This window comes from Monopterus albus, unplaced genomic scaffold (genome assembly GCF_001952655.1).
Source record: "Monopterus albus unplaced genomic scaffold, M_albus_1.0 scaffold389.1, whole genome shotgun sequence".
NCBI lineage: Eukaryota > Metazoa > Chordata > Actinopteri > Synbranchiformes > Synbranchidae > Monopterus > Monopterus albus.
The window spans coordinates 168,916-236,955 of NW_018128269.1; the positions used below are offsets into that span (position 1 = coordinate 168,916).

Here is a 68,040-nt window from a genome sequence, read left to right on the forward strand (position 1 = left end):
GAGGAGACTATTGAAAGTCAGTTAGGAATGTGTAATGATTTCAGTGGCGTGTTGGTTTGCAGGAATGAGTCAAAATGAAAATGACAAGAAAAGACATTTTTGTTAGCAGTCATAATTCTGAACTAGCCTACAGCCATGCTAGCACCTCTGTAAAGCTGAACTAGGCACAGTGGTGCTTTGAGCGAAAATGTCAGCAAGCTAACATGCTCACAGAGACATGCTAACAGGCTAATCTTTAATGTTTGCCACATTCCCCTTCTTAGTTTATTATGTTAGCATGGTAACACTTGCTAGTTTGCTCTAAACACAAAGTGCAGCTGAGGTGGAAAAAATGTTAGTTTTACACGTATTTGGACAACTGAATTTTTTGACCTGATGAATGCGATAGATGAAAAGTCATAGCATCACTAAAGTCAGCAGGGTGCATACTATAAGGAACATGTCTGTAAAATGTTATCACAGCCCATCCACTGTTTGTTGAGATATTTCAGTGTGGACCAAAGTGGCAGACCAACCAACCAACAAAGAATCAATGCCATTCATAGAAACATGTCACCAGCCTAGGGGAAAAATAACTATTTCATGCAAGCACACATACATATGTCTTTGAAGTAAATATGCAACATACCAACAATGTGGCATCCTGCTCTCTTTTGCCCTAGGTGCTTAAAAACACACCTCAATGACATAAGAAACAACATGAACTGAACAAATGCCTGAAAAAGTGAATGACTATGCACTGATAAATATGAGTTACAGCCTTTTGGTCAATTGCACAAAAGGCAATCTAGGGTTGTACAATGTGAGCATCTATAGTAGCAGAGAGTGATGAATGATAAACTAAACAGGGAAACAAAACAAAATAAATCTGGAAGGTATTGTTGCAGCATCAGTTTCCAGAATGTTAAACTGAAAAGGAGAGGAGATCTGTCTCAGATTTTCTTAGTGAAAGGTATTTCCTGCAGTGTCAGAACTCATTAAAGTAACATTTCCCTGTCTTCACCCATCTCCTGCTATTTCATTTATAAAAAGAAAAAAATCCCACTTTCAGCAGTTATATGGCAAATACATAAATAAATAGATCAACAATACATAAATAAACACATTTTCAAAATATATATATAACAAAAATACACTACCAGTCAAACGTTTGGACACACTTTCCCAAGTAATTGAATGAGAAAGTGTGTCCAGTCCTTTGACTGGTAGTGTATGTTTAGTTTTTAGTTTAATTTTGACATTCATATAGTTACCACCTTCTTCTGTTTTGCTGGTGGAAAACACAAAACTGTTAAAAAAAAAAGAAGAAAAAAAAAAGAAAAAAGAAAAAACAGAGCAGAGTAGACAAAGGAGGAATGGAAAATAAAAACCAAACAAGCAGCTTAAAATCCTGCTCTCATTCTTTCCAGGGAGATTCATTTGTCCCTTCCCCCCTCCAGGCAGTACTGTATGTGTGCAGAGTTCTTACGACAGCAGACACTCCTGAGTCCTTTTTCTTTTGTCCCTGCTTACTTGTTTTCCCACTTGTGACAAGCCCATTATTTGTTGCTTTCCACCTGCCTCTCTCTGTCCTCCCTCCATTAATCCTTTCAGAGAGGAAGAAACGGCTGACGATATTGTTGGTGCTTTGTTGAGCCGTGCAGCGTTCTGCATCTACTGTCAAACAAAAAGGAACATTACAAAGGTTCCAGTTGCTTAATTGTGAGTCTAAAAAGACTAAACAGCTGGTTTTCTTGTTTGACCAGCCTCTTAATATCACAGATCTTAATTTTTGCCTCTTAAAGAACATTTGATTTTTTTTAAAGTCATTTTTTGTACGATATTCACATGCCTATACATACAGTGAAAGAAACTCGGTCGCTGTATTCATCCTCTCCATACTGGCCCTGAAAAGTCCTTTCCTCACATGACTACTGTATATTGTAATATATAGATAAGGTACAAAACAGACCAAGCTTAGCTGAAGCTAGTTTTGCCTAATTATATAACTGACTGAGGCTTAATAGTCTGAGCTAGCCAAATGAAATGGCATCTGTAGCACATTTAAGAATATATTTTAGACCATAATTACAAGCAATAGAAAAAAACATTAGCCTCTAGTTGTACTTCTGAGTCAGAAATATTGGGAATTTCTGACAGATACATTATCTTCCAATTGGCAGAAATAACTAACAAAAATAAATAAATTATAAGTGCCTAAAAACATCTCTACATCAGGTGTGTAGGCCAGCCTACAATACTAATGAAGAAAAGAACTGTAGCCTGCACACTGATTTAATGCTCCAAAAATGGAAGCCAAGCTGCCATTGCAACAACATTTTAACATGAAGACTTAATGTCGATACGTCATTGGCGTGGCAGCATGGGATGTGTAAATATCATTTTTGGAGCATTAAATCAGTGTGCAAGCTATAATTATTTTCTTCATTGGCAACATGGAAAGCCACAATTCCTAACAGTTATATCTGGATAAAATTCACAACTCTCACTGAAGCTGCAATAAATTCAGCCAATTAAAATGCAATTACGCACAGAATTTTTGTATGTGCTAAACCATTGTAAACATGAAACACAGCCAACGTAGCTAAATTAGCTTATTTAAATGATGTGAGCATGAGGCTTTGTTTCATTCTATAGTGCTAACGTTTCCCAAATGCTGCATCATACCATAATGCAATATATATGAAGGATGTCAGAGCTGTTTACGAAGTCAGCAAAATACTGTTTACTGATGGTATAGTAATGTGTTTCATAGGTTTGGGACCTAGAACAACATAATTTGGCATTAAGTATCAGTGTTTCTTTGTTTTTGAGGCACTTCTGTAGTATTAGGTACCAACGTAGGCATACCTGATGTGATGGTGGCAGATTTCTCACTCAAATGTCTTGTTTTAAATGAGCACCCTAAAGGGTCTTACATTTATTTTTATTTAATCAGTGTTTTACCAGGGAAATCTTGTTGTGGTTAACAACATCTTCTACAGGGGTGCCCCCGGCCACATGCGCTTGGTGGCCATATACAGTGCTAAAAGAACAAAAAAGTCTCATTTGGTGTTTTGATGATGGCGGTGGAGGCGATGACTAGCACATCAGTCCAAAACCTCCTGTAGGTTCAGCTGGGTTGAGCTCTGGTGACTGTGAAGGCCACAGCATATGATTCACATCATTTTCATCCTCATGATATCATCCTGGAAGAGACTCATTTTTTTAGGTTTTTCCTTTAATTTTTCATCGGTGTGTAGTTATTTTGGCTATGCTACAACTGAATATCTCCTGTAACTGGGGATGGGTTTAGCAATTGTTATTCTAATTCAGACAAATGAAGCCTGATATTAGCTTTAATCTGAAAAATGTTTCTTTCAGGTACTGTCTCACAGCCAATATGTACAGCAGGTAAAATTACAGTGAGCAGTCCTTTCATTGTACATATGGCATATCAATGTTGCATTAAGATTAGAACTAAGACACACTAAATCTTAAGGTATCCTTTAACAAAAGTGGTTTTAATTGTCATCTCTAAATTAGCTTAAGGAAATGTTCTGTGTTCTTCTTTTGTCCCTCCTGTGCTACCAAATGGATACCTGTTGCTAGCTATTTTCTGTTTTTGTCTCTGTCTACTCATCTCCCTCTCATCCAGTAGAAGTACTCACTTGTAAGAGACTCTACCAGTGGAGTGACTAGTGTCCTGAAAACGGGGCTAAAACTACACAGCTATCCACTTTTCTCCTCCGTTAAAGGCAATATGGTATCATAGCTTTATTAGTGTAATTCAGAAATAAATGTGGGGCTTTACATGTCTTATACACTCACTGAAGTGTTGTGTCTGCTTTATTCTAATTTTCAGCTAGCTGTAGGACTCATCTATGTAGATTACATCAGATCCATTGTTTGTCATTTCTTTGTTTGTTCTCCTCTGCTCTCAGACTCCTTGGTTGTTAAAGTACAACGATGTTTGTTAATTATTTATGGAAAAAATCCACTTTAACAATCAGGTCTACATCGAGACTCATCCTGTAATCCTCGTTGCTTTCTCAAAAGACATCATTTTGTTGCTTTGCTTGAGGATATACATTTGTCTTCAGTTAGAAAATGAGGAGAAGAGAGTAGAGTGGGATTCCTGTCATGTGACTCATGTTTGGTCAGGTGGAGTTGAGGAAACCTAATGATCCATGTGACATTTGGCTGGTCAGGAAATGATAAATGAGAATGGCTTCCTTCCTCCTGTGTCCTTCTGACTGACTGATGGATTTGAACCATGTGCTGCGTATGAATGGTTGGTGAAAAGGTCATGTGCTTTCTTGATCTGTTGACACAAGTGAGCTATGTGTGTACCTGGCTGTGAGCTTTTCTTGTATTTCTCTGGTAAGGTGGGACTTTTTTGGTCATCCTGTCTTTAGACTTGTCCTTCCAGTGTGAAGCTGCCTTGAAAGACTGATTACAGATCAGCTCAACCTGTCTCTACCACCCCAACAAATATACATCATATCCTTAGATCGGCTTTGAGGAAAAACTTCATCTCCATCAGATTGCTAGAGAATAATGGTGGGAAGCAAAGCAGGAAGTAAGGAAAAAGAAAGAAAAAATGTGGGAAGGACAGAGAGAAAGGCCGTCACCTCTCTTTTGCAACATTCTTCTCATGGATGAGACTGCGTCCCATTGGACGAGGAGAGGAGTCTGGTCTTGTCTTTTCCCGACCCATGCCTTTGTAAGACAGTGCTACTGCTGCTCCCACTTCCACTTCCCTCATCTGCTGCATGCTCCCTCTCTCCCCGCTCCCGATCTGATGCGCTTTCAGAACGCCGAGAGTTCTGACGTGAAGGAGTGCTGGGCTGGCGGGAAAGCTGACCATTCTTCTCATCTGAGAGGTAAAGTGTAAAACAGGGACAAAAGAAGTGAAAAAAAGTAAGTCTGAGCCAAGTCTTTAAATCAGGGTCTGAGTCAAGGTTATATAGTGGGTTAATACAGTGACCTTCTGAGCTGCTACAGACCATCTAACTTTCCCTGGTTGAATTCTGCAAACCTGCAGATAAATATGTAATTGCAATCAAAATAAAAACACTGTAGTGCTGTCACCTCACAGCAAGAGGGTTCCAGGTTTGAGCCCAGGCTGACATGGGATCTTTCTATGTGGAGTTTGCATGTTCTCCCTGTGCCTGCGTGGGTTCTCTCCGGCTACTCCGGCATCCTTCCACAGGTCAAAGACATGCAGCTTAGGTTGACTGGTGACTCTAAATTTCCCCTAGGAGTGAGTGTGAGTGTGTGTGGTTGTTTGTCTACATGCCAGCCCTGTGATAGACTGGTGATAGACCACCTCTCACGCCTTGTTCAGCTGGGAGTGGCTCCAGCCCCCCCATGACCCTATTCAGGAATAAGTGGTATATATAATGGATGGATAAAGTTATTTTATAATTTTAGATACTGTACATCTCTTAGAAATGTTCAGGGCCTTATGTACTGTATCTTTGAAGTCAAGGCTGAAGTCAATTAGGGATCAGTTTCAAGCCAAGTCAATTTACAGAATGTGGGACCCAAATGTGACATGAACGAGTTGCCAATTTTAGTGCCCAACTCTACAGATTAGTGGTACGTGTGTGTGTGTGTGTGTGTGTGTGTGTGTGTGTGTGTGTTACTCACCAGCCAGTGCCTGCACAGAAGGCTGATCATGAGTACTCAGCAGCTGAGCCTGAATGGTTTCCACCACTCTTTTAAATCTGCGACTGGGACCTGAGAGGAGAGAGGATCAACTCATCACTCATGTTACTGTAAATGACCCTAACTGCTTTGTTAAGTCTACAACTGCAACAATTCAAGCCCCAATTCTAAATATCAGTGCAAAAATGTAGTCTCAACCATATACACTGAAAATACACAAGATAACTCAAACAAACAAACAAACTGCAAATCCCATGTACTCTGGGATTTTTTAAAATTCTGCTATAATTGTTTTGGTCACGTAGGGGCAGTGCAAACAAGCTGTAAACATGCCATGGACATACAATATCATTACCTTTTAAGTTGATTTACTAAACTTGTTGGTAAACAGTTTCTTATTATTACATTAGCACTGATTTGGATTTGAGCTTCTGGCCACCTGGTGGATTTGGGTCCAATATTCACTCTTCTTCTTTAAGCTTTGTTACTGACCTTTATTAACTTCAGAGGCACATATCTGGCTCTTTCAGCTGCTAAATGCTCCACTATGTTCACCATGTAGTCAGTAACATTTTGGGGGTGACAGTGTATACTGTAGCTGCCTGTTGCAGCTGAAAACAACACTATGAGGGTGATGACTGAACTAAAAGTGTAAAGCTCAATCACTGTGAATCAATGTTAATATAAAAATTATATAATCTAATAGACAGATTACATTACAACCAAGCTATAAATATGAAATATGTATTATTAATTCTGCAGCAAATTACCTTTAAGGGCGCAAAAGTTTGTGTTACAATTTTGTAGTACAGTATAAAGCTGGTTATATGTCAACACTATAAATGTGAATAAGCCAGTCTAATCTACACTGACCAGCCACTTTAATAGACACACCTGTACAATTGTTTGCTCTTCAATGCAACACTTCCACCTTAACATTTGTGTTTATGAAGCTCAAAATGTTTCAGCTTTTGGTGAAATTGTCATAAATGTATAAATTTGATTATATGGTTATTGTTGAGGCCATAGTTAAAAGGTGGTGTTGTACTGAACTACACGGTATTCAGACGTGTTCCTAATATTCTGACCCTCTCATGTATGTAGCTGGGGAGGGCAAAAATATAGAGATACCTCTGAATATAATGTAGTCCAGTACAACACCACCTTTAATTTTCTCATATACTCACAGACAAGAAGACATCTACAAAATGTTCCCTATTTAGCCAAGTGTCTGATGTTTAGATGTAAAATGATGTCCTATCCTATTTGATTACATGTAGGTTATGAATCTCTGGCTATGTGGCTCTAAACACATCCTCCTGCCTGTTAGTAGAGTGAAGGTGACGCTGTAGATGCCCATCTCTCTTCTTCCTTCCCTCTCTGCTCGCTCCCTCTCTCGCTCCCTCTCTCCCTCAGAGAAACCAATGTCCACCTACAGGAGAAAGGCACCAATAAATAAATAAATAAAAAGAGCTTCACTGACATCTCACTCCCATAAACATTTCTGATTAAAAAAACAAAACAAAACAATTAGTTATTCATATTTTTGGTGACTTTCAGTGAAAAACGCACAAAGACAAGTCAGGATAAAATGACCTCGCTTACAAAGAGACTGTATCATAGTTTTATTTCATACAGCTCTCTGTTGCATTTTTCTAGAAACAGTGAAACAATATTTGTTTACAACCAGAACTGTTCAATAACAATATTTTGAGTGGTTACCAAAATTTTTATAGGCGCCTATGCTATTTAAGAAGATCAAATGTCATTTTTCACATTGAATGCCAGTGTCAGATGAAAATTCAGTATTGATTAAAGTGTTTTCAGATCATTCCAAAACCTCCAAAATGCATACAATCTTCAAAGCAACTACTTTTTCCCCGAGGCCTTCTCCCAGAGGGACATGCCCAGAATATCTCCCCAGGGAGGCGTCCAGGGGGCATCCTAAACAGGTGCCCGAGCCACCTCGGCTGGTTCTGCTCAATGTGGAAGAGCAACGGCTCTACGCTAAGCTCCTCACGGGTGACTGAACTCCGCACCCTATCCCTAAGGGTGCGCCCAGCCACTCTCAGGTACTATTTCACTTTTAATCTTCAGGCAACTCATTTCTGCCGCTTGTATCTGCAATGTCATTCTTTCGGTCATGATCCAAAGTTTATAGGTGAGGGCAGGAACGTCGATCGACCGGTAAATTGAGAGCTTTGTGTTACGACTCAGCTCCTTCTTCACCACAACCGCTTTTAAAAAAAATGTATTCACAACTTGAGTCCCCTTAGAAGGGTGTGGAAATTTCAGGAAATGACAAAGTTTTAAATCACTATATATACTGTATGACCTGATTGTGATATATTATTATTTATTATTTAGATATATTTTAAGTTTCTCTTTGATAACAGTGAAGCTATATCATATGAAAAAGGTTAATACACTGAACTATACTTAGGTGTATCTCATTTGTTGGGTACATACAGTATATGATGTGGGATTTTTCCCGGTAAAGGAATTTTGGCTAGAGGTGACAAATTGTCTGTCAAAGGCAACATATCATCAGTTAACATGCAACCCTAAGGGTTGCATGTTAACTGATAACTAAGGGTGCATTGCAGCTGAGAAATTGCTTGCATTAAGATGGCAACCCCTGCAGTCCTTGCTAACACTTGGAAGAGTTTATGAGTTGCCTTGGATGAGTTGTGTTGACATGATTCAAAATAAAGTTCTAGAACAGCAATGAGAAAGAAAAACATTCTTATATATGTGTACTAAATGTTTTAATTTGATTGTAAAGCATAGAAATGTAACCAACATAACCCTTCAAAAAACACTGCTTCAAAAGAAAACCTCTGCCAGGGCTGAAAAGATTAAAAGTGAAATATAGTACCTGAAACTTCACAGGCTTCTGGAAGACAGAGGGGCCACCAGAGGACTTGTATTCTGCCCGGAAACTGTTCTGAGACACCACACTGTGGCTGAGGGACGGGATCTGGAAGCGCAAAAGAAAAAAGTGACACCCAGTGAGAAAGATCTTAAATCTGTGCCTTTAACGCCACAGATGGTATTATGAAGTAATGCTGGAAGTAGCTGAGGCTTATCTATGCTCAACTTTACTCACAGACAGAAAGGCATGGACAATGTCAGCCTTAATCGAACTGAGTGGCTTGTCTCTGATCAAAACAAAAATCTGCTCCTCCTTCTCCAGGCTGATGAAGTTACCGAACCAGGACCTTTTAGCCAGTCTGCAAGTCAAGGAATTAAGTACATAGAGTATATTATACAGTTAAATTCAGCAGAAAAAAATCTGAGCAGCAAAGAGAATTCTGCTGCAAGAACTAAGGGCCCCTTAATTAACACATACATGGAAATAAATCTTAACTAAATAAAGTCCAGGAAGTTGGAGTTTCAAAGTAAATGAAAACACGACTGAAACGGAAACAGGTTACGCTGAGTAACGCTCGTCACAGGTTCTGCGTTTGTTTCTGCTACGGTACTTTGGAGGTGTGTTCTGGGGCCTAAATTTCAGCATCCCTCAGGATGTAGGGCTAAAATCAAGTGCAAGGAACACGAGGGTAGAGGGGTGCATGTGTGCAGAGTAATCATCAGTGATCAGTTAAATGTCCACGTCTTCACACCTCAAGCATTTGCGTTACAAGCACCACACAGCTGACTGCATGTGTGAGAGCGGAGCTGGCCCTCCCTCCTCTAAACAGGGACCAACAGAGAGAAAATATAGTGGAAAAACAAAGCAGGACAGTCGGCGTCAACCCCGGAGGCATGGGGTATACTGCTCGTTAGATTCCGATAGTGGAAATGCAGCAAAAATTCACTCTCAACTCAAGAAGCAGCTGACCAAAAAATCTTGGAACTTGGAAACATGAAGGTTCCAGGACAGCTACTAAATGGACATTGTGGTGAAATAGTTTAACTAACATAACAAACAGCTGAAATGTTATACTTCATTTTAACAGTAAACAGAGGAAGACAAATTGAGATATGTGTGCACTTACTCTGGACTAGACTCTGGAGTCAAACTGGACATGTCCTCAGATGTAGGGACTGAAAAATGAAAAAGAGGCAGAGAGAGAAACAAAAAGGAAAAGGGTGGTGAATGTTGATGACAGGCCCTAATTTGATTTCCCTAATTACAAATTATCACAAAATCAGGCATTACACAACACGGCCACAGGCTGCAAGCTATGACATGCGCTAGTTTCTTGCTAATAATAGAGTCTATCTAAGATGCAAATGCACAGTAGGAGAACTCTAATACTGTTAGCAAAGCATCAGATTCCAGTGACAGAGAAAATGTGGCTTTAATACACAGCTGGAAAACAAATTTCAGGATGTAATAGTATCAATACCAGTAAGCACTGGTATATTTTTTATCTATAAAGCCAGGTAAGGTAAATGTCCAGGTTATCTTTGCACCTTTTTCTGTCTCAGCTTTAGTGGTTACCAGCTACACTCTTCCAGGTGGTTACTTTTTAATGTACATATCTTGAATTTGTACAGATCTGAGGAAAACAGCATTTTCCTACTATGCACCTTAGTCATAAAATAACTTGCAGAAAGACCTACAGTTAGACACATTTAATCACAAGAATTTAAAGGCATCATAAAGATTTGGTGAAGGAGACGTAGTGTAGCTGTTTTTCTTGAGAGCCCGTTATTTTTATCCTGTAAACAAATTTTTTGTATATTGTGTTGTATTTGTCGAATTTTAAATTTGTATTGCTGCTTTCTTGGCCAGGTCTCCCTTTAAGAAGATATCTAGATCTCAATGGGACTTCCTTGTAAAATTAAGGTAAAATAAAAAATAAAGAGAAGAGCATTACACTAAATTCAGCCATGATTCACTTTACATTATTCAGCTTCACTCACCTTGGAGTTTGCGCCGATGAAAGCGCGGCGAGCCCAGCAGGTTGTTTTTGAATGAGTTGAACCTTGTTCTCCAGTGGGCGGAGCTTGAGGCGGCCAGACCACCAGTGCCCCCTGGACTGGAGGGTGGGGTCAGCGACAACGAGGCCCCACCTGCTCCATCCGCCCTGGAAGAAGAAGATGAGGAGGAAGAGGAGGGAGGGGTGGAGGAAGGATGTTGGATTTGGTGCACAGGTGTGCCCAGTGGGGTGGGCAGTGGTGAGCCCTGCGGTGTGACCTGTGACACAGGAGGAGGGGTGGCAGAGGCGTTAGAGGATGAGTGGACATTCTTGGACTTGAAGACAGATGGAGAAGGGAAGTTGAAGAAGCGTGGGGTGGGAGAGAGGAGCGGGGAGGGGGACGGGGAAGGGGAGCGTGGACTCTGGAGAGGGAGAGACTTCATGGTGTGGAGCTGGGGCCGGTCAGCGGGGCCCTTTGAGGGCAGGGTCTGGGTTTTTGGATCAGGTGTCGGGCGGGTAGGCCGAGGGGTGGTGGAACTTCCTGTTTTGGGGTCTTTGGAGGTGGACGTGGAGGTGGATGTGACGTCTGATTGGTTGAAAGTGAAGACTGGGCTCTGATGGACAGACAGAGATGGGAAAGAGGGATGGACAGATGAGAGAAAGTAATGGTCATGAAATATGGTTCATGGACACAATTCTTCAACAAGCCTCAATTAGATGCACCAAATGGAAGATGAATATGGGGATCTCTAATCTTGGCTATGGTTATATGTATGTTTTGCATGTGTATACAGACTTTTGTATGAGGCAGCATGGTGTGTCCATGAAGTGAGAAGATGTATGGCTGAGAATGTGACAGTATGATGGAAAGGCATGACTAGCAGGGACAGTCTGAGCCAGAATTAATACAGAGAAAACATCATCACAGGAAATTTGACCCGGTGTCTTTGATGGCCAGAACTGATACTTATATACAGAAGCTTCTGATAATACATTTATTTAATGTATATTCACTATAAATTAAACAGTACTCATATATTTAACAGAAAAGTTCAGAAAGAGGGGCATGGCATAATGAGCTCACAAGACCACAATATACTTAACTAGATGCTAAACATCAGAACCATTACTTAGCCATTACAATACTATGCTGCAGAGAGAACCAGTTAAAGATTAAAGTTTTAGCGGCATTTTTCTTATTGTCAACAATTAGAAAGAAAAGACCAACACCAACCATGTGTTAGATCATCTCTTAATACGGTCTGGCTCCTTTAGCCTGCCTGTGACAAATACACTGGTTCATATTGAACATGTACATGGAAATGTAAAGGAGTGAATACTGTATTTATTAGGAACTACTTTCAGCTGTGGATGAATACACAATAATATTTACATCGTAAAACCACACTCTGTGAATTCTAAACTTCAGTTTTTACATGTATGAAACAAAAGACAGCACGGTAATTAGTGAGCTGTAGAGGCTGTGGTAATGGAATTTTGTTACCTTGTGACAGAGCCAGAATGTTTCCCCCTGTTTCCAGTCTTTGTGCTAAGCTAAGCTAACCTGCTGCTGGTAGTAGCTTCATATTGACCAAACAGACATGAGAGTGGTATGAATCGTTTCATCTAACTCTTTGCACAAAGCAAATATGTGAATTTCCCAAAATGTCAAAATATTTGTTACCTGATGTAAACAATATCTACAAAATTCATAGCATTAACTTGGCTAATCTAGGAAGAGTGGCAAACAAGCCATGAAACGAAACCAATTATGAATCAAATATAATCTGAATTGAGAGATGCTTTTCATGTCCAATATTGGTGACAACTCCTACAACAGAGAAAGAAACGAGTTTACATATCATTTGGACCTCCAACGTGCAAGATGCCAGAGTCTGTCTGGCTCCTCGGAGCCTAGGTATGATGCAAGGACAACGTGTTCTGTACACAAGGATTTTATGTTATCTCTAATACTATGGTAGCAAGATTACAAGTGGGGAGTGCTCTTGTTTTACTTTGCTCTTTCCTGTGGAGACCTTTTGCTTTCTGGATGTACAGAGTACCTTCATGAAGGCTTTATTAAATACTACTGAAGACAGATCTTGTGTTCTTGACTTAATTTTCTAAATTATTTCTATAACACACAACTGCTGTTCCCCCTGTTGCTGTAAAGTTTGTCACAGTTTTCAGTTGTAATCAAAAGATGCTAAAAAAATGAATGAACAGAGCAACATGTGCACATTAATGCAGCTTTCTGTGCCAATCACCCATTCTCATGAGAGTTAGTCACAGTATGTGACAGAACACCACATCTGAAAGACGGGGACAGACCTGTGGTGTCACAGGGAGTTGTAAATGGGTCAAATTATTTAGGAGGATGCAGGTATCTACTGAAACCTAAATGGGTCATAATTTGTCTACTTTCCCCTGCTGTTCTTGTTTTTTTTACATGAAATTTGCAAAGGTGTGTGGAAATAAAACTCCCTTTTTATTTATTATGGGACTATTCCTTTCCCTTCCTGACACAACAGATCAAGGGATATTAGAGAGGGAGTGTCCTATAATAATGCTGATTTACAAAAGAAAGCACAATTTTTTCACATTTCACCAAGTTCATTTTAGTAAACAGATGCACACTTGCGGTTTTGTTGCCATACAGCACAGCATTCATATACACACCGAGGAATAAACGGCAGCCGGCGGCACGGGCCCCAGCGCAGAGCAGTATTCAAAAATGCTGACTGCAGAACGCCCCTTGCTGGCACAAGTGGCGTATGGAGCAGTGCTCACAAACGCTGAGTGCAGTTTGCAATGGCATTTATAAATGCCGCCTGACAATATAAAAACAGCTATAAAACAGAACAGTGGGGAAAAGCAGATAAATTATGACCCATTTGATTTTTGATAGTGATCTGATGTCAGGATCTCACATGATCTTGTCACATAAGGATGGTTGATTAAAGCATATGCCTGTAGGTTAGGTTATATTAAAAACTTATTTTGCTTCAGGGTCTAAGTTTAGCTGTCCTCAGAGAGCAGGTCAAAGCCATGATGTATCTACACCAGAGGCTACAAATAGTTTTTAACCATCACTGTCACAAAAGTAGGCTATCTGTGATTGCATTAAATTTTGCACCCTGGAAAACTATGGTATTAATACACTTACTTTTGTAGGTGAGAAATGTTTCTTTCACTGTGGTGGAAAGAGAATGAAAATGACCTCTTTGTGGTTGTATGCCTCCACCAATCAGTCAAATTCACAGGAATGGGACAGACGTGTGGACACAGTGACCTTTGACCATCTAAATCTAATCAGTTCATCCTTGAGGCTAAGTGGGCACTTGTGCCAAATTTGAAGAAATTCCCTAAAGATGTTCCTGAGATACTGCGCTCATGAGAATGGACCAGACAGACAGACAACCCGAAAACATAAGACCTCCAACCCAGGCTATTGCCAGGGCGGAGTCATAAAAACTGTGGTCAAGTAGGTCAAGAGTATAATAAGATCTTAACTTAGAGCTTCTTAGCTGTTACATGCATAGTGTGAGGTACAGATGAACAAAGCAGAGTAGAATAGAATAGAGTTTTTACCCTGGGGCTACTGAGGGGACTGGAGGACAGACCTGTGGACGCTCCGCTTACTGAACGAGACCTTTTGAAGACAGCAACAAACAACAAGAGTCATTGAGGTGACTAGGACTGTCAGGTGCAACAATCAAAAGATATTCAGTAGTTTATAATTCATGGCTACCGGGTACAATTTCGATCATAATACATCACTGCTGGTGCATACCTCTGGCTGTGTGCATTAGTGTCCAGAGCCCTGCGAGGTGGGGGGGGAGAACCCTGATCTGTGACACTGAGGACTTCCAGGCTCTTCCTCTCTGGACGACAGCGGCCATGACGCGTCAGCATGGGGGAGTCGACACGCTTCCTTGGTGGGTCTTGGAGGTATAAAATAGTAGTAAAAAATATGGAGAACAGAAATGCGAATTAAAAATACATTATTAACTGTTCGCTTGATATTTGGAGGGTTTTTTTTGGTCAAACTTTCAATGGTAAAAGCACAGTTCAACCTAATGTTTATTTTCATTATCAAGCTTTATGCCATGTTGAGTTTGGTTAGACCGTCAAAAAGGTAAAGAGCAACTCTTCCCACCTATGTCATTTCTGGGTGGCAGATCTTCATCCTCACAGCTAGGGTATCGCTCCTTCCTGTCCAACAGGAGGTAGTATATCATCTTCTCCTGGTTCTCCCTGCAGAAAGAGATACAAAGAAGCAGAATTTAAAGATTGGAAAGAAAAAGAGAAGTGCCAGAAAGACTGTGGCTGACAGAACCAGGAAAGAATTGGGAACACAAGAAATGACAGAGGCTTTTCAAGGTTGTCAGAAATATCAGGACGACTACTACACATTTGGTAATATTCTGTAGGTCCGAGTGTAAAAAATTAGCAAACATTATTGGTTGAATCAGGTCATATAGTATATAGAAGTATTATACATATAGAAGTGTTTGATAAACAGTTTCTAAATAAGATGACTGTAAATAATAAGCTAGAAGATGCTAAAACTATCCGTACAATAATTAATAGTAACAGCTGTCTTTCCAAATATATTTAAATCTGCAAAATATTGTTAATATAAACACACAGACTGACGTAGCTTTAATCTAAATATATGTTTGCTGGCTTTTCCTGATGAACAGGTCTACTATTACTGCTGCACTCTGAGCATTGAGAAGCCACATCGCTTTGGCACAGAGGGTGACACAATGGATGGACAGAGAGTGACAAAGGAGGCATTGTTCACATTGTTGCTCTTGTTCTTGCCATGCCACACAGACTAATGATGTAAGTAACTGACTTGCCACAATGAGACAAAAAGACACAAAGAGGAAATGAGTGAGAGGGAGAGAAATTAATAAACCACACACAATACACACCTGCATGTGGACTGTTCCTTTCTTTTATTTGGAAATCATGCAGATTTATAAAACTGCTAGAATAATGGTTTAATTATTATTTCCATATATTACAGGCTGTGTTTCAGCAGTGGTGCACACTGATGTATTGCCATGTACTGAAAGCTGATGGGTTATATTTACTCACTCCTCACTTGTAAGGTCCTTTGTGAGTTTGACCCGGTCTCTGAAGCACCCTAAAGAGTACATGCTTTCCAGGACGTCAGGGTCCAGCTCTGTTAACGACAGGATTCTCTTCAAACACACACGGCGAGGAGGCGGCTGCTCTGGGCAAGGCTCATTTCGACCACCCCTGATAGGAGAACAGTGGCGTATGTATTTAGTAGGTGGAATCAGACATTTCAGAAACGTCTCAAAGTTTACAGAAGTATCCAGGAAATAGAGAATTTCACTCTTGCTTTGAATCTGTTAGCCCTTTGTTGACATCAATGTAGGGAGCTGCAGCATCTTGGAATAATTATGAAGTATAATGATGGGTATGTTTGTATGGCTGACTTGGTTGAAGAAAATATGAAAAGTAAGAAAAATGGTACTTACTGGTACCAGGGGTGTTTCTGTATTGCTTCTAGCTGTAATCAATAAGATATAAGATTTTATTAAAGCACTGATTTAACCCTAAAATGACACATATCAACAAACATGAAGCGTCCACTGTACAAGTGGACACTGGTTCCAGTGTAAGAAAGAAGTCCTGCCTCGGGTCAGTAGTTTACCTTATGAAAGGCTAAAGCTATCATGTCAGCATTGCAGTTACACTCATAATGTTAAATTTAGCTGCTCTTTTGCTTGGTGATGTTTGGAAAGAAGTGTTTTTAGGGGCCTGAGGTCTGAGGGGAGATTTTTAATTCTTCCAACCCTCTGGTTTATCCCTGCAAAACTAATAGCATTCCCAATGGTTTCAGCTGCACTTTCTGTTTACAGATGTTAACATGCTAACAGGCTAAACTACGATGGTCATCATGGTAAACATTGCAGCTGTCTTTGTCATTGTGAGCATGTTAGCATGCTGACATTTGATCAAAGCGTCACTGTGCCTAAATACATCCTCACAGGGCTACTAGCTGTAGGCTGACGACCATGAATAGTCATTGCACGGCCAGTGGTCCACATACAGCCCACTGCTGTCTCAGTTTTACATGTTGGCCTCTGTAATATCATTAACTGGCTCAGCATGAATGGCTTCCCCAGACTTGGGCTCAGCATGGTGTTGTTATTATGTACTTCAGATTTGCTAAGAGGTCAGTTCACATCAGATTATGGATCATTTTGTGAAAACACAACTGCAGCCAAGAAAAGAACAACCAACCCCAGCACAAAGTGAATTAGGTCAAGCGTAAGACAACGGTGGAGAGGAAGAGAACAGACAGTGTGAAGGAGAACAGGTCAGCAAAAAGAGAAAGGGTCCTAGAACATAAACACTCCACCAGTGAGTTTGTCTTTGTGGAAAAAAAAACAGCGCTCACTTGTGATGTGCTCTGTGTCAATCTGGAATTTTAAAACTGTTCATGCTAATATCAAAATTAAATTCCCAACTAACACAACCAGAAAAGGAATAGCATACTCCATAGACTCTTGTTTTCTTGTAGCAGTCCTATATCCACTACTCCATTAGTATATACAAGTCCCCTCTCTGCATTATGACTGCATACAGTGGTAGCCATTGCATCACTGCTGCACAGTATCTCTTGGGGTTAGAGTAATGGAGCAGCTGCAGTTCTGTAAGCATGTAAAAAGTCAGAAGTGGGCTGCTGTGAAGGCCATTTGTTCATCTGCAGAGAGGAAGCTAGCTTGCAGCTGCATGCAGTGACAACTTTGCACTCATTAATTCACTTATGAAGTGTTGCATACTGCAGAAAGGAGACAATGTTCTTGTTTCCTGATTGATATGAGTATGATGAAAAAGGGCAAAACAGAAAATGTGTGGGTCATCTTGCTAACTACAAATACTGTACATTTGTTTGAAATCTGTCTCCCTGCATCATAGATGGTTTCCATGGAGTCAACTAACAGACAGACAGACAGAAAGAGAGAGAGAGAGACAGTCTGACCTGGTTTCAGGCTCCATTAATCAACAGCTCGTCAGACAAACCCACAGCTTTGATTAAATCAGCTCTACTGTAGCTGAATGACTAACTGGCCAGACATTTTATGTCTCTCTGTCTTTATCTTGCAGTCCCACATGAACAACATTATCACAGTTGCTTCCATCCTTCTGCCTCATAACCATAAATTCATTTCCATCCCACTTGCCTGCTTTATCCCAGCTTCTGTTTCTAACCTGAGTGCAGTGGAACTTCTTCAGGCAGTCCATTCACTCGTTCACTCACCCTCTGCCCTCTATCTCTCTCTCTGAAATGCCAGGCTCTTTTCAAGCCTTGCTTTCAGGATGGAAAACTAGTATTTAGGTAAAAAGGAGGAAAGGTCCTTGTCTTTTTCACTCCCAGTGCCTCTATCATAATTTTCAGCCACTGATGAAGCCACTCGATCCTTCCACTCATATTTTCTTCTTCAAACCTAAATCTTGGTTTCAGAGAGTCTAATAACCACTAACTTGCCCTTGAAGACAGAAACAAAAACACAGAGCTCTCCTGTCATGGTTGACCCTACTCCTGATCTTTAAAAAAAAAAAACTGTCAGCTCATGCTTCTGTTCATTTTCGCCCCTTTGTCTGCCTCTGTAGGATTTTCTACCAGGGTTAATTTCTGTCACATCTTGAAGAAATGCCTGAAGCTGAGTCTTTTGTTTCCTCCCCCCCCATTTAAATGCCAAGTTCATTATTCATGTGCTGTAGAAACCGATGTGTTACAGCAACAATTAACCATTTCCTTAGCCCCACCTTCCTTACTCCTGCTACACCCACTGAGCATCACAGTCTACTACACTAATGGAGGCAGATTTACCAGCCAAAATTCTTCATAATTTCTGTTGCACTTGGTCGTTTCTTTTAAACAGAAGCAAAAATGGTCACTGACAGTTTTTACTGTAGCTAGCTGATTAAGCTAACATTATTGTTCATGAGCTGGTTGAAAGCAGCGTCTCTGGTGGACTTCTGAACAATTCCAGCAGACTTATTTTAAAAAAAGAACCCTATAGATGGCTACACACATGATACTGCAGTAAAATAGAGCTTTATATCATCAGAAAAAAGATAACAACATGACCAGTTGATGATGTATGTAGAAGACATGGAAATTAAAAAAATAAATATTGCAGTACTCTATGCAGTGTGAAACTAGTTAAATGTAGCATTGATAAGAAAAATGTAAAATCAGGCTCTTATCTCAGGCTCTTTGGCTGCTTACATGCTGCTTAAAGATTTAACTCGTACAGTATACTGAGCTTCCATATGAATGCTCTCCCATTCTTTAGCACATTTAATTGTGTATTATTGACCCTTGTTTGTATGTTCATTAGAGCCTTTTAGTATGCAGACTGACAAACATTGTTGCTATCTCAGGCAGTGTTGGTTGTGGGTGCTGGAAGGTAAACGTCCTGAGATCCAACAGTGCTGCAGAAATCTGCTAACATCCAGAGCCGGTGCCACAGAAGGGCAGTACTACAAGAAATGCTATTCCAGGAGAAAACAGACTTCGGCACGAGACCATGGAAAGAGAGGGGACACGACAGCTGTGCTACGGTGAACTGGGCTTTTCTTAATGTGACCTGTAACCCTACACACTACTGTATGTTTGTACTTCCTTTCTTCTGTACTATTGTGTTTTTAGTTTTGAGACACCACCTTCCAAACTCTCAATTTACAGATTATTGATCTTACTATAGCCTCATCCAGACTGCTTCAACATATGGAGGGATCTAAAGCTTGACAGATGGATTTTTGCCACTGTACTCTATGAATGTAATGTTTATCTCATCAGTTTCACTTCTATTGCGGTTCAATGATTTTTCAAAGACATGCCTCCAGAAAGACAGCCTTGCTCTTTGATAACAAAATGATGCTTTGGCTGGGTGAGCTTTATCTCATTTCAAACTTCAGTGAAGTTAAACATGCTGTCTCTGTTGCTGTGTCACTATAACTGGCCAGGTCTTCACTGAAGTAACAAGTAAAAGACACTTAACAAAAGGAAGGACCTAATGAGTCAAAGTTCATCATCACTACAACTGTTTATATGTTGTTGTTTTTTTACTCTCGCTCCACCCCACGAGCTTCCCCTCCTCACCGTGAGTCTCTTGTCAGAGTTGACTTCTATCATTCCTTTAAGTAAAGCTTGGCAGTCAGGAGGTATAAAGTGGGGCATATGAAACACTCCACTCTTCACTTTTTCCAGTAGCTGTCGCAGGTTATCATGGTCAAAGGGCAAGGCACCCTGGGAATGAATGGGAGAAGAGAAGAGGAGAGATACAGGAAAAAGATAAAAAGGTTGGAAATGAGAAAAAATTATAGAATAAGATCAAAAAGACAAAGAAAGATATGAAAAATTCTAGGTGTTTTTCACTCGCACTGAATGTCTTCTATGAACAAAATACCTCTTAACCTCAACAAACAGTCGTTAAATTTTTGCAAAATGCTTATTCGCTTTTATCTAGTAGGGATTGGGGGTATGTTCTATGTTTACAGGTACAGTGACACAAATATGACGTAATGTGTTAATTGCTTAGCTTTAGACGTGCTGGTCAGTGGATTTTGTTCACTTTGTCTATTAAAGGTACCTTGTGGAGAGGCAAAGGCATCTATACTATATCTGTCTTATATTTATCAACAAAATGCTACTGTATGCATATATCTGAAGCCTCACAAATGTATTTTTATATCAGTTTTTTGCTTTGTCTCTTTAATCTCTGCTTTGTGTCGGTTGCATGTTACTGCCACCAACTGAAAGTCTGTAGAACAGTCTGCATTTGTGTATTATGTGGCCCACATGCTAGTCTGTCCTCATACCCTTGTGTTTAGACAAAACACTCAAACAAAACAGTTTGCTATTCAAAGCGCTACTTCAAAAACTCCACAAAGTACCTTTAAAGGGCTAACCATATTTTGTGCGTATTCTCATATGGACATGGACAGACGATGTGCACGTGCTCCTATTGATACTTTGGATCAAGGCTCCATCATTTGTCTGCATGCGCCAGCATTTTCCAAATATTGTGGTACATGTGCAATCTGGGTTTTTTGTTGAGCGGACAGTTCGTACAGACACAAATTATTGGCTTGCACATGAACGTCTGCACAGAGTTTGCCTGGACCCTCACAGACCTGACAGGCTGACAGTCCTGCTTGTAAGGAAACTGTTTATAATATTCAGTGGAGGAAAAAATACTGTAGAATAAAAGAAAGATGTTCCTACCACAAGAAGAGCAAAGAGGATGACTCCACAGCTCCAAACATCTGCTCTGCGCCCATCGTATTTCTCCCCCTGATACACAAATGCACGGACAGGGAAGCATTAGACATGCAAACACACACAAACACTTACACAGTGAGGCAAGTAACTTACCCTTATCACCTCTGGGCAAGCATAATGTGGGGATCTATAAAGATAGATGAGGGAACATATTTAATGATTTAACACAAGCAAATGTCAACACCAAAAACACCTTAACCCTCTTAACCCCATACTCACCCACAACTGGTTTCTAGCAGGCTGTCCCCAACCTGTAGTGAGGCCATGCCAAAGTCTGCTATCCTGATGTTATTCTTTTCATCCAGGAGAAGGTTCTCTGGCTTCAGGTCTCTGTGACTGCATACACAAGCAAGCACACACACTCATGCTCACTGTTAGGTAACCAGTGTGAGGCCAAGGACTTAAACATACGGGGGGCCCAGTAGAAAAGGTTTGGGACTGCTCTAACTGCACAAAAGAAATTTGGCAGAGTACCTTTAAAGAAAATGTATTAACAATCAAAATGGACATGTAAGTGAATAGAACAAGATATAAGAGAAAGGTTTCCTCTAGCTTTCTGACAGACCATATGGAGTGACTGTGACAGAAGTCGAGGGCAGAGATGATTTGCCTGAAGAACTTCCTGGCCTCTTTAGGGGTCAGCCTGCCCTTCTTCACCAGGTAGTCAAATAACTCTCCCCCGGACACATGCTCCAACACCAGGTAACTGGGAGACAGAAGGGCAGGGGGTCAGCAAAATGAAAACAGGTCGAGGACAGGGAAGGATCCTTGATAACAGAAATTAAAAGAAATAAATAACCTACCATCTACGTTCATGCTCAGAAGCCATGGATGCCTCTTCTAAACATGCAAACTCATACACACTCAAACACACACTGGCAGACCTGGATATCTTTGATGTCATATTGTCATTTATCTCAGTTTTGTTATGCAGAGCCCCTTTTCCCTTTCAGATTCTAGGCTGTTTCTGCTTTGGCAGAGATCCAGAGGCAGAAAGGAAAGAATTTCAAAAAAGTTAGAGGAAAGGATAAAAAGATACTCACAGGTATTTGTTATTCTCATAGACATCATGCAGCTTCAAAACGTGAGGATGCTCTATTAGTTTAAGTATAGCTATTTCTCTCTCCACCTGGATAGACAGAGGGAGGGAGGGAGGTGAAAAAAGGTTATGAGAGAGAAAGGAGGAGGAGGAAGGTTCAAAATGATGGAGATGGAAATGTCAGAAGCAAGGGGAGGGTAAATGTGATGTAAGACAGGGAGAGAGGGAAGAAGCAAATAAAATGACAGAGTTACAGTAGGTAAAATGTGGAGAAGAGAGAGATTGTAGTAAATGTTTTTTGCAAATCCTTTAGTATTAATTTCAAGACAGGAACCGGATGTATAAATGATAAATGAAAGAAAGAAGGGAAGAAAAGAGATATTAAAACATTATAAATTAAATACTTTCATTATTAGTTTTCCATCTGAAAGCTTAAGTGCAGTTCATCCCCTACAGTAAGATAGCTCAGACATTTACAACATCAATAATCTACTGAGATTTAAAGCTGCACCTATAGACAAAACTACAAAGAATTATTAAAACTGCTGCACTTCCCTTTAGTTTTATTGATCAGAGTTAAAAGAAGCTAAAAGAAGAGTGAATATCAAACATGTAAAATCAGTTTCCTGTTATGACTGGCACTATGTTACTGACTGATTGAGCTACTGTATATGGAGCCAGTAAAAATCTCTACAAGGCTCCACACATCTCTGACTATTCAGTGCTCGATTAGCAAAAATACAACAGTTTAAAATTTTGTTAATCATTGCTAAACTATTTTGCAGAAAAAAATCCTTGACTGTTCTTGACAGGGAGAACCAATTTCAGTGGAATATGTAACACTGATACATCGTGTGTTTGAACTAAATACATCAGGTATGCTTTATATAAAGGATAGGTTCCATTTTTTTCAAGTCTAGATTAGTACATTATTCACATGCCAATATACAGTATGTCTAAAGAGTTACTGGTTGTTCTAATCATTCCTCCTTTCCATAGTGACTGTGAAGTGATACCTTTCTAGCATGACGACACAAAATATGAAGGACAACAGCCACCGTGTTTGTTTTGTGTACAAATATAAGGTTTCAACAATCTGTGTTATCCAAGTCAAGCCTCATAGCCTCATATTAGCTTTGGTTAAACTTTGGATTTTCTCTGTGCACACAACAAGGGCTGTGAATTTTGTGCACCAGCTTTTACAGCAGAGTTTCACTGGAACAAGACTGCAACATCACCCAAAAAATCTTTAACCTACAGATGAAATTGAAACTATCCAAACCTATCCTTTAAATAAAATGGTTTTATTTTTTGTTGGGTGTTTGTGTAGCTCTCATTTCAGCACCAACAGCTGTCCATAGAAATCACACATGTGGAACAAAACAAGGAACAATAACAGTTTGCAGGATTGAAATTTGGTTCGTAAATTCAGTATTCTGAACAATGTCTATAGGTTTTGATAAAAACTTTCAAGTGGCTAAATCATTATGTTTAAAGGTCCAAGGGCTGCTATTTGTAAGTATACACTAAGTATACACTAAGTATACATGTGTGTGGGATGGGGCAGAATGGAACTGTGATGACCTGCTGCAAACAAGAAATATATGATAAGTCAAAAGTGGAACTACTGTTACAGAACATCTTGTATCATGATGAAGCTAAAATGTAAAGGAACCTTTGGAAGGTCTATATGAAAAAGCCAATTCAGTTCCTCGTAGTTGGCATTCCCAGCTAAAGCTAGCTGACGGCAGCCTAGTAATACAGTTACATATGGTCAGTGCGCAGAGTAGGCAATAGGCAACTTTCCAGAGCATTACAAATGAGCACAACTGTAAAACCAAAGGACTGGGCACCAGTGGGATGAGAACGGGGTGAAAGGTGGCTTTTTTTTGCTTGTTGCCTGTGTCTGTCTTCTGGAAAAAGAAATAAAGCCTGAAACTTTATTAATTTGGTCAAAAACACATATAAAAAAGAAGCTGGAACAGATTTATGCTGTTTGAGCTACCCTACCAGAAGCCTTTATGATTCTCTATATAGTCTAACCAGAATGCACAAAACTTCAAGTAGTCAGCCACATTAGAAACACCAACATGAAAAGGCTATTTAAATTATATTTCAGTCCGGCGTGTTTCAGCTGCACTAGCTTTCAGTAGAGGGCTTAATTTGAAATCCTCTCTGTTGTCTGGTATACAAAAGCAGTGCCCACACGTTCGGCTGCTCCAAGTTGCAACACACTGACGGGCTTTTCTTGACAAAAATAAAGACTCCATTTCTGTTGCTATTTCTGCAAGCTGGAGAGAGCAAGCTTACATGATTTGAGCTCATAATTACAGTCAGTGATTACAGGCACAGAACATAGAGCACACAGACAGATAGAAAGCCAGATGGATAAGTATGAGGTAAACCTTCAGTGCTGTACCTTCATTAGAACTGATTCGGAGAGTTTCTCTCTGTTGACAATCTTTATGGCCACCTTCTGCCCAGTTATACAGTGGACGCCCAACTTCACCAGCCCTGAGAGGTACGCAAAGAGAAAGTAGTGTTTGAATATCAGAAATAATCATGCAGTGTGAAGGAAGAGGTGTCATCAATAATTCAGAAAGCTTGTCACAAACACTGACCAAAGCCTATTGTGATGCCCTTTTCCTCCCCAAATACTAAAGGATCTATATTCTGTCATGAATTTTAGGAGATAGATTAAGAGGATTGTAGCATAATAAAACCATGGAAGATAAGAAGACATACAAGAAGATTAAGGATTAAACCATGAGCTGACTAGGTGATTTTGAAAGGAGGTGCGTCATCTTGGAATCAGCTGAGGTACCTTGCAGACGTCCTATTTGCTTTGTTACATGACTCGAGGTTATTTAGGAGCTTCCTACCTGTCTGTCCCTTCCCAAGAGTCTTCTCTAGTCGGTAAGGCCCCACGTACTGGCTGGACTGGCCCAGCGTCAGCTCCTTGCTGCTCATCCTTCCCGAGATGAAATTCTATTCCTGATATAAGGCAGATCAAGATAGCGCTCGGTCCTGCTCCGTGCATAATATTGTAACGCACATCACAGGCTGTTATACGGCAGTGGCGGGGAGACAAGATGCGGAGGACTGGTCGTGATCTAAAGCCGGGCCCTGCAGGCTACTCCCATGCACTTGTTTGTCATGCGGTCGGCTCCGCACTGGGAGTGAGAACCGGTTCAGTTTCCACTATATAAGCCCTAGGATAAAGTATTTCCCCGCCTCAGTCTGTGTCTCTTTTACTACAGCTGCATCATTCTGAGGGAAAAGATCAGAGGGAAGAGGATGTGTGGGGTTTAACCGGTGCCAGTGACGGGAGATGTCCACAGTAGTGTGAATAGTCACATAATCCTACCCCCTGCTGCAAAGAACAGTAGTTTAAAGCTGACTGGTCGTTTGTAGCTTATGCAGCTGGCCAGAAGTGGAGCAGAAAAGATGTCATTCAGACAGGAAGGCTACATTTGCCATAGATTGATTTCCGTAAGAGCAGAGTCTCAAATATCCCAAGTCAGAATGCCCTGATTGAATCCATTCTCTGATCGATATCAGGGACCCCCCCTCCTCGCTACTGCTACCGTGCAAACATGTTTTCACAATTGTGCCAAACTCATACATTTCTTCTCAAGCCATGCCTCGTTTGGTCGGGATCTGCCTTTCATCTGCAGATGCGGCGTTGTCCAGATAACAATCTATTATCAGAACCGCATCTGCAAGAAGAATGGGTTTTCCAATATCCGGTGCACACTTTGGCTCACCCCCTCCCCTGCTCTGCATCAGGAAATAGAGGAAGAGGGGGGAGAGCATCCAAAAGGCACAGAACCTCGGGAAGACAGGCGAAATGTGCCCTCGGTCGGGACAACTGCAGCGGGGAAAGGTGCGCCCGGTGCCCGGGAGAGGCTCAGCACTCGGCCCGGTGATTAATCAGGTTTCTAGAAACAACAAGCATCCTCAGCTGGCCTGGTGGTAGCCGACTCCCCGCCTCCCCCTCCCTCCCTCTCTTTCTCAGTCCCTGGCCGGCTATGCTCATATCACCGCATCTCCTCCCTCAGCTGGCGCCAGGTTGTTGCCTCCTGCACAGGTAACAAAACAATTTTTAAAAACTGCCTTGGAAAAAACAATCTTTCAGGTTGTCAGAAGTTGTGTCCGTGACGGGATGGCCTCCTGCACTCCGCTGCTGCCCGTAATATCCCCGTTCTCTTTTCTCTTGTTCCCCACCTCTCACACTCCTCCTCCTCCTCCTCCCTTCTCTTCTACGTCAGCATCAGCATCCGGGTTCCGCTGCTCCTTCCCCTCCGCTCCCCTCCTCTGTGTCTCCTTCGCCCCCACCCTTAGTTTATAAAATATTTGTTTATTTATTTTATTTTTACTACCTCAAAGTTTCACATTATGTGATTGGCTACAACACGGGACAACGGAAACATAGGTTACTACCAAACGCAGTAGTCAGTCTCAATGAATTCAACAAATAGGCTAAGAGAAACAGCCTGTTGGTAACATTTTATAATAATGGGGCCACAAAACGTTATACTTAAATACGGTTTAATACAGAGCTTTATTTTTTATTAGTGTTTATATTTGTAGGATGTTTCAGCTCCTGACTCTTTTTTGTTAATAACTTTCAACTATGACGCCATATGTTTTTCAAAGCAAAGATATAGCTGACTTATACAGGTCTTAAAGTGCCCGTGGCATGCTTCTCTGTGTTTTCTGACTTATCTACAATGTTATAACAAAGAATTATCATCTTAAATCTGTCTGAAAACTCAAAAAACGAGCCTATTACTGTTTATTTTGTACATGAAGGTAAAGCTTCCAAAATCATTCAACTTCATTTTATTTTCAGATGACATAAATGTTTTATTTAGCTGTGGTAAGAAGAATTTGATTTTAACTAACTTTCTTTGAATTTAAGTGTGACTGAAGTCATCTTTAGATTTAGACAATTTTAAAAATCGAAATCAGAAGGAGTCATAAAGTCTAATGCCTGTTATACAGGACCATCTAAAGTTTGCTAACGTTAGCTAACATCAGCCACCATAGACTACTGCTCATACCAGACCAACTAAACCTGTGGCATCAAAACTTTTGGATTGTTCGGAATTGAGCCAGTGTGTGTGTTCTGAATTCAGCTTTAAATAAGAGTAAAAATTATATACTATATTCTTTCTATTGAAATGCACACAAGATCACTTCAAGACCAAATGATAAGGTCAAAAGCAATTCTTATATGTTTACTATATTTGTGACTAATGTTAAGTCCCAGTTTTGGATATTTGAAGGTAGGTTAAGAGAAACAGATGTTATATGTTCTGCTGGTTTGTATATGGGATGGAAATGCACTGTGGGAGAAAAAATTAAAGATGTTCTTTTCTGAAGCCCTGCATTATATGTATATGCTTGACTATCTTTAATTAATTAGAGTATGTATTTAAAAAGTATTTCATTGATGAACAGATGTTGTGCACCACTGGCTCCTTGGGTAAATCATATCATGTGCTATTGCAAAATCTGTGGACACTGTGTATTCTGTAATCAAGGTTCCAATATAATATCTGTATAACATTCACTCTGTAATCCCTTTTATTCTTAATCTCTTGATGCAGTTGGGTTAGTGTAGCTCAGATTCTATAATGATGCTGTATGAGTAGGTATGTCTCTGTTTAATAGATGGTGTTCAACAAGGACAAAGCTAAAATGAGAGAAAAGTCCTAAGACATACTGTAAATATAGCTTACTGTCAGAGAAGGATCATTTTTCTTTTTGTGTGGTATGACACATTTAAAACCTCCACACACACACACCCTACTTTTAACAATGTTTCTCTGAGCATTGCCATTTTAATCTAATATGTCTAGGGGTGGTGCGACATAGTGGTTAGCGCTGTCACGTCACAGCAAGAAGGTTCCGGGTTCGAGCCCTGGCTAACCCTGTGCTTTTCTGTGTGGAGTTTGCATGCTCTCCCTGTGCCTCCGTGGGTTCTCTCCGGGTACTCCGGCTTCCTCCCACAGTCCAAAGACATGCAGCTTAGGTTGACTGGTGACTCTTAAGTGCCAGTAGGAGTGACTGAGCGTGTGTGTGTGCATGCGGTTGTCTGTCTCTAAGTATCAGCCCTGTGATAGATTTTCACACATTCCCAGATTAGTCTGACTCCTGCTTTCACTCAGTTTCAGCTGGGACTGGCTCCAGCACCCCGTGACCCTATTCAGGATAAGTGGTATAGAAATGGATGGATGGATGTCTGGCGGTGGTTTGCAGTCTAACTGAATGATTTCAGTTTCATGCTCTGTAGCTGCTAATGTAAGTGCATATCCAAACCACATGATGGTGCTACTGTATGGGCTATCTTTTTTTAATTCACAGCTTCATCAACAAGTTACTGCTGCTGCTGCTGTAGTGTTAACAAAGACAGATCTGATTTATTTTAGCATTTTATTTTAATTACTAAAAAGCAGCTAAGAGACACATGCCCAAAACATTAAATTGTCATTTTGAATAAGCTTGGAAAATGTAAACGCAGGACTAATCAGAGAAGGGTTCATTTTATTTCAACATTCTGATACAGTAAACTCATACATTACTTCTTGTATTTTCTGCTTTTAGTGTCCTAATTGACACCTTTTATGTATTTCAAATACACATACTGTATATTGGACTTAAATCCAATGTGAAACTGAGTGAAAGCAGGAGTCAGACTAATCTGGGAATGTGTGAAAGTCATGGCAAAAAGTTTTCAAAAAATGATCAATACTTTACAAGTAGGGTTAACTAGCTAACTTTGTTAGCATTAGCTTGCTGCCTAAAAAGCTGTAGATATGGTTTCAAAAGTTTATACATCAATTAGCCATAAGATTATGACCACCTACCTAATACCGTGTATGTAGTCAATGCAGCAGTTGGTTAGCAGTCTCATCACTCTAAGGTTCACAGTGCATCTTGTATGAATCTGTTTGCATCAATAGAAATACTGTCTGAAATAGCACAAATCTATCATTTAGTGAAAAAATGTTAAAGGAGTGAAACCTGTTGTCGTGAGGACAAGTTAGAGTGATATTTTTTAGACAACAGCCTCACTACTCTAGTTGTGATATCATCACTATTGCTGCTAAGTGTTCCTCTTCACAGAGACCAACGTATAGTATTTCTCATTTTCTACCATTTGAACAAAGATTCAAACAAAATGGAATCTTTTGAAAAGGATCAATGAAATGCAAAAGTTTAATCTCCGGTAGGTCAACCTCATCACCAGTGAGCCTTGGGCATCTATGACTCTGTTGACAGTTCACTGTTTGTCCTTCTTTAGACCACTTGGTAGGTGCTATCCCCTGCAGATGGGGAACACCCAGTCTGGGAGATGCTCTGACCCAGTCGTTTCACCATCACTGTTTGCCCCCCATCAAAGTCACTCAGATCTTTATGCTTGTCCAATTTTCCTACTTCCAGTACATCAGGACTGAATGTTCACTTGCTGCCTAATATATCCCACACACTGACAGGTGCCACTGTAACAACATAATCAATGTTATTAATCTTAACATCTGTCAGTGGTCATATTGTTATGGCTGATTGGTGTTCGATGAGAATAAAACAGAACGGTACGCAGTACTGTGTATCAATGGCATTACATACACTGGCCAGTAGCCAAAGAGGCTGGTGCTCTATCAGTGTTTACAGGCAAGCTAGCTAGCCTCAGTTCTCTCAACACACAAACCCTGGGTCAATCCATGCGATGGACATACTTGAACACACCCATCTCATCAAATAAGATTTAGGATTGGAAATATGATCAGTAAAATTGAAAATGTTGCAAGCATTAAATAGGGAATAGATAATTAAGTTGGTTCATGTGCCCCTTTTAATAATAAAATGAATGGTGTATGTCATTGTATAACTGATTATTGCCAAAAGCTTTAATTTCAAAGAGAGGAACCTGAAGGAAACAGTTTCATCAGTTTTGAATCCAGTCGTTCTAATCTTTGGATGAGCACAAACACGGTCTGATTACAGTAATTTTGTAGGGATTTGCTTAATTTGCCTTCCCTGTCTTGAGCTGGTTATACATCAGCCCCTCTAGTTTTGTACAGAATTTTATGGATAAAACCGGTGACCGGTGAAAGAGAAGAGGTCAAAAATCACAGTTTTTGGAACCAGTTACTTGATACTTTATTTTCTATATATTCAGCTTAAGTTTACAATTCACATTGCAGCCTATTGGCTCTCATTGGAATTAACTATAAGTCACTGTACTGTATGTCAGCCATAGAGGATAAAGGGAATAGCGGTAAGACTGAGGGACAATCGATAAACCTAAAACAGGGGTAAGGTAAATGTGGTTACTGCTGCCAGATCCCAAACTCAGCCCAAATCAACACAATGTTCATCACACCATGATCATCATCATCACCATCATTCAAGTCCAGTGCTGTTGTGCGTGAGGGAATGTTGGGAACTGAAGGACTCAGTGCAGTAGACCTGGAAGACAAGAGGGAGACGTGAAAAGGAGGAAGGCAGGGATTGAGGGAAAATATGCTGTCGGCCCCATTTCCACTGTATCGATGGCAGGTTTCTCAACACACGTGGCTCATCCCAAGTCATGAACAGTTGATTTTGGAAGTTGATCTGACTTAAGAGCCCTTTTACATTTCTTCTACTCTGCATATTCCACAGGCTTTTTGTCAACAGATTTCATTGGAACTACTTTCTAATGAAAAACAAATATCTCAAAACCTGGACAAATTAAATAATGTCTTAATGGCTACATACCACCAAAGACACAAGGATTTTGTACTTACTTTATTCATTTGTTTGTAATTTGGAAGTACCAACCCTTTAAAATAGGCCTTTTTCACAGCAGATATTTGAATGTATCACAGTAAGGAAAACACAGGTTAACCATGAATCTGTTGTACACAACTACACCAGGATGCCCTGACAACATAACAGTGTTCACTATGAATGAATTGCCAAATTATGTAATGAAGTTACATTTGCGGTTGGAGGGTGACCCCTCATGATGTGCCCTTGGCTGCATTCTTCTTCACACAAGCAGCAAAGGCCTCCATCAGATCTTTGCAGCCATCGGCTCCCTTCCCTGCCACACTAGAAGAAAGACAAGTGAAATTAGATCAGAGCTGAGATAATCCACATTTTAACACCTTAGGTTTCCATCAGTGGCAGTATTGGAATGCCATTATCTCACAAAGATGGCATGAGACTTGGAACAGGAAACAGAAACAGGAATTTGGGGGCGGAGGGTTGTTGGCTGTTGTCAGCAGTAGTGGACTCAGCCAAGTTCCTGTCCAACCAGTTCTGTTGACTGTTGACAAAACAATGCTTATTTCAGGATCCAGTAGATTTTAATAAAAGAAACCACAGAATATTAGTAACAGTAACATCTCTGCAAAGACAAAAACAATAAAGAAAGAATTGAGAAAAACAAAAAGGATTGAAAGTCAGAGAGAAAGAGAGAACATGGGGTAGCAGATTATTTCAAGCTCCCATGCAGAGCAAGCACAGCAGCCGACGCTGCCACAGTGCATTAAGATGATGGAGCGAAAGGGAGGAAGGAAGGGAGAGACAGAGAAAGAGGGGGCAAAGTGAGGGACACAGAAAACCATGTGAATGAGCCTGTCTGTTTCAAAGGACACCAGGGAGGGAGGGAGGTCGCATGACAATGCAGAGATGACAAGACACAGAGGTAAGAGGCCAAGCCCACAGAAGGAGGGGTTTAACATGACAAGAATGTAAACCCATCCTCTGGCTCCTCCAATCACTTCGTGATGTCTGCACATCCCCCTGTTCTGAGTTTTCCTCCACATTATACTAAACCCATTGAAGACAGGCCTTGTCATAGCAGGCCGTCAGTACAACAGTTTTGCTATTTGTCCAGTTCATTAAAGGATAAGGCTTGTAATACATTATGTTTTTTGTTTTGTTTTCACAGAATGAACAAATAAATATTCACCTTTCACTTTCCGTTTTCTCTATTAGTGGCGGAGTCTGTCATTCCTGCACGAGATTTAAACTGCTTGATTTAAAAGAAACTACTGCTGCTGCACCACATGAAGGCTTAACTGGGCTGAACTGGCTGGCTTTTATTTTGATGTTTCAAGAAACACACTTACCATGATAATTAATCAAAAGAGCTTCATAAATCCCAAATATACCAGGATTGAAATCTTAATGAGTACTCCAGCACTCCTATAGGCTAACACTGTCAGACTCTCTATGGACAGCTCAAACTTGATACAGCATAACTACAGATCAGTAATGTTTTATTATACACATTTTTCCTAGAAACAATTGAATAATAACGCACAGTATGACTTGATCAGAAGTCAGTCTGAGATTCAAGTGTTTTATGCTAGTACTGGCTAATGGAGCTCTTTCCCATATGCAGTAGTACTCCCCAACACCTGTAAACTGTAAACCCCTTTAAGAATGACAATTTTATAGGAATAGCTTAGAATCATCTATAAACAAAAACCAAAGTGTCAAATTTGCAGTTTTATAGGTAGGTTATAAGGTTATACAGTATGTGTGGTCTTTATGCTAAGACAATCTAAATGGCTGCATTTTCATATTTAAATGGTAAATGGTCTTATACTTGCTTAGCACTTTTCTATACATTGCAGCACACTCAGAGTGCTTTCACCCATTCGCACTCCCAAGCACTCGCACATTCATGCACTGGTGTCATTGCTGGGAGCAACTGGGGGTTCAGTGTCTTGCTCAAAGACACTTCGACATGTGGACTGGACAAGCCAGAAATCGAACTGAGACTACCCGCTCTACCTCCTGAGCTACAGGATCACATTACAGTGTCACGTTCACTTTAATATACTGCTGCTTTATTTCTTTGTATTGTGGAAGGGCGCCTGATGGTGATGTAACACACAGCTGGCTGCTGCAGATTATAAGTCAGCGCTTTACTTTGCCAGGAGTGTGTGTACTGCTTGATGAGTAAATGTGAGCAACCGAGTCTGTGTCACTGCATTTCTACTGATATCACGTGACTAAGGCTGAGCATGCCAACTTCAGTAAAGTATCCCTGGGAGCCCTGACACCTTAAAAAATTGTGTTTACATATTACAACCATTTCTAAAAATACAGATTGTGTTTCTTTGTTTTGTTTTAATGACTTGTTAAAACACCTAGAAAGCTTTAAATTATTCAGTGTTTTATAAGAAAAAAGCAAAGAAAATATCTGGCTATCATCTTTGTTTAGATTAGGAAGCAGTGGCACAACTTGAAAAAGTGGTAGAAAATTATTTTATCCAAGAATCTCTGAGGATTCTGCAAATGCCCCCAGGACAGCTTCTGGAGAATGAGCATCTGGGTTTTTCAGATTATCTTTTTATAGTATTGAAGTTATTTTTATGAATCTTAGTGTAGCTCTGTGAATCAAATGTAATCTTACCACATGAAACTCAAGACTAGAGTCTAAAAGATGATGAAACTGTCTTCCAAACCGCAGTTGTCTTATCACAGCAGATCAGCATTAGACTGGAGGGTTAAGTAGCTGTTATGAGAATTGCATTTGTAATTGTGGGGTGTGTCTCACAAAAACCCTGAAGATTTAAAGTACGCAGGCTTATCATTGCTCAACACATTAGCTATAAGGAGTTTGCAACATACTGTAAAAAGTAAACATTAGCTCAGTACTTAACGCTCAACAAGTCACACACTGTCCTGCATGTCAGCAAAGTGCACTGACAGCTCTGGTCCTGCAAACGGGTGTCAGTAAACTAACACTGCAAAAAAATCTGTCATTTCTGGCTCTAGCTGAATCCTGTTATTTTATTTTCTTTGAACAAGTGAAAATAATCTACCAGAGAACATCTGAACCAATATAAATTATTTTCTCAAAGATTTTTTTTTTAATTTGTGTTTGAAAGAGTAAAACTACATGGAACCTTATAATAACCTTATAAGAAGCGGGTATCAGGTGACGCAGTAACATTATCTATGAGAGAGAAGTATGCTACATATATACTGTCACACTTACACACCTCTCTCTGTGACTTTCACTAGCTGCTGTCTATAAATACACATGGGCTTTGGTCTTCAATACACAGAGGTAGCCATGTTGAACCTACACTTCATTGGCTTGAAGCTCATCTTATTCTGTATATACTGGAAGGTCCAGCAGAGTGATGTGATAACCTCCACACTTCTATTCAGGACCTGGTAATATATAGGACTTCTACACAAAGCAGAGGTCATTGGCAGCATAATAAATTTACAAGCAGTCACTTGTAATTAAATGAGTCTTAGCAATATGGTTTGCTTGCAAGGTTGAGTGGAAAAGGGTTTTCCTAGTTCACAGATTAGACTAACATTATGTCAAAAAACTTTAAAGGTGTCCACTTTAAAACCTCAGCGACCACACATCTTTTTACAGGTGTTGAGGAGTATATGTGAAGGCATTTTGTAGCTTGCCTCAGGTGATGTTACTTGAGTCTGTGTCAGACTAAAAGTTAGAATAAAAGTAATATCTGAGAGTGTAGGATTAGACAGAAGTGAGCTTATCAGGAGCCCAGAGCTTGCTTCTCATCTCTGCTTGAGGCTAATGACTTGAGGCTAGATTAGCCACTACAAGCATAACACACTTCATCTTCAGCACTACTGTATCTGTCAGTGGTTAGGTTTTGGCTCCTGACAGACAGGTTTCCTTGGTTTTATTAGCTGTCAACTTGGTTGTTGAACTCTGCAGTTACAGATTTTTTTTTTCACTACTTGGGCAGTGGAAAAAACTGGTGAACACAACCATGACATCACCTTTTAAGTTGATATGGTGAACTTGTTAGCAGACACTTTATTAACATATCCAGCAGTTATGGAGCAACATTAGCAATCATTTAAAGCTGTTTTTTCGCTACCTGGTGGATGTAAGTCCTATATTTACCCTCTTTTAGCTCTGATTTTGATCTCCTAGTTTAGGAAGTGTGTCTTTAGCTGCTACATGCTCCACTGTGCTCACCAGCTAGCTGCTGGGCTGATACCGTAGGGTACACTGGGAGTTTTAGATCTTTTTTTTTCCTGAAACCAGCAGCCTGCTGCATCTTTAAACAAAACTATGAGGGTGGTGAGAGTGAACCAAAAGAGTAGGAGTTGTGCCCTGGACAACAATGAGCTAGAACTCAGTAAAAAGCTCTGTAAGGCCAAGAAGAGCTGTGGATTTAGGTACTCAAGTTCATCACCAGATTTCACATCTTCACATGTGAAAATATGACACTGTCACATTTACACATTGTTTTCACAATGTCATCTGATACTTTATGTTATTAAATACTGATGATAGGTTCAGCTACTGAACTGCATGTAATGGCCAACACACAAAATATTCACTATAAACATATTGTGGAGATGGCTTTAAAACACATTACAGAGTGCTGACCTCCAACAGAGTTCCCAGTATAGACCTACTAGCACTTTAATAGGCTGCAGTAAATACCATGGCTCTGCCCTGGGACTGAACACATGTGCAGCTCAGGTTAATTATCAATGGTGGGTGATTTATATTCATAATTCCTAACACAGAACACAATAAGAAATAGGAATTTGTCAAAATATCAGGTATGTGAATTCAAATGCACCTTGAGGTGTCCTCAGACACTTAATAAACACTTGTAAAACCTTTACACAAGATTAGCTGACCCTCCCGCCTTGCCCTGCCAGCCTTCCCTCTCCACCTCAACCTGCTGTCTTATCTAAAGGCTTCACACACCCACCGCCACCTTATCAAGGCCCAGCATTCTGGCTACAAGACTTTACTATCTATGGTATAAAATGTATTTACTCTGCACAAATATAATAGCAGAAAAAAATTACAAAAACTTAAATGTCCTTCATGCCCCAGCTTCTCAACCACCCCCCTCCAAAAAGAATCCCTGTCAAAATGGACTGTTCTGGAGAAGAGGTGTGGAGGATTCACGTGCAGAAACCAAGAAGATAGGCACCAAAGTGTTGTGTCATTGCACTTCTCACTGAGCTGTGCACACAGAATAGTCATCCATGTTGCTTTGTGCCTGCTGTAAATACATACAATAAACCCCCCAAAATATCCACGAGCCGTTGTACCTTACCACTGCGGTAACAACAAGAGGCAAAAGGATATGGCAGGGACTAGCGAAACAAGCTAGCTCAAGCTACTCTGGGGAGAGGGAGACAAGTGACGCAAGCAGATTCCTAGTCCTCATCCATGCATGCGGATGAGCATCAAACTTCACCCTCCTGCCACATCTCATTAACCCCCAAACCACTCTCCTCCACATAGGGAACCCCAGGTTTTCAGCTACAATGTCAAATTTGATTACATTTCAAAGTGCAAGACATTATTCTCTTTCTTGGTAGTTTTCCTCGCTAACCACAGCTTCCTCTGACGAGACTCCATTTTAGCATGGCGCATTTAGGATGCTGCCATCTTCTAATATGTTCTCCGTTCCCTCTTTGTTAGACCTGTGCAAGGTTATAGCAGTCATTTGACAGCTCATTAAAGCACATCACAGATGATTCAAATAATCAGGATTTTGCTCAGGGCTTCACTTATGTAAAGCTGTTCACCATCTCAGTATGCACAAGTGTTTGAAGGCAACTCTTGAAGCCAGAGGAGAACATCTGGAACATACAGACCAATGAGTGCTAGAGCTTCCTATGATGCTCACTGAGTGATGAAGTTGTGCTCTTCACCTGTGAAGGTTGTGTGAAAGGAAGAGGAAACATGTGTACACTTTCTTCTCACACTTCTTCCCAACATGCACACCACCACCATCACCTACCATTTGTCCAGGTCAGCCTTGATGTTGGCACAAGCAGCAGGGACGCGGGTCTCAGGGGGGACAGCGGCTCTCTCAGAGTCTGACATGTCTGTGGTACTGCTCTGTGTGTTGGGGGTGCGTGTTGTGTCCTGTTGCTGTGCTCCAAACAGCTATGGATCCCAGGGCCACCAGCAGCACAGGCAGAGAGAGAGTAGAAACGAGAGTGAGTTTGTGAAAGGGGAGGAGCACGGGAGAAGGTGGGAGGAGATAAAACGTGAGAGGGCAACAAACATGTACATAACGGTTGTTGTGTGTGTGCGTATGTGTGTGTGAGGGGGGTTATTTTGGAAAGTGCACATTGGATGAGAAGTCAAGAAGGGGCATGTTGAGGTTTCTTGCTGATCAGTTTGATACTTCCAGTGCCACCTCAAGGCCAAGTGGGAGCTCTACTCAACTGTAATTAATACAAATGTGTCAATTCAACATTTGTCAGCCCATGCACAGTGTGATGGTGTATGCAGGGCTGTTTCTGCACATTGTGTCTGAGTGTGTCATAGCAGGAAGGTCTAGACAAACATTCACTGACCTCAGCATTAACCTTGGTTAAATGCTAAAGCATGCTTACCTGCAAAATGTCTCTGAAACAGATGTACAGTAATTCACCATATCATGAACTGAAACCGATCCGCTGTAGGTTATACAACACTGTGCCATAACAGTGAGTTGAAGGGCACACCTACACATATTATCACTGTTGATATGAATTATTCTGGTATGGATTACATTAACATTGGATGACAGTTTGAAGGAAACATAAGGAACCTGGCAGTTACACAGTAGTGTGAGCAAATGATCCATGGGAGTCACAAAACGAGCAGCAGCAGGTTGTTGTTACAGCGAGAGTAAACTCCCAGCAGAGTCCCTGTACAGTCTACCTGAAACCTTCTTTCAGTGTGAGCAGGGTTTTATTCTTTTGAACAATGTAGACAAACCATTACAAGCTGAAGGGGCATCTGAAATTATTTTCAAAACATTTGTCCTCCTCCTCTTTGGCATACCTCCAGCTGGTGACTCCCTAGGTGATCGCCTAGCTCACTTATGGCTATAAACGGTACATGCGTGTTTGTGCCAGGGAAGCTGGAATGTGATGACAGCCAGTTCTCCAACATTATCTGTGAATCCAATTGTGCCACCTAGTGGCAGCTTTGTGAAAGAGCTTGATGATAGCACATGGCACCTGTGCTTTACAGGTCAGGGAATGAAAGGCAACTAAATGTTTTGGGGCTGAAGTTAAAGAACATTTCTCTCTTGTGAGTGTCTTCTAGAAACAGTAAAAACAAGTACTTACATCCCTGATAGGTTGCATTTATCTAATTTTAAATGGGAGCAATGATTACACTGAACTATATGTGCAGAAGCAAGCTTTTCAGGTCATGGTGAGAATTTCAAACATTCCCTGAAAGTTTGGACTATGAATACAGCTAACAGTTATTGTCACTTCCAATTACTCTGCAGACTCTTGGTCCATAAAATGTCAAAATAACAGATCAAAAAATGTCAGCTTTTGATGTGATGTTTGGCCCACATTCAAAAATGTTCAGTTTAACATGTCAAAAATCAGAGGAAAACAGAATATCCTCTCATTTAGGGAGCTGGAACTACAAATAGGATTTTTCCTTTTTTCTTTTTTTTTTTAAATTATTCGATCAATCATCAAAATACAATTGTTTTTTTTTCTCTCAGTCAATTTATTTATTAACAGACTGATTGTTTCAGCTCTGATATGGACCCAGAGAGCCAGAGAACAGGCCAGTAGCCACTACACTGAACAGTTTTCAATCTTTTCTCAGAAGTAAGTTATTATGCAAAGCGGATTATAATTGCAGGATTAACCTATTGCAACACATTTGTGACTCATGTGCATACAACAGGGCACCGCGCTGCTCATGTGTGACAACCTGCACAACATGTCTAAATTGTGCACCTGTGCTGTACAATCAGACATTTACATTCACAAATTCACCAACTCCTGTGCTGTGTGCATTCCTTATGCTCGTCAACATGCTACCCCTTCTAAAACATGCAAATCCTTTGTAAAAGAAACCACCTAAAATAACTGTTACAAGCTGTGTCCTGATCAGTGCGTACGCCTGGTGCTTAGGGTATGTCCTTTGCACCTGCTGCACACTTGGTAAAGAGCTACAAAACAAGTACCTATGGATTATGGGATATGCACTCCTGGGTGAAAACCATTGTGTGAGCTTCAAATACAGCTGTAGCAAAGGCAAAGATGATTAATGAAAGCTGTTTTCCTTCTGTCTTCCTTTGTTTTCATCATTTTTAACCTTTGTTTATCATTGCTGTGACATCGGGCGAAACCCACACTGACTGGCCTCTGCTGTTTAATAGCACTAGCTACTCATTCATATTCTGCAAAGAAGAAAAGGTGCGCAGTACCTAAATTACATTAGCATCAAATGCCAACTAATTAATTTCCTGCATGGAAAAAACTCGTCTCATCTCCTCTTGCAGAAATAATACCCTCTCATGCATAAATTCTCTTAACAAAAGATCAAGCCAGAAGCCAGGAACAGTTGATGACCTGGTGGCACCACAGAATTAAAGATATTGCATATAGGCAACAATATTATAAAGCACTACACTGTTCATTACATCTTGTCCAAGTCTTACAGATTTTATGAGAACTGAAGTTTCTAAACAAGAATAAAGAATGTCTGTGTTTCATTATGAAGCCAGTTCCACACCTCCCTGCGAATCCATGTGCATCAGGACAATGTACTTTAGGGCTCCTGTGTAGAAACCAGCACATGAGCTGGAATTCATGAAACAATGCTTGTAATTCCTACCTAATGTATCTGCAGCTGGGACGTCTTGGTCCTGAGTTAGACAGCTGAAAAAATGTATCTGAGTGTGTGTGCAGGAATCAACAGAAAATGCCAAGGAGGAGTTGGGTGTGCTGCAACTGCTCTGTAGTGAATGTGAGCTCACTTAAAGGGGGTTTGTGACTCTGGTTTATGGTCGTGGGTGCATGCGTGCACTCAGTCTCTATGCGCTGCCAGGGACTGAAAGTCAAGAGGCAGGGGAGGAAGAAGAAGAAAAAGAAGACGCCCCTGTTTGAGATTCCCAGAGGGTTAAACAGAGCTGATGAGAGGGCAAGAGGGGCTTTTTAATGTCTGTCTGTCTGGCTGGGACCCTCAGGCTCCCTGCTGACTCTGCACAGGGAAAGCTATACTGTATATTCTAACACCCCCAAAACAGCACACACGCCTCTGATTTGCAAGACAACCAGCAACATAAGCTTGCTTTCCTGACAAGAAGAATTTGCTTGCAGCACTGGGGAAGGAGTGATAACTTTCAGGGATTAAAATCAGAAGACACTGCAAAGGCAGGTCACCCATAGGAGGACTGCTGAGCAGACATGTTTGAACATATGTATTACATGTTGTCCTGTAGATTGACTGGCGGATGCTTCGGGCTGCCAGTAGGCACAGGGAGGGCTGTTTAAAGCAAATATATAAATATATTTAATAGGGGTGACCTCTTGTGTCCTGAACAAAGACTATGTCCACCCAGTTTGTGTGTGATGACCTTGAAAGGAGAGTTGATTTGTAACTTTCTGAAGAAGTTTCCTGTAATGGAGAAAGAAATGATGAACTTACAGTAACTAATGTTCTGTTTGAGGTTCATGACTTTTGCAACATTTTTTAGAATTGCTCATAAACACCATTTTGAACTGTTTCCTAAATGTCCAGAGTTTACTGGAAAAATGGCACATTATTGTTGTCAGCAGTAAAATCTGATTGATTACTACTGATGTGTTCTATAGCCATGCTGAGTGTGAACAGTCCCACATCACAACGTCAAACTCTTTTATTCCAAACAAGTCTGTTTGGATTTCTGATAAAGGAGTTTTATAACACTTTGTTCATAAGTGGTCTAACAGGAAGCTGAACCCTAACACCAAGACACACCTGTACAGCCAGTATTGTTCAGTTTGCAGTTATGAGTTTTAGCACTTAATTAGTAACGATATTACACTGGACTACCTTATATTCAGAGGTGTTGCTAACATTCTGCCAGCCAGACAAAAATAACACCTTTCCGGATATTACAGGCCAAAAAAACACCATCTATAACTACTGTATGATCTCAGTAATAAACATATAAATAAATTAAAACAATTACGACTATGTCAACAAAAACTGAAGATTATGAGCTTGATAAACACTGATGCAGTGGCCACTGAGTGTAACTGACACTAGTTGATATACGATATGTGAAGGAAAACACTGTATATGTAAATGTTTTAAAAGTTTTGCTAATGTAAATAAAGCTTTGTGAAGCAGAAAAAAACTATACACTGTTGTGTTTCACAAACATAAGACTTGTGTTGTGGGTTACAGATCCCAGTTTGTGCATTTGTCAGTCTCATCCGTCAGTGTTTTTGCTTCTTATGTCTTTCTCCTTTTCCACCTAATCTTTCTTTATATCATATAACCTACTGTAAATCAGCAACACCCCAGTGATCACATCAGCCCGTAGCCTCTGCTCCCCGTTTCCATCAGTGTGCCATCACATCATATACAGGCTACGAATCACCTGAACACATGAATTAATTAATGTCTGTAGTGTCACCAGTTCATCTGTTTCACCAGTTAATAAATCTTCTTGTTGCTAAAGCCAACATGATAAGGTTTCAATATTTTGTAAAACCCGCTGTCCCCGTATCATCATTTCACAGTGACCATTCCATATCTGTCCTCACTAAGTTCCCGTCACTGTCCACCTACTCACCTGTCACCTGCCCTCCACACATTAAAGGTTTGGTTAACCACAAACGATGTCTGCAGGCATGTGTACACCTCATTCTAACAATAAGTAACTGCGGGTTAGACATCTCTAACTGAGACCAAACATTAGCTATCTACTGTCAATATGTAATAGTATCATTTTGTGTCCGTTAATGACTTTTCAGAAAACAAAATGAGCATATTTGTTCATTGGTAGCCCATAAATGTGAAATATTTATGTCTTCGTTCTAATAATAATGATTTAAGAGTTTTTCCATTTTGCCACTTTTAAAACGTGAGAGCCCAGTTTGTGTTAGGGAAAAGGATTTCCACTTCATTGTTTTTCTACATATTAGGTTTTAGATGAATGTACAAAAGATTTATTAACAGAGCAATTCTTGGAATGTTAGGATATCAGAAAAACAAATTTCTAATATGATATGCTCCTTGCATATCTTTGCACAGCAATTCTATTAAAATGTGCTTTATAGATACTAAAGGAAATCTAAGAAATGTAAAAGACAACACGAACAGTTAAAGAGTAAAGAAACATGACGGGTAAGTACTAGGAACAAGAACTAAGGCCAGTCTGTAACAGTAAAGCCCATGTTGAGATTTTCTGTTCATGTTAGTGGGAAAACCTGTCTCATCTCAAGACTCTCATCTCAGGTGAGCTGTGGACTTACATGGACATCAGTGATTTAATCTTCAAGTGATGCAATAATGAATGAAGACACGTCACACAAACATTTAAAACATCAGTGTTAAATTCATCTACCTAATTAAGATCTTGAAGGATGCACACGTTATGTTTCCATCATTTCAGGGGACATTACATTGACTTACATTCACTTCCTGGAGACTTCACCTAACCTTAACCATTTGAGTTCTTTGTTTTGATCCAACGCCTGTTTATGGCCCCCAGAAAACCTTATCAACTAATGACGTGCCATAATGTATCAGGGAATCTGAATGACGTGCCGGCCAGCGCATTGCCTTTGCCTCTCTATCCCAAACCATTTTAGGTCATTAGACAATGCAGGGGAAACCATCGAGATAGAAGCAGTCCCCCTAACCTTAAACCAGCGCATCTCTATGATATACAGTATAATGATTTACATTTTGAGGACTTGCTTTCTGTCCCTATAAGGATGTTGAGTCCCCACATTGTGAGTGTGAAAACAGATTTACATCCCCACAACGAGAGTAATACCTGCACCCCCCCCCCACCACCACCACCCCCACCACCTTTCTGAACTCCCCCACCATCACACCAACACCAACACCTCCTTTCTACACACACAAGTAGTAATCAACCTGTGACTCTATCTTGCTGCATTCATTCAAACCTCTGAGATCATGTTTCTCATTGTGAACCAGACCAAACAAGTTCCAAACAATTAGCCCACCCTCATCCCGCTGCTTCATAAGCAAAGTATTGGTGCCAAGGAAGTATAAAATGGAGACAAAACAGAGTGTGGGGAAGAGGCAGCAAAGAGAAAAAGAAGTGAAAACTAACCAACGGGTAGCACAAGAAGAGAGATGGCTCACAGAAGAACCAGTGGAAGCAAACTCTTCATGACAGGTGAAACTATTGCCATTTTTATCTGGGTTATCTTTCAAAATAATAGCAATGTTAGAAATGATTTGCATTTCTTTGTCTCGGATCTATACAATGGTATTATTCTAAAATATACAGACTATTTTTAAAGTATATTGAAAAACTGGTTGTGCACAAGTCTTTACACCTAATGTTTTACTGAAAAATATTGAATATTATTATTATAGAATTAGAATGCTGAATTCTTTTCCAACATTGTTTACTTCCTAGAGCAGAACTGATGAATCATCTGGACTGTTAAATCAGGTGATATTAGATCACCACAGATACATTATAGTGATATTAGCATGTATACCTGCTAGTAAGTAACAAGACGATTCTGTAGAAAGTGCCAAGATGTCATTTAAAGATTGTGTCAGCATGGCATAGTTGGTCCGTCAGAGAGCTGTGACAAGTTCATTCTCCACCTATAAAATGTTGTACTTGGTAAATACCGAGGTCACAGTCTTTGAAATATAATGCTGCATTGATATCAGCTTGGAAATTTTTTATACTTGCTGGTAGTCTGACTTATTTTGCAGTCAAGGTATATGTTAACACCTTGTAATGTAAAAAAGGTGCTAGCATTGCTGGACCAAATGAGAATTAACACTGAACTCTACAGCTCCAGCCACTTCCTATTTGAATGAAATAAATAAATCTCTTCTCTGACACTTTCTCCATGCTCCACAGTGTTGTGTATGGTGGCAGCGTGTAATGCCGTCCCCATCACCGAGCTGCTTGATCGAGCCTCTCAACGCTCTGACAAACTGCACTCTCTCAGCACAACACTCACTCAAGAGCTGGTCAGTGCTTGTTTTTACTGTATGCGTGTGTGTTTGCGTTGTCTGAGGGCATCCTCAACTACAAACATACAATCTGTTGAACCTCCTGTTAAAGTGCTTCATGTCTCAGCTTCCTGACTGACTTAACCGAACTGCATGGAGACAACTAGTAGCCAGCCACCTGTGGCTTATCACTCAAAGCGCCCTTTTTAAAAACATAACTTTTAGTTTCAACATAATTTTAAACAGAAGAGTTATATAAAAATTCACCCCCTTACAGTTGTCATGGATGGACTAATTAGCTATGGAGACCAAAGCTGTTTATTTATTCTAACCAGGCTGTAAACACGTTTATTTCTGCTGTAAAGATGGGACACAGAATTCTATGGGGACTGACTCCCCTTTGGAGCCAGCCTCAAGTGGCTGTTCAAGGAACTGCGTGGTGTAAAACTGCCACACTGGCTTCATTTCTCAGCCTTGAAGGTTACCACTTGGACAAAACTGGGAATTTTCTCAGATTTAGATTTGGTTAAACTTTGGATAGACCATGCCAAAGGATTTACACAGTAATGATAATAACAATAACAGCAACAATAACAATAATAATAATAATTAATATTACATTTATTGGGGCCTTTCAATCACCCAAGGACACCTTACAGAGCAAATGTTGAAACGTGTTCTCGTAAATTGAAAAAAAAAGACTAAATATAATGATATTTCACAGTGTGAAATTTATTATGCATTAATGTATCAAAATTAGCATGTGCACATGGTTCTTGACTGTTTAGGATAAACAGAAAAGACTAACTTCAACTTCGCGGTATACAACATTTATATGAAAAAAATGTGATGATTGGTCCAAACTGTTGGGGAGCAATTGTAGTTTAAACTTAATTCTCCCAAGATTGGTCCTTCAATCCATCCATCCTCCAATCATCCTCTCTGCTCAAATGGCCGTAGACAGCGCCCTAAAAAGGGAGGAATACCTGCCCTGTCTTAACTCCTACATAGACACTTACAGTATGTCTTCCTTTGTTTCTAAGGAACTGCTACATTTTAGACATTGCTTTCCTGTTCCAATATACTGCTCTGCCTGTGTGTGTGTATATTGCCCTGCCTTTGAAGTTGTTTTCCTCTTCCTGGGCTCAGATCTAATCTCTGTTCCAACTATTCCAAGAATCCCAGTAAACTATAACTCCCCCGGCCTATTAGCCAAGTGGTGGTAATAAAATAACTGTGGACCCTCTTTGCTAGGCTGTAAATCTAATAAATTTTAGTGTTTTAGTGAACCAGTCTCCCTGATTTTAAACAGTGCTCCAGTTGGCTTACACAATATACTGACCAATGATTCAGTGAACACATAGGGCGATATATAGATATGTAACTAAATAAACATAAACACAACTGTGAGATTAAAATATATAAACTTATGTATGCTATATAATAAAAACCCTAACTAATTATTCATTCCTATCTAAAAGTGAAAATCACCCTAACACAAACACCAATTAAAACAAAGAAACAAAGGGCAAGGTTAAAATTAATGACATGATTGTAATCGTGTTAAGATGAGTATGCTAATTTAAACCGATGTGTTCTGAGCTGTGATTTGACCTGTACAATAGAGTCCAGCTGGCAAAGATGTAGAGGCAATGAATTTCAAAGTTGAAGCCATTGCGAGGCAATCTCTGCCTGGTGGCTGGTTGCAGCATAGGTCATAAACCCTGCCCCCTCCATGGTAACAGATGGGACAGGAGCAAAACTACAAATTAAAATTACAAATATAATGCATATTTTCCTAAAGGTGAGTGCTGTTATTTTTGGTAGATATACTTACACTGATTTGTGTGGTCATTTGTCTGCTTTTAATAAGTTATTTGATGATAAGAAGGGATGTACTTCCTATGAGTCACAGCTTTGATTAGTAGCCTGATAGCATGGCTCCAGAATCTAGTTGCATCACAAAAGCAAGATAGCCAGTTTTGTATTCATGATATTTTGGCCTCACTTTTGCACAGTGGCAGGAAGTGGTGACCCATTGTACGCACTCTGTAGTATATTACAATATAATAAATTTCCTCTGTTCCCTGCCAGGACTCTCATTTCCCCCCTATAGGCTGGATGATCATGCCCCGCCCCTCAATGTGCCACACCTCCTCTCTACAGACGCCCAACGACAAGGAGCAAGCTCTTCAAGTGTCAGTAAGTCACTGCATCTCTTTTGATTCTCATTTCTCTTTTACTTTCATTTGTCTCTCCTCACTTTTCCTTTCCAGTCTACTTCCCAGTTCTCATTTTCTCTGTCAGTGCAACATTCCTGCCTCCAAAAGAATAATTCAGATTATTTTATTTTTGCATTATCAAATCATTGTAATATCAAAACGTGACTTAATTTTCTACAAAATGTGATCTACAAAAATGATCTACCTCAGCTTTCACCAACACATTAAAGTGAACACTAAGTTCTAAAGGAGTATTAAAGTGAGTGCCATATGTATAGACATTCAGGCACTATGCAGCAAAACATATTCACTGTAAATTTTGTTGAATGCCAACTGAAACAAGGACATTTAAAGTGTTTTATATGATTCCAACCTGTTTGGATTAACAGCATCATAATTCAAACAAAATTCAAATAATAAACTATGCTGCAAGTAAACAGTACTTTTTTCTTTACATTTTAATTGAATACTAAATGAATGGATATGACCTGAATGCACTGCTAATAAGGAGAAAGGCATTTTAATTTCAGTTGGTCTTTAGTAAATTCTGTCCATTTCCCGAACTCTGCTGGCAAAATTTTGGAATTCCTACATCTTTGCTTTGTAATATCTGTTTGACTTGTCCTCCAGGAGTCAGACCTGTTGTCATTGGCTCGCTCACTGCTCAAATCCTGGGTGGACCCCCTGCTAGTCCTGTCCACCTCTGTTAACACACTGCCTCACCCAGCTCAAAGCAGCATATCAAACAAGATTCAGGAGCTGCAGGAGAACTCCAAGAGCCTGGGAGACGGCCTAGATATCCTATCTGGCAAGGTGTGCAAGTTTGGGTCAAAAAGCTTGGGGCCACATTTTGCTTTGTGCCCATTTAAAATTGTGCATTTAATACACATATCCTTTCTTTTCCAACTCTCCGTTCCATGTTCCCTGCCTCCCCACTCTCCTAGATGGGTCCGGCAGCTCAGACCGTCTCCTTACTACCCTACAGCGGAGGCAATGACATCGGCCAGGATAGGATTTCCAAACTGACCAACTTCCATTTCCTGTTGTCCTGCTTCCGACGAGATTCCCATAAGATTGACAGCTTCTTGAAAGTCCTACGCTGCCGGGCAGCAAAGCTGCAACCTGAGATGTGCTAAAGAGTGAGGCAGTCAGCTTGATTCTGAGGGGAAGTTTATGTATTGCCTACTAAGTATACAGTAGATTAGCACATACTAGGAATCTACTATCTGAGCTAATATCCTTAGTAGGTATTAAGTAGCAGGTATTATAAGCTTTCAGAAGGTGAAGATAAGGAGGAATTACATGGCACACACAGAAAAATAATATTTTTTGTTTTTTTTATGTGACCCCTTGTAGCCACCACAGTGCAGGGAACATTGACTGCAATGAGTAAATTATTACAACCTAGGGCATAATGTGCAAAATATGGATCCAGCCTTGTAAATGTGTTGAAGGGGCAAAATTACTTTAAAAACAGCTTCAATCTTGACATATAGGTCAGAGGTTAAAAAAGGTTAAGACATTTCAGACAGTTTAGAGAGCAGTAGGTCAGTCTTGGTAATGGGTCCTTGGAGGACAAAGTATGCCTCATACCCTTCCCCAGATGATTCCAGCTGTTCTGTCATTATAAATGTACCACGAGCTGAGGTGGCATCTGTCCTGTGACTCTTCCTCATGTTCTCCTTCTACATGTATTCAAGCAGCATCCCCTCAAAGCCAAGTTGCCAGAGGAGCTCTGTATTTGCAGGCAGCATGTGCTGGGACATGAAATGTGTAATCAGTGCCACCAGTTTCTTTTCAAGTCAGTTTTGACACAGTAATATAGGGCTCCAATGGTGAATAACCTTCTCTTCCTAGCTAATTCTCGTCTAATGAAAAGTTGCAGCATTTGCACTTTAGATTTAATTACACTTTCTGAAATGCATTGTGAATGCAAAGCCTATCAATATTTCTCTAAAACCTCTCTATGTATAAATAAAATCATATCTTGCACAGTTCAGTCCTTTGTGTTTTTTTTCTGAAGCTCAATTCAGCAATACTGTCGTCCCAAAATAAACAAGCCCAACACCTGTTTCAGCAAATTCCCCAATTTCAACATTTATTCACATTTAGGTAAAAAAAAACAAACAAACAAACAAAAAAAAAGACTCTAGTCCATTGGTCACAAAAGAGGAAGTCAGGTAAAGTCATGTATAGAAAAGTCATGGGTAGATCATTATTCCCCTCCTCAACTTACAGTCAATACTGATTTTGCTTAACCATGGCCACTGCTGATTTATAATCCCAACATTGATTTGGTTACGGAAGGCACAGACAAATATCCTCAGGTTACAAACAACATATTGTGTTGTTGAATTTAAGCCAATTTCCTGGCAAAACTGATCTGAAATTTCTCCAATTTATTCTTAAAGGAATAGTCATCAGAGTGCACATTTATAGCACAGTAAAGGATCTGAGTATACTTCTACCACCACTACTTAGGCTTTGAATGACTTTACATACTGCCAGGTAGTTTCCCACTGGGGATCAATAAAGTCTTATGATTATACTGTATTTAGTTTTATTAATCTGATTCAGAAAATTAACTAAGGTTACCAAATAACGTAGGCCTAGTGGAGTAAAAGTACCACATTTGCCTTTGAACTGTGGGGAAGTATAGCAGAAAATGGAAACACTCAAGTAAAGTACAGATACTTAAAACTGTAATTTAGGTTGCTTATTGACTTTCTACCACTGAAGATGTGAACGTTTATATGCCTATAGATAAATGAAGGGATTTTTAAGATAGATCTGGTTTACTGGGGATTTTTTTTTAATCACAGGTTTTTGCTTTCATAACAAAAATAAAGGTTTCACACATTTGAAAGTGAGCTTCAAACAAGGCTAAGGCTATAAATAGGATGTCTGGCCCAACGTGACAACAGGCAGTGCAATAAGCGGAGAGTAGGTGGCGCTGTCGAGGTGCCAGTCAGCTGTGGCGTGCACACAACCACGCAGCTCGGTGAGCCGCGCTGGAGGAGCCCGGTAAACCGACACCTGTCCGCCACATTCACCGCTTTATTCCCCCCCGGGTTTGTTTACTGGAGCCACTCACTCGGTCGTCAGCATGAAGAACAAACCCCCCCAGCAGGTGAAGACAGCGGCTCTGGACCGACGGGACATGTCGAGCTTCGAGGTGTCTCTCCAGCAACTCAACGACCTGTTAACGGACGGAAACGGTTTTTACAGCTGGCCCACAAAACACTTCCATGAGGTTTACCCGAGGATTTACGTCGGCAATGCGTGAGTCATTATTGTAGTCTTTTTAAAAAAAAAAAACATTTGTAAACAGCACAACACCCCATTTAGTCCCAGTAGGGATGTTTTAGGTTACATGAGACCTCCAGCTCCCGCAGCGTCAACAAGCCACACAGATTCTGAATCCCTTTCCTGTGGACGATAACAAATGCCTGATTATTCACCTCCTATCCCTCTAAATGCTTAATTAGATTTTATTACTGTGACGATACATGGATCCTATAGGACACCGAGCAAGGTTACCAGGCTATTTATTCCTTTAGTAGGCGCGTCTGTGCGTGTGAAAATGATAGGATCCTATAGTACATTCTAGAATAGAGGTGTTACAGAAAGCTCATTATATCTACCCTATTTATATGCTTTGTTAGCTAATGTAATATTTCACAGGGGAATTTAGTATTGTTAGTTTGGGTTATATTTCCCAGTTTGACAGTGACCGTGTAGAAATAGAGACATACAGGGAACTGAAGACACGGGTGCTGTGTCAGCTGCACCATGTTTAATTTTGAAGAGGTGGAGGAAGATTAAAAAACAGAGCTGAGGCAGAAGATGAGGGAATGGAGGAGCTGAAAATAGCATGTGTTTAACCCATCAGGTCCCTGTTGAATTAAAATATCCAGAGAGGCATGCTCTAGATTTTCTCTTCAGCAGTTAACACTGCTGACACCTCCGTGTCCCTGCTACCGTGGGGTGAGACATACTGTATAATGTATTCATTTAGCATAAATATAGGATACTAATTGTTCTTTTTTCTCCATATACAACAGCCAGTTTTCACAAAGATTAGTATATTAGAAATAAACAGCTAGCCATTTGTAGATTTAAAGCACAAACTACTGTTTTCAACAAAAAAAAGCTATTTTAATTTGTGCATGGCAGAGGTGTTTGTGATTTGTTCACACAACTATGAAAAAATCTAATCTGAGGCCCTTTGAGTAAAAAAAAACAAAAAACAGATTTGGGTCACTTCAGCAGGTGATGTGTGAACACAGTTTATGAAAATAATCCTTATGCAGGACTGAAAGATTCAACATCTGCTGCATCAGCTTTAACCATTTTCTTAAAAATCTGTCTCTTGCAAGTCCTTTACCTTTATAGAAATGCAATACTATATCACCATGATACTACTTTTACAGCCATAAAAAAATTAAATGCCATTTTCTGTCAATTTCAGATATTTAAGGGAATTAAAATAATTTTTCACTTCAAGACATGTACGAACATCATCTTAAATAGTTAAATAATAAAGGTTTAGTTGTAATCACCCTGCCTTTTTCTCCTCTAAAACCCCTTCAGACACCTTGACAGGTGGACTCTGGGTCTGTGTCCAGTTAAACAACAAATTCTGTTGTTCACACCACTGAAGAAGAGAATTTAGCAAATTCCACAAATACTTGTTAATAGGTCCAGGGAGTCAGGCATCTGTGAAACAGGCTTTATAGTATTTCTTTTGCTTACCTAACAATAATGCAGGTTTGTGGCGACGAACGTGCTGCGTCTGAAGCGTCTGGGCATCACCCACATCCTGAATGCAGCTGAGGGAAACTCCTTCATGCATGTCAACACCAATGCTGAGTTCTACGCTGGCACAAGCATCACGTATCATGGAATACCAGCCAGTGACACCGACCACTTCGACATCAGCATTTACTTTGAAGAGGCAGCGGACTTTATCGAGAAGGCGCTGGCATACAAACATGGAAAAGGTCAGAGGATAACAGAGCTGAAATGAAGTTAAATGTGGGGTTGTTGACAGAAGTGTGTGCTCTGATTTTTTTTTTAATACATTCTAGAAACCAAATACATGCTGAAGATTTCAAACAGTCTCAAGAAACATTTTCAAAAATTAAACTAAAAATCTGATGGTGACTTTTAAAAGCTATAGGTTTGAACCCATATCTTATTATTTCAAATACTGCTAGGGATATTTTGGCATATTGTGCAGGAAAGATACCGTATTTAGTGCATGCTAATGCTAATGTCCAGACTGGAAAAGTGATGTATACTCCAAAAAGTCAGAAAGCCTCCTCTGTTTCTTTTGCCTGATGCTGCTTCCAACATACAAAATAATTCATTAGCCTATCCATAATGATGAGTGACACTACTGTCTAACAGTGAAGTTACTGACTATTTTTCCCAATAAAAATTCACCAAAATTATACAAAAGCATATATTTTCCAAAGTAAGTGTTGTAGTACAATCAGCAGATGACCATCACTGTGTGAAGTGATTTTGGTAACACTACAGTGAGTAAGAGTAAAGTTATTATAAGCCTATCTCTTTTCAGTGTTGCACTTTGTAGACGGTCCCTGTGCACTCGTCTCACAGCTGCTGCACATCAGTGATATTTGTTTGGAGAAGAGGATGGCTCATTTTGATAAAATATAAGCTCGCAGCTTGCTGTCTACATTACAACAAAACAAAAGAGGCGTCATTTGTATTTGAATATCTTTCCAACTTTACCGAAGTCCAGCATTATAACGACAGCTGTCGCTTCCTCCGTGACATTTGCACGTAACATCAGCTTTAGATCACCCCCTCCCTTTCACTCAGCCAGGCACATCGTAATGATCTAATATGACTTTACTCCATTAAATAATGCACACAGGTTTGCTCAAACATCGGGAAGAACATGTCCCTATCATCCATATGCAAAACTACACCCTTGGTTGGGTGTGTAAATGGGAAATTTACCTACATTATGGGCATCACCTTTTAAGTTCATATGGAAAAGATATGGAAAAATAATGTGGAAAAATCTAAAAAAAAATGTATATTGCATTTTGTTCATCTCAGTTTATTCACTTGCTCTACATTAGAGCTGACATTAAATAATAATGAAAACCCGATGTACGCTGTCAGGCTAATACCAAACAGATAAAGTTAGCTACTAAACATCGCAGCATTTGGCAGCTAAAGAACTAGAGCTGGTGGAAACTGAAACTTAAATGAAAGGAGTGTGAATATTAGGTCACAAAATGCCTTCATTTTGTTTCTTGATGAATGCTAATTTTCATCAGAGTCTGTAAATAGGCACTGGTTTGCTAAAATGTTAGCCATAACTGTACAGTGTTGTTTATACAGCTTTTTCCACTGCTCCCAAGCAGACAAAAATGAATTAATGCAGCTTTAATATGCCAGACGCCCAGGGTGCATGGGGGCAACACCGGGCCAGCTGCCCCGGTGTGGAAGTATATCCCCGCCATAACATTTGAGGGCACACAAACCATATTTCAAGTGCTTTTCAGTTTGCAACTCAGCATGTGAGAGTGTGTAAACTGATTTTTGTGCCGAGTTAGATTTGAGAGCATGATCCTGGCCGTGTGTGCTCTCGTTTGTGAGTCTGCATTCTTAGATTTCTCCACTGGGTTTTGTGTGAAAGTCTGCTGGGACCAAAAGGTTTGTAACTACACAAAACACATTAGTGCTATTCAATTTGCAAGTCACAATTTGAGAGCACACAGATCCTCCATCGCTCTCAGACGACTCTGCTCTTACAGATTCACGCCTGCACAGTCACAGATTCTGACTTGCAAACTGAATAGCACTTGAAACCTGTTTCGTGCTCTGTCAAAACTTTTGGCACTGACAGACTTTCACACAAAACCAAGTGAAGAAATCTGTGCATGCTGATACAAAAATAAGCGCATGCATGGCTGGGATTATGCTGTCAAATGTGATTGTGAACTTATAAATATGCACCTTTACACTCTCAGATGCTGAGGTGCGAACTGATTAGCACTTGGAAGTGTGGCTTGTGCACCCTCAAATGTTTTGGTGGGGATTTACTTCCATTTCCCTGCAGACACCACTGCTGTGATTTTGATTGAACTGAAACATTTGACTTTTTCCTGCAGGTAGAGTGTACGTTCATTGCAGGGAAGGGTACAGTCGCTCGCCAACTTTAGTCATAGCCTACCTAATGCTTCGCCAAAACATGGATGTCCACACTGCTCTGGCCATGGTGCGGCAGAAAAGAGAAATCGGACCCAACGACGGCTTCCTTCGGCAACTCTGTCTGCTAAACCAGAGGCTGGCTGCTGATGGAAAGTTCTGGAACAAGAGAGGCACATAGACTGTAGGAGAAAACAAAAGAACGCGAAATTGCACATCACTGCCACAGATCTGTGAGGGAATGTTGAGGTAGTGAGGAGAGTGGAAATTGAAAAGTTTTTCTTAGACTAATGCTGACAGCACTGAGAGTATGTGTAGACGTGTGACACATAGATATAATATTTTAAATTGAATGCACATCTTCAAGAGGCACCATGTGCTGGTCATACAATATAATGTGTAAATTCAGGTAAACTGCATTTACTAAGTGTGTTTATATGCTGTGATTATATTCTTAATATTACATTTATCATGAATCATGTCTAGGTGAATTGGACAATCATATTTTTAATGTCCTGTATAGATTAGTGTTACTCACTAATCCAGAGAACAATATCCAAATATAAAGGGAACGTTAATGCATTTTAAACATCTTCATCAAAGAAACTGGTCAGAAATATATATAGTAACTGATGTGATACTGTCACTGTCTCTTCTCATCTGCTGTACAGTAGCCCTCCTTTTTACCCTCCTCTCCATCTATCTTCCCCCCTGCTATCTATCTGCCTTCCTGGCATTATGCCGTTCATCTTGGCCTAACTCCTGCCAACACTGCCAAATCTCTCAGTCCCAGCCGTTCCCACAGAGGATTTCCAAGTAGGCACTGTGATTTTTCCATGCTGAAAAGATTTTCATCATGTTAAAATATTTTTGTCTAATGTGTTTAGTATGTTTTAAAAAACTGTAAAAATTTTAGATTACACTCTAATCTAGAAACCTGCCTCAGACTTGTTTGTCAGGAATTGTCTTGCTGTCATTGCACTTTATAGAAATTCTACCCTTTTATATACACTGCAAGATAGATCTTTAATGATGCAGTCTGATGTTATTGGAACAGTAAAGAGAACAAGGAATAATTTGACATTTTAGAAAATATGCTCATTCACATTCTTGATGAGATACAGTAAGACAAAGAACACTCGCAGTCAGTTAGTCTAGCTTTACTCAAAGACTAGAAACAAAGGGAAACGTGTGGTGTGGCTCTGTGGTAACACAGCTAAATTGGCTTAGCTTAATGTATCATTTTTACACATTAATTTTGTATAAACAAGAGATAACATAACATATCAATTATTAAGCATTAGTGGTGTTAGTAGTTGGATTTTATAACTTTCAGAGAGACTTATCTGTTTCTCCCTTTCTCCAGTCTTTGTGCTAGGCTAAGCTAACTGGCTGCTGGCTGTAGCTTCATATTTAGAATACAGTCAGCAGTAATCAGTCATTTGATCTAACTCTTCGCAAGAAAATGAACAAGTGTATTTCCCCAAATGTTGAATTTGAATGTCAACTTTGGCAGATGATGCGTCTTACGGTTTCTGCAATAAGCAACTCCTGACAATGTGCAACCACAACATTTCCTCATTCTATACACACAGGCCTACCTTGTCAGGTTGCTGAAGGTAGATGAGCTTACACCAAGGGTCCTGTGAGTGGAAGCAGAAGTCTCTGATTCCAAATTAAACCCTTCCATAATGTGATATATATAGATATTTGCCAGTAATTTAGTCATTATTGGATAATTTCTCACCTGACACCTTTTGGAGATTAGTGTTTTTGTCAGAATATTGTAATTGTACAGCAGCATGCTTTGTTATATGTGTGAGCCAAAGTGTTGTTTACATTCCGTTGTTAACACACCTATGTATCTATGTATAATTATTGGGTCACTGTGTGCATTATTGAATCTCTGGCTTGTGAATCATGTGCATTACAGATTATGATGTGAATTAACTGGTCATGTTGTTATAGGCCTGTTTCTCAGGGGCAGGGCAGTTTTAGTAGTGAGTAGTAGTTTTAGTATTAGCAGATTTTGACACTGCTTATTTGAAGTGCACTTTATCTAATGACACTGGTGATTGTTATTGCTGTCTTTTCATACAATGGGTAATAAACCATGAAAGTGACACAGCTGAGTTTATTTAAGAGGTCCTTATAACAAACTGCTGATTGCTGAGGTGACATTTAGCACACACTGCATTCCAAACAAACTAAGCAGATTATTCACTGGGGACACAGTTTTGTCTGTGTGTGTGTGCCACAGCTACTGTTATTGTACTAACACTTAAAGAAAACATAGATCACCTCCTGTTTTCAGATACTGTATATGAATAATAATATGTAATAGGTGTTTTTTTTTACACACAAAAGTTAAATTATCTTAAAAATTCTTAAAATTACATTTACTCTTTCTCATTCATAACAAATAAAACAATATATAGGATCTATGTTTGTAAAATATATTCTCTGTGCACTGGAGGCTTCAAATTTCACCTTAACAGCATTAACACCCATGTTTGACTCTCACCTGCTGACCTTTGTTGCATGTGTCACTCCCACTTTTTCCTGCTTCTCTCTTCATTGTGACTGTCAAATAAAGGCACAATGGCCAAAACAAGAAAAGAGATCCACATCACATTGTAAAAATTGTACACTGGACCATAGGTGGTTTCCAAACTAGCTGTGATATCACAAAATCCTGCATGTACATACACATCTTCAGGTTTCGATTTAAGTTGAGAGAGAGAAGCTTCTCCCCTTCAGCAGCTAAATATGAAAACAACCTTCTAGATGTAAAGTTCACACATTCATCAGTCTGGAAACAATACTGGTACAAATTTAGGATTTAAAGGGGAATTACATAGTTTTACACATGAAGATGTTTACTCAACAGCTATATAATGTCAACAGGTGTTTTGTTATGTACCGGAGCCTCACTGATATGAATGGTGTGGACAATATTATGTCAGAATACAATACAACAGCACCAGGGACTACAGCCTCCAAATACTCAGTGTGCCTAATAATCCAAGTGTATATTTATGTATTATTCACAGTAGCCACTAGATGGCAGATTTGGACTATAGACAAAACCCAAAATGTCCGTTCTTCCTATTAAAACTGTCACGACTTTCAAAAGTATTATGTATCAAGCATTACATTCCTTAGACCATCACATCATCATATTATTATCTCCTATACATTATATCTGCGAAGACCATTACTGTAGACAACGTTCATTTTTCAGAATGATCTCTATCCTATGCTCCTCACACTTGATTTTAAGACTGCAGTCTAATGCAAGCTTCAATAAATTTTTTCCAGTGTTCAAAATAAACTTGGTGCAATTTGCACCTAAACATTCTCACAGGGACGTGCAGAAAGTATCTCAGGGGCAGGGCTCAGATTTTTAAAAAAGGGGCATTTATCAGTACGGTGCTAATTTGAACTGTTTTCCAGTGTTTCAGTTACTAATAATAAATGTATAGACCAATCGCTATTTCTCTGACAGACTGACTCTAAATAAAATGATATTATAATGAATATATCACAAATATTCCTGTATTATTATTATTATTATTATTATAGTGGTAGTAGTACCTTAGTAGCAGTGGTAGGTATTATCCTATTTTGTTAGGCCACAAAGGACTATATTACCATATTAATCAGTTAACATAGGCTATTATACAAATTCCTTAATAATTAAAGCAAAATTAAAATAATTAGTCCAAATACTGTATGACAAATGAGCTGAGAGGTCCACTTTTGATTTATTTGGGAAAAGGACAGGGGGTTACAGGCTCCTATCCCTCCTTGATGTGTTTTGTCCTCCTTGTCTTTCTCTGCCTCTTTTCACCTCTGTCCTGGTCTCACATGTGGAGTTGATGCATAGACATGTCTGCTTGAAAAGGAGGAAGCTCCCTTAGAAAACATCTACATGTATGAATCCTCAGGGGTTGGGCAAACATGTTTTAAAGCATATGTGTGACTGTTTTGGGGACGTCAGGTGGATGTGAAAGCACCGTGCAGATCTCACAGCTTAGGTGTAGTGCTGCTGGAGCACACTGGACCAACAATCCTCCACTTTTTTACTCTCCAAGAGAGGAGAAATAATATTTTAAAGATCCATTTGAAATTCATATAGGGTACATTTTGGGGAGCACTTGTAAACTGAGCAGCATACCTCTTCCATCACTGCTAGAAACGTCATTTGGGTTCTATCTCACTTTAATTTGAAGTGTCTTTACTGCACTTATATGGAAAATGAACTATTCATTAAAAGTAACAGTAGTTGTTGAAAAATCTTCTAATCTTAGGTTAAATTAATGAAATGCTCATTGTCATGCTTTGAAAAGAAAATTTAAAGAGCTCATGGCATGCTTTTCCTTGTTTTCTGACTTATCTACAATGTTACAGCACTGCTTTATCATCTTATACATGACCTAAAGCTCAAAAAATGAGGTCTGCGTATGTTCTAGTACTTCTATGTGGAAGCAACTCGGTTTATACACATCTCATAAACTCTTGCTTGCAAGACTTTTTATGTAACAAAATAACGTATTATGTGATACTGTAGTTTAAGGATTTCTTTGAATGGTCATTATCTTCAGGCAGCTGCGCGTTCATGCAAGCTTGCCTGACATTCATATATTTGACCTCCTGCTGCTACATTGTGACCAGAGGATGTAGAGAAAAATACAGGGCCTGAGGTTACTGCATGTTCAGGAATGTTCCTGTACAGGGACTCGCTGTTTTACTTGACCAGGTCTAACCTACAAACAGCTGGCCTGTGAAACCCCCATGGTGGTTAGTGTTCAGCTCATCAACGCTGGATTCCTCCAGAGCACAGTACCTGTTTGTTTTCACTGCTTGAGGCCAGTGTGTCTGCCGCACATGATGTGTTGCTGGTTAACAAGCAGATTAACATCCATGATATTATTTTTAGTGCTACGCTACCTGTTGGAATTGATTTCACTACTTTGGGACTGTATGTGGTCGTGTGGAGGAAGATGCAGCAACCACCGGTTGGATTTACCGATGTTTTGACTAAAAAAACATGTTGCATGTATGTTAATGTTGTTTCTGTAATGTTAGAGAGAATTGTTGTAAGACTGCAGAAGTTACTATTTCTAATTTATGGCACTTAAAATATGGGGTTTCTCAATTACCTGCTTTCTTTAGAGTGTTACACGTCTCTTTTCATCAGTACATATACTGTTGTTTACCTGTCTATGAAGGAGAAATTCAAATGAATTAATACCATTGCAGTTCATTGTGCTGTCCACTTGCTACACAACACTGGTAGCAGGAGTTGCTGCAAACTAACCTCTTGTTTTTAGAAAAAGGCTATTTGGAGTTATGAGAGGTGCAAAGCTAATCTAGAGGTACCCAAGATTAAATATTAAATGGCTGGAAATGAGCAGCCATGGGGACTTTAAAGGAAGATGCATTACTCGACAGAGATGATTTCTGAGTTGCAGAAGACACTGTTTTCACAAATTCCACATATGATAATAAAAGGTAATTAAATCAAATTACATACATGTCAGCACATGTTTAAAAGTCAGAGGCAAGCATGTGTGTGAAACTGAGCATGTGCTTTTCTTAGAATTTGCAGAATTCCCAAACTTACTAGCAATGTCAGTGAACATGAGCATCATCAAAACACACTGTTCTATTGATAGAGCCTTGCTGGAAGCACTTTTCCTTTAGTTGAGAGGAAAAATCTGTAATGGATGTTCCATTCTGTCAATCTGTGTGTGTGTCGGTCTCACTCTCCCTCCACACACACCATCCATGCCAGCCAGCAGCACATCTGTTCCATACAGTAGGCCTAAGCTGTGGCCTTCTGTGTTTTTTGAGAGGGACAGAGGGGGTGGGCTGTTAAGGACTTTGGATTGGTGGAGAGTAAAGCTGCTCATTGTTACATCATCTCCTCCACAACAACCCTGAAACAAGTTTGACACTGTCTTCCATGATTTAGTAGTCCTCTTCTAAAACTGGTGCATATGCAGTATGATTATGTGTAGCAGTACAGACAATAATGGCTCCTGATTTAAATGGTTTTTATTTAATGTGGTATAATTTAATTTGTTTCATCCAGTCAGTTTTATATGTTCTAATGTAGCTTGTCTATCAACAAACTGGGAGGTTTTACAGTACAACACTGACAACAGCCTGCGGGATTGTGTCAGAAGACAGCAATCTGAAGTGCTGAGAAGGGCCTAAGTCTTTTAATACCAGTGGACAGAAAGAACTTCTTATTCCACATCAGCTCCAGCATATAGGATACCGCTTGTAATGATTTAGCGGCTTTATTCATTCTACTGTATCTGATGCTTCACAGAAATTAGCACCGTTTTAGGCACAGGCACTATCGGCTGCAGGGGAATCAAAGAGGACGAAGAAAATATTTTTGCCCAGTATTCTTGTAACAGTCTATCTACGCTGTTCAGTGCAGCCCTTAGATTTTTTCCAAAGGAATAAAAGAAAACACAGAAGACCACAGACAGTGTGTAACATCTTCAACCTGCTGCTGCTGCTGCTAATTTTGTAACCCCACAAAATGGGATTCATACTAGACAGTGTTGTAGTCACGTCACTAAATATCGAGCCCAGTTGAGTCTTGAGTGTTTGCATCCGAGTCAGGTCTGAATCACCAAAAAATAGTCTGAGTCGAGTCTGAGCTGAGTCCCCATTACCTGAGTCTGAGTCATCAATAAACACAGCTGACACAGTACTCACCATTTTAAAAGAAGTTTACTAACTTTTTGTGACACAATAGCCAAACAAATGCAGTCATAAGCATGTACAGCAGCTTTTGTATGTGTGTCCGTGAGTCGACTTGGACAACAAACATCCCTTTTCAGCTGCAAAGAAACAAAGTAGGCAAACTGATATCAAATCATTTTATAATGTCGAACATAGCCGCAGACACAAACAGCTTTGAGCCACTGAGCCATTCTCTGATTGTGCCATAAATGATTTGTCACAGAAAACAAAACAAACAACAGCCATGCCTGTTGCAAACCCACAACCGGAATTATATTAAACACACTACCAAAATGTTGTCTGGGGTGTTTTAACCCACATGTCACTCAGATTTACATTCAACACTGTGCTGTACCACAAAATGACAGCTGCTTTGCAAACAGGAAATAGTCTACTGCTTGTTTCACAGATACACTGGACTAAGTTGTGTGCTTGCTGCATAAAGTCTGTGAAGGGAAAATTTTCATCATGAGGACAGTAGTTTGGGACATGGGGTCCTAAACCTTTAACCTGTAAACCTTTAAGGCACAATTTACTGGCCTGTAAAGTACACAAATACAAGTGTGTAATTGCATATTTGCACTTGTGGAGAGTTGAATGGTTGAAGAGGGTAACATCTCTCCTTGAAGCTTTTTTTTATTGGGGGCAGAGCACCATTGTTTTTTTTTTTTTTTATTTCTTTGGAATTGCTAATTATTTTGAGACTCTAATTTGAACTTGTAACCTGGTAAAGCTTCAGTCCTCTCTTGGTTTGTCAGAGCAGACCACATGTAGAGCATTGGACAATAAATACTTGAAATATGGCAAAATATTTTATCCTATCAAGTCTATAGATATAACAAAGTAAGTGCAGTCATTTTCAAACATTGCTTTCTAGAGCCACAACACTGTCACAGTGATGTATTTCACAACCTGAGGATTCTGTAAGCATTTTTACCAAATTCACTTTTCTTTTCTTTTTTTAAGTCAAGCTTACATTCCTGGGACCAGCTTTTGGACTGGAACTCCAAGCTAATTTGCCCTGACAAGTATGCTGTTGTCAAGACTCAGATCAAATTCAATTCCACATTTTCCTCTTAATGACTCCACAGGGTCCATCTAAACACTTGTGATTTTCCACACTAGAGAATATCATCCCCCCTCCTTTACACTGGCACTAAGCAGTACAATGAGGTATGACAAGTTGCATAACTCTCTTGTTTTGTTGCCATTTTTTTCTTGATGTTTTTCCTTTTTGTATGGCGAGGCTTATCTTCCATCAAAAGCAATAAGTCACAACACTGAGGTGAACATATGGCAGATTTATACATAGCAAAATGAACCCTGGTTTAAGGGCAGGTTAGTTCTGAGCAAGCTAAAGGCTGCTAAGATCAAAACATGGGTGTTGTTTAATTTATTTATTTATTGACCCAGATCAGGGCTAAGAGCAAATGCCCAGCTTAGCAAGTGACTCAGCCCAAGTAATTGTGGAAAGCAGGATTCAGGTTCATTCACTTTCAGTTCAATTAGCTCAGTTGTTTTTGCCAGTATTTGTTAGCTTGTCTGTTGGGTGGTTTGTTCACAGCATAACTCAAAAAATAATGGATGGATTTTGATGATTTTTTTTTTTTGGAGACATAGGGCATGACTCATGGAACAATCCATTAGATTTTAGTGCTGATCCGGATCATCATCCGAATCCAGTAATTCTTTACCATTGCGAGAAAGGCTAGTTTCAATAGTTTTACTTTTAACTCCATACAGAATGCCTGGACAAAAATTACACAATAACGTCCACATAAGATCTACCACACACCAAGGTCTGCCCTGGATCTAAGTAACATTCCAAATGTGGTGATCCAGAATGTTCACATTTATAGGGTCAGGATAAACTGGCTACTGTGAGACAACAAATAATGCTACAGACTAGAAACTAAGATCAAATTCTAGCTGAAACTGTTGATTCAGTAGCATGTCAGCAGATCTGACATATCTTCAGAAGTTACTGAGCTACATCCTAGAGAAAACCACTATTAGTGCAATTGTTTTTCTTGGATAACTTTCAAACTAATTGTGCCATCAAATTTATCCTTATATTATCCTCATATTTTTAACCTTATATTTATTTTTAAATACATATATGAGGTCTCTGTGTTTGCACTAATGAGTATGCCTGCTAAAGCTAGACGTGGGAAAAAAGCTCATTATTTCTTTTGTAGCTAGATAAGATTGGATGACCTTCATGCTACTGTCTCACCCTGTCTCTGGCGGTTCTGACTCCCTTTGCCTCATGAGAGATACTGCCCACCTGGCTTTGAATGTGATACTTAAATAGTTTGTGTGCTAGGCTCTTAGTCAGAATCCTATCTCTCTATGTGAGAGTTTAGACTGCTGCCAATATGATTGCACTTTCTCAGGGCTGTCTAGTTGGATACTAGATTTGGCAAAATATGGTGTACAATATTTTTACAATAAAAATTTTCACCAAAATAGTAATTTATTAATTGTATTAAAAATATAAAGAATACTGTAAACAGAATGAGCCATAAGGCACTGTGCTAAAATTATTAGGAAGGGAGGGGGCTAAGAAAAAAGTGAGGCTTCTGTGTTTTATTATTATTGTTATTATTATCATCTTTCTGAAAGAGCAGAGGATCTTTTTTCTTTCACCCAGATTTAATTTTTAATTAAAATTTACCTTCTATATGAAAATTACTCTTATTTTGAGATACTGGGGGAAGGAATAGAAGTTTTTTTTCTGAGTCAAGAGGAGGGTCCTAACTAAAAATTAGTAACATTATCAAGGCTCTTGCTTTTTACCAAGTTAAACACAAGGTCCAGCCCCCTTCCACATGCCAGTAGTCTACATACATAACATAAAAAAACATGTTTTACATACAGTCCCTAACAGACTGTAATAATTGAAATAATTGTTTTGTGAGGCTGGCTAGAGTCAATTTTTTTTTTTTTTTTTGCACATGGCTCTATTTTACCATATATGAGAGTGAAACAGATATTAGACAGGTGTTAGATTTGAGCAATGTGCACGCTTAAGGTCTGGAATACAATAGACTTGTCATACTGGTGACAAGCATTATGAAAGTTAAAAGTGTGAATATAAGAAGTTAAAGGTGCATTAAGTCAGATTTTACGCATTGTCTGGTAAATCAAATAAAATGGGACAGGATGTGGTGTCTCTTGGCTATACTATAGCAGGGTCCATCAACTAGCCTCACCCGCCACCTAGTGAAGGTTATAAGATACAATTTTCAAACTGAGTATTTCAGTCAGCCATAGAGGACATTTTGTCCATTAAAAGTCCAAACAGGTTGAAATAGAACAGGTCAACTTCTTTTGCACAGTGGGACAAAGAAAGAGCAAAAACCAGGGTTAGCAACAGTTTGGCTACCAAAGGACTCAACTTTGAGGGGTGGCATTCTTCCCCTGTGCACATGTTAGCATCTAAAGCTAACATGCTTTTTGTCATAACATTAGCAGCATGGTCATGACTTTACCTTTGTATTAAATTAATATGATTTTAATTTCACATAATTTGAGTAATTCAAATTTACTCAATAGTCAGTTAACACTAGTTACAGGCTGGAGGCCGCATTTTGTTTAACGCTACCAGGCATCTGTAGTTTATATTATTGCTTAGAAACAGGTTGTGATGGGAAGGGCAAAGACCGGTTAGCAGTGATTTATAGTGTCAGCTTTTTTGAGTTTAACCTCTAGCTGGAAGATACCAATTCATTTTGTCGTTCCTTACTCCACCTTCATCTAAGATGGTATTTTTCAACTTCTGATGGGCCGAACACACCTGATCCAGGTAATCAGCAGTGGGTAGGACAGGGATACTTGGAAAACAAGCAGGGCTGCGGTCCCCAAGGACTGGAATTACCCACCCCTGCACTAGTGGCTTTAAAGAAATTAGGCAGAACAGCTTTAAAGAAGCTCTGTATATATATATGAGTGTGGAGGTAAATCTCTGTGAAGAGCAAATAATCTGTTAGGCCCTAGAACACCTTCAATACATATGAGTGTTTGTACATTGTCTGTACAAATCTTGGTTGAACAAATGCAAATAATTGACTGTGGGAGATAAAAGAACATCTAGTTTATAATTCAGTCACAGCTAATCTAATAGAGTTTAATTTCTTTTGTTAACATATTACAAGTTGTCAAGATAACAGCTAGTTAGATAACTAGGTGATAGCTGTGGTTCCTCTAATGGCTGCTACATGCTAGGTTCAAGACAACTTGTATTTAGCGGCACTGTACTTGTTCAAGACAACATGCATTTTGGAGTAAACTGATATCCATTGCTCAATTAAGATGATTTTAAGGTTGAAAAAGAAGTGTGTACTAGGTTATATTTCCAGTGTCCCAGCCTATTATTGGCAGCGGTAGTGGTAACTGACAAAAAGGACAAACTCAAATGTCGGCTCCAAAATTTCAGTTTCTGAAAACTTACGGTATAAATCCAAACCCATGTCAAGTTTATGTTTGTTATAAAAGGCTTAAAGTTTGAATAACACAAGTTAAGTACTATTACATTATGCATATTAAGGTGCTAGCATACATGCCATAAAACTAGCTCTATACTGCCACAACTCTCATCATTTACAGGTACATGGAATTTGACCAGCTGGCCTATTCCTAAAAATCACCAATAATTATGAATGTGTAACACTTTTAATTATAGATTTAAACACCCAGAATAAGGCACTAAAAAGTTCAAATGCTAAATTTGAGTGCATATATTCAGTTGAACTGAAGGTGAACTGAACCCTGACCCATGAGAGACATTTGAGCACTAGCTGTCACAGCACCAACGATGGTCTGAAAGTGCATATACAGCCATTTTCTCACAGTAAAGCATCAACACAGAGAGACATTCACTTACCAAGAAAACCAGATGCAAGTTAACAGCATATAAAACAGCTTCTCTTTTCTATCAAAAACAAAGACAATTTACTTCTTCCTTTACATTGCTCAAGGTTTTCAATCACGTCTTTTATGAACAAATATTTCTGAAAAAACTTCCTTATCAGTAGCAGACATGAGGTTGGGATTTTAACCTTACCTGCTAACACATCCAAACTTGAACAATGAATACTCGGTGCATCAACAACATCAAAAACAACATGAGTGTGGGACTTCATGCTGTGTCTTTAATTGTTCATTTTCAGTTTTTTACATTCCACATGTGGACATATTCCTGCAGGGATGTGTGTTTGTTGGGGGGGGGGGGGGGGGGGGGGAATGAAAGAAGGAGATACACACGCAGAGAATAGATGTCTGTGCAGATTCTCAGTCATCCAGGTCATAGTAAACTGAAAAAACTTAGAAAAAAAAATCAACTGGACTAGATTTCTAGGTCGAATAGTAATCTAGTCCAGTTGATTTTTTCTAAGTTTTTTCAGCTCAGAGAATAGAATGAAATAAACAGAGAAGGGGAACTGGGGGTATATATTAGGCTGAAGACTAGAAAAACAGGAGAGTTAAATGGCATCGCTGGGGGTATGGAATGGAAATGGGAGGATTGGGAAAGTGATGTGAGGAAGAGAGAAAGGATGTTGTTCAGTTACAGATGTTTTCCCTGGGTAAATAGTAACTAGCAGTTTGTGGAAAACAAATAGCATGACAGTTCACATTATGGTTTAATGTAAACATAAAACTAACTGTAGTCTCACAGAGGAGAGAGTGAGAAAACAGTTCTATTGTTACTTTGCAGAAAGGACAGACAATTTTTGTTTTGCAGCTTGAATAGGAAGTGTGGAAAGTGATATAGGGTAGTGTGACGCTGAGTGCGACTTCTGAAGCGCCTCACCATTGCTGTTTTTGTCAAAGTGTTTTATTGTCACAGGTAAAATATTTTTGCCTCTGTGGCTTTTTAATGGGATACATTTCCTTTCAGCTTTGCCTGCAAAAGTGAACCACCACCCAGACCATGTTCAAGCATGCAGAGCAAATCCATTTTCTATAAAGAACAGAAATATATTTTGTAGAAAAAAAAGAATGCACCGCAGGTAATAAAGCCATACAAGCTAGAATTTATGCAGTGTCATGAGTTTCTTGCAGCATCTTGTGTTGTTGGCCATGAGGAAAGCAGGCTCATGTGTGCCTGGTTGCATTGCTACTATGACAACCAAGGTCTTACTGTATATACACCAAATGAATATACTGTCAAAATCCAATTCACTTTAGTCAATTAAATCACACTACTGGCAGATCAGATTTAAAGAACTGCTGTAGCTGGATTTGCATTGATATCCAGGTAAAATGTCCTTTTGGTTAGTAGGCTGGTCACTGACTACTGGTCTGTCTCCCAGCTGTGCTGGTGCAACTGATCATGGCTGAAGGCAGTGTGCTCTGAGGTGCTGGTGTTGCTTTTTTAGGAGGACAGGGAGAGGATTTCGCTAGTGATCATTTGGCTGAGAGAAAGACACAGACAGGGAGGCTGTGCTGCCAGCTCAAGTCTAAATCTTAGTTCATCAAGGTATAGTGCCGTTTTCACCAGAGGAACAATATCTGAGGAGCAGGAGCCTTTTTCGGAATGTAGTTCCTCTACCTGTGTTTCCACCCAAGGATCCTAAATTATAAAGTTAGTTTTGGGGCATAGTTTTACACCCGAATAAGTACATAGGGTAGGAGGTAGTACTTTCTGTCTACTGGGGTGTGGCCTGAAATGCTGGACATTTCCGATTGGATGAAGAGAAACATTACTTGGAGAAGAAAAACTTGAAGAAAAGTGATAATTTCAGCTTTGCCTGCAGCCTGTCCTCTATCACTGGTATGTGTTAACCAAAGCAAGCATTTCAGTATTCTTACAACCCTGGTGTCAGCAGGCTAGTTTGTTTAATCTTCCTGGGGCTTCTGTCCTTCTGTGGAAATACAAATCTCAATGCGCTTGAGGGACTTTTATCCCAGGGACAGTTCTTGGATTTTAATTCATGGGATTAAAAGGTACTGGGTACCTTCTGGTGGAAACACATCTTATGTGGACCAAACCTGATCTCATCTTTGTCCCGAAACAGGACAAAACTATGTGTGTACAAGGTACCTCTTGTACTCTCTGAAGTGATTGAGTGCTATATTGTACAAAAGGTGGGTAAACTATGAAGGTTAGTTGATGATCACCACAAGACAAACAAGCATCTTAAAACATGATCTGAAAATAGATTATTTCACAGATATTCATACAGTAGGGTATACTGAGATCTCTCACCCTCTGCTACATGGCTGGTCAGACAGGTCTGATTTGGGCTGGCAGCATAACTGTAACATACTTGAATATAGTTGGCAGTTTATTGGATACACTAGGCTAAAACGGAGTCTGTCTAATCCAGCAGTCCTGGAATAAAACCATGAAGGTGATAAGACAAATAGTAAGAGCTGTTTATGTAACTATATGATCATTATGGAGGCTGTAGTTTGTGCTGCTGTTGAACTGTAATGCATTATACAGACAAGTGTTTCTGTTATTTAGCCTACTCCCACTGATATAAATAGGGTGGACAAAATACTTGGTGTAGCTTGGTGTACCTAATAAACTGACAAATCAGTGTATCTATATATAAATATATACAATATACTGTACTGTATATTATCAACCTCTCTGAGGCACATTAACAACAGCAGTTCCCTGTCTGAGCATAACCCTGTTGTAACATGGCTTTCGTTCTAAGCAATGGTGAGCAGAGGACAGTCAGAGGACAGTACAGAGACGGCCAGTGTGCAAGTGTACTGCTCGATGATCCTAGTGTGATGCTGCAATGTATGCGTATTTATATCCCTGTAATATTAGCGTTTACATTTCTACTTAAATAGGCTGCAACACAGATTAGTAACACTGAGTGTGGTGGTGCCTAAAGGCCATGTCACAGTCCTTGTTGATTTCAACAGAGAATCAGAGAATGACATAATGGACCATGTATGTTTTTATATTTTAGAGAATACTGTTCAGACAGGCGGGGAACGGGAAAAGGGGGAGGGGGGGGGGAAGG

The 68,040-nt window shown here is 39.7% G+C and overlaps 3 protein-coding genes and 1 long non-coding RNA gene across 5 annotated transcripts; 2 read left to right on the forward strand and 2 right to left on the reverse strand.

Moving 5' to 3' along the window:
- Window positions 1-1,167: 1,167 nt before the first annotated feature.
- On the reverse strand, window positions 1,168-26,136 carry LOC109951453 (serine/threonine-protein kinase BRSK2-like). 2 transcript variants are annotated; one of them, XM_020585969.1, is made up of 21 exons: window positions 24,787-26,136; window positions 24,324-24,418; window positions 21,909-21,994; window positions 21,431-21,571; window positions 21,085-21,201; window positions 20,959-20,992; window positions 20,809-20,877; window positions 19,684-19,830; window positions 16,043-16,074; window positions 15,633-15,797; window positions 14,683-14,780; window positions 14,317-14,467; window positions 14,115-14,175; window positions 10,528-10,801; window positions 9,654-9,702; window positions 8,762-8,885; window positions 8,531-8,632; window positions 6,976-7,084; window positions 5,635-5,724; window positions 4,614-4,858; window positions 1,168-1,653 (listed from the first exon to the last, which is right to left on the reverse strand). In XM_020585969.1, exons 1-20 carry the CDS (start codon window positions 24,872-24,874, stop codon window positions 4,635-4,637), a joined length of 2,256 nt encoding a protein of 751 aa, XP_020441625.1. In that variant the 5' UTR covers window positions 24,875-26,136; the 3' UTR covers window positions 1,168-1,653; window positions 4,614-4,634. The 2 variants fall into 2 exon arrangements, with proteins under 2 accessions (XP_020441625.1, XP_020441626.1); XM_020585970.1 differs by having other exon boundaries at window positions 1,168-1,656.
- Window positions 26,137-30,050: 3,914 nt separating this feature from the next.
- LOC109951438 (uncharacterized) lies at window positions 30,051-36,904 on the reverse strand. Its single transcript, XR_002273603.1, has 3 exons — window positions 36,694-36,904; window positions 30,899-31,012; window positions 30,051-30,385 (listed from the first exon to the last, which is right to left on the reverse strand). It is a non-coding gene; the product is annotated as an uncharacterized LOC109951438 (long non-coding RNA).
- Window positions 36,905-42,969: 6,065 nt separating this feature from the next.
- Window positions 42,970-48,092, forward strand: prl (prolactin). Its single transcript, XM_020585974.1, has 5 exons — window positions 42,970-43,068; window positions 43,777-43,889; window positions 45,966-46,073; window positions 46,724-46,906; window positions 47,038-48,092. Exons 1-5 carry the CDS (start codon window positions 43,026-43,028, stop codon window positions 47,227-47,229), a joined length of 639 nt encoding a protein of 212 aa, XP_020441630.1. The 5' UTR covers window positions 42,970-43,025; the 3' UTR covers window positions 47,230-48,092.
- A 923-nt stretch (window positions 48,093-49,015) lies between these two features.
- Window positions 49,016-55,407, forward strand: LOC109951452 (dual specificity protein phosphatase 3-like). The gene is made up of 3 exons (XM_020585968.1): window positions 49,016-49,375; window positions 50,864-51,096; window positions 53,248-55,407. The coding sequence occupies exons 1-3, from the start codon at window positions 49,200-49,202 to the stop codon at window positions 53,463-53,465; spliced, it is 627 nt and encodes a 208-aa protein (XP_020441624.1). The 5' UTR covers window positions 49,016-49,199; the 3' UTR covers window positions 53,466-55,407.
- Window positions 55,408-68,040: the final 12,633 nt, after the last annotated feature.

What these genes read in the sequence shown, in the direction of transcription:
- LOC109951452 (XM_020585968.1), top strand. Translation starts at nt 49,200, where the DNA reads ATGAAGAACAAACCCCCCCAGCAGGTGAAGACAGCGGCTCTGGACCGA. An exon ending in AGGATTTACGTCGGCAATGC is followed by an intron (nt 49,376 to 50,863) that starts GTGAGTCATTAT and finishes ACAATAATGCAG; the next exon opens with GTTTGTGGCGACGAACGTGC. An exon ending in GGCATACAAACATGGAAAAG is followed by an intron (nt 51,097 to 53,247) that starts GTCAGAGGATAA and finishes TTTTTCCTGCAG; the next exon opens with GTAGAGTGTACGTTCATTGC.
- LOC109951453 (XM_020585969.1), bottom strand. Translation starts at nt 24,874, where the DNA reads ATGAGCAGCAAGGAGCTGACGCTGGGCCAGTCCAGCCAGTACGTGGGG. An exon ending in TCTTGGGAAGGGACAGACAG is followed by an intron (nt 24,419 to 24,786) that starts GTAGGAAGCTCC and finishes CGTACCTCTCAG; the next exon opens with GGCTGGTGAAGTTGGGCGTC. An exon ending in GCCACCCAGAAATGACATAG is followed by an intron (nt 14,468 to 14,682) that starts GTGGGAAGAGTT and finishes TATACCTCCAAG; the next exon opens with ACCCACCAAGGAAGCGTGTC.
- prl (XM_020585974.1), top strand. Translation starts at nt 43,026, where the DNA reads ATGGCTCACAGAAGAACCAGTGGAAGCAAACTCTTCATGACAG. An exon ending in AAGCAAACTCTTCATGACAG is followed by an intron (nt 43,069 to 43,776) that starts GTGAAACTATTG and finishes CATGCTCCACAG; the next exon opens with TGTTGTGTATGGTGGCAGCG. An exon ending in TAGATATCCTATCTGGCAAG is followed by an intron (nt 46,907 to 47,037) that starts GTGTGCAAGTTT and finishes CCACTCTCCTAG; the next exon opens with ATGGGTCCGGCAGCTCAGAC.